General features: G+C 45.6%; 3 protein-coding genes and 1 pseudogene across 4 annotated transcripts; all 4 read left to right on the top strand.

Moving 5' to 3' along the window:
- The first annotated feature begins 20,083 nt into the window (after window positions 1-20,083).
- Window positions 20,084-24,507, top strand: LOC130838923 (sialic acid-binding Ig-like lectin 14). Its single transcript, XM_057712649.1, is given in 6 exon segments — window positions 20,084-20,123; window positions 20,201-20,578; window positions 20,798-21,076; window positions 21,255-21,302; window positions 23,455-23,590; window positions 23,721-24,507. Coding segments are annotated over 6 exon segments (897 nt in total). The 3' UTR covers window positions 23,737-24,507.
- A 14,661-nt stretch (window positions 24,508-39,168) lies between these two features.
- On the top strand, window positions 39,169-49,053 carry LOC130838550 (sialic acid-binding Ig-like lectin 5). Of its 2 annotated transcripts, XM_057711804.1 has the most exons (9): window positions 39,169-39,211; window positions 39,290-39,670; window positions 39,892-40,170; window positions 40,417-40,464; window positions 41,141-41,395; window positions 41,481-41,765; window positions 41,977-42,076; window positions 42,904-42,985; window positions 48,028-49,053. In XM_057711804.1, the coding sequence occupies exons 1-9, from the start codon at window positions 39,169-39,171 to the stop codon at window positions 48,217-48,219; spliced, it is 1,665 nt and encodes a 554-aa protein (XP_057567787.1). In that variant the 3' UTR covers window positions 48,220-49,053. The 2 variants fall into 2 exon arrangements, with proteins under 2 accessions (XP_057567787.1, XP_057567788.1); XM_057711805.1 differs by lacking the exon at window positions 42,904-42,985.
- A 4,107-nt stretch (window positions 49,054-53,160) lies between these two features.
- LOC130838146 (ras association domain-containing protein 3-like) lies at window positions 53,161-55,062 on the top strand (annotated as a pseudogene).
- Window positions 55,063-59,870: 4,808 nt separating this feature from the next.
- On the top strand, window positions 59,871-62,718 carry LOC130838409 (sialic acid-binding Ig-like lectin 14). Its single transcript, XM_057711465.1, has 7 exons — window positions 59,871-59,910; window positions 59,989-60,360; window positions 60,583-60,861; window positions 61,109-61,156; window positions 61,807-62,085; window positions 62,199-62,334; window positions 62,466-62,718. Exons 1-7 carry the CDS (start codon window positions 59,871-59,873, stop codon window positions 62,479-62,481), a joined length of 1,170 nt encoding a protein of 389 aa, XP_057567448.1. The 3' UTR covers window positions 62,482-62,718.
- The last annotated feature ends 8,146 nt before the right edge of the window (window positions 62,719-70,864 follow it).

Below are 70,864 nucleotides of genomic sequence, written 5' to 3'. Positions count from 1 at the left end.
ATATATATACCACATCTTCTTTATTTATCTGTTGATGGACACTTAGGTTGCTTCCATGTGTTGGCTATAGTAGATAGTGCTGCTATGAACACTGGGGCAGAGTTTCACTATTAACACAATTATAATTGCTCCTGAAGTGCCAGGGAAGGCAACTACACAGGAAATTGAAACAAGCAGTGTAAATATGAGAAATGAAAATACAAGATTGTCATCTTTTGCAGACGATAGAATCCCCTACCTAGAAAATCCAAGAGAATTTATAGAAAAACAGAACTCATTATCAAGTTCTTCGACTTGGCAAGATATAAGCTATATATACAACTCAAGATCTGATGAAGAAGCAACAGTAAAATTAGATCCCTGTCTCACACCATACACGATGTCATTCCAGATGGAACAAAAATAATTTTCCATTGGTCATTTTTTAACAGAAGAAAGTTGTTGAATTTTATAAATTAATTAATCTGATGCAAGTGGGAGTGATTTTGTTCTTCCTTCAGGGGACATTTGGCAAGGTCTGGAGACATTTTTGTTTGTCCTTACTGAGTGGGGGAGAGGGATGCTACTGGCATCTAGTGAGTGGAGGACAGAGATGCTGCAAAATATCCTAGAAGATGTCTTCCCTCTCCCCTCAGAACAAGGGATTGTCCAGTTCCAAATATCAATAGTGTTAAAACTGAAAAGCTGTGGTGTAATTTGACACCTTAATGAGTTATCACATCACTTCTAATAAATTTCCAGTTACTTTTTGGATGTACTAGGTATATAATCACACTAACTGCAAACAATAAGGATACATCCTCCCAGTATTTATACCTCTTATTTGGCTCTGTCTTATAGTTGCATTTAGCTAGCACTCTAAGAACAATGTTTGCACTGAGGAGCTGAAATGTATTTCTCTGGGAATTCCGTCATTGGGTGAGGTTCTACTGCCCTACCACCAAGGACCTAAAGGCTAGATACTTCCTTTGCCTGAAACCTAGTGGTTAGTGTGCAGGTGTCTGAATAAACTGAGACTTTATAAAGACATCAAGACAGGTCCTGTGCTTCCTTTGATGGTCTTGGCACTGAACCAGGCTGTCTCTTGGCAAACTTGGTAGTTATTCTCTTTCCATTGTTTCCTTGGGTTTTGACCCACTTTCTAAACTTGGAACTTTAGCTTTCTCATCCTATCTGTCAGCTGCCCAATGTCCTATGAATGAATTCCCTTTTTGCTTAAGTTAACCCAAATTGGTTTCCTTCGCAACCAAGAACCCTGGATAGAATGTTAAATAATAATTATAATAGTGAGAGCTAATTGTCTCATTCCTGACTTAGTTGGAAATAGTCTCTGTCTGCACACATTCATTAGTCCATTCATAAGACACACATTGAAATTCATGAGTTCACTCCTTTACCTCTAGTTCCAACCCAATATCACTTGGGTCATTCTGGTTTTCTGCCTTCCCATATGTGTAAATCCCTTCTCTGAGAAAGGGAGACCTGTTCCCCATTATCCATAATGTGTTTACTTATTTGATTAATTCCTCTTTTTTTTTGGCTGCTGTGTGGCATGTGGGATCTTAGTTCCTCGACCAGGCATCAAACATGGGCCCTCTGCAGTGGAAGTGTGGAGTCCTAACTACTGGACTGCCAGGGAATTCCCTTGATTAATTCCTTTGAGTATAACTAGTTCCCCATCTCAGCCACTATTCCTTCCCAGTGGTGGTCCTCATTCTGCTTGGATTCACTGCCTCTGCTGGGATGTCCCCACCCTACTCTGAACTTAGCATACAAATGCCCTCCTTACCTCAAAGAGGTTCTGACATTCCTCTCTGACATTCTTGGGTAGATACTTTCCTCTCTCTGTTTGAGACACTGCATTCCAGGCCACCTCTCTGCACAGGTATCCATCTTACTCTGCCACACCTGAGCTCTGCTGAGCAGAAGAGGAAGAGAAGTGGGGGAGAGAATCAAAATGGCAGAGTAGTAGGACATGGAGCTCACCTCCTTCCACAAATACATCCAAAATACATCTACAGGAACTTCCCTGGTGGTCCAGTGGTTAAGACTCCGCACTTCCACTGCAGGGGGCATGGGTTAGGGAACTAAGATACCGCATGCTGTGCAGCACAGCCAAAAAAAGAAAAAAAAGCTTTTAAAAAATACATCTACAAATGGAACAATTCTCACAGAACACCTGCTGAGTACCAGGAGAAGACCTCAAACACCTGGAAGGACAAGAAAGATCTCTACATAACTGAGTAGGACAAAAAAAAAAAAAAAAGGAGAGAGGAAGCAGAAGAGGAAGAGAAAGGAAGAGGGGTGGGAAAGGGTGGGGGTGGGAAGGGAGAAGAGGATGAGTTCCGGATATATTTTGAATGTAGAGCTGAGAGACTTCCAACTGGAGGTAGGGTGTAAGAGAAAGAGGGGAGACAAAGAAGATTCTCAGAACTTTGGCCTGAGCAGCTGGGAAATGGAAAATCTGAGATGGGGAAGACTCTGGGAAGAGCAGCTTTGGAGTGGAAATCCAGAGTAAGGTTTGGACGTGATGAATTTAAGATGCATGTTAGATACCCAAGCGGACAATTAAATTTATAAGTCTGGAGTTCTGTGAAGAGGACTAGGATGAAGATCTGCTTTTGGGAATTGTCAGTTTTGAGAATATTTAAAGCCTTTGGACTAGATGAGATTGTTTTGGAAATGAGTAAAGATGGCAAAGAGAAGTCCTAGAGTAGGCCAATGTAGTGTTTTACATAGAAGCATTTAGGTTGCTTTTGGTTTTATGTGACTTGATAGGCAGGTAGGTAAATAGGATTCTAGATTAAGAAAATAATTCTATATTGGGGGATTTTGTTGCAAATGATACCTGAATTTTAAGAGCTCCCTTTTAGCATGTAACAGTGATGTGCATAGTCTCCTTTCATCTATTTAAATGAAGATTTATTTTAAAAGACATTCTAATATTCAATTATGTCTGTATTCCTAGGTAATATTCATTTGGCCATGAGATATCTATTATCTATCTATCTATCGATATATATCTATGTGTTCCCATGGCTTGTGGGATCTCAGTACCCTGCCCAGTGATTGAACCCAGGCCGCAGCAGTGAAAGCCTGGAATTCTAACCACTAGGCAACCAAGGAACTCCCCATGATATATATTTTTAATTTACTGGAGATTTCTACTGCTAGTTATCTATTTTGGAATTTTTCCATCAATCTTCAAAAGGGAGATTCATCTGTAGTTAATGCTTTTTGTGTGACCATATCAAGTTTTTATAGATCATTGGGAAACCTTCCTTCCTGCCTGCCTGTCTTCCTCCCCCCTTCCCTCCCTCCCTCTCTTCCTTTCCTTCCTTTCTTTTTTATTTTTAAGTTTTTTAAAATTTATTTATTTTATTTATTTATTGGCTGTGTTGGGTCTTCATTGCTGCACACCAGCCTTCTCTAATTGCTGAGAGTGGGGGCTATTCTTCATTGTGGTGCACAGGCTCCTCATTGTAGTGGCTTCTCTTGTTGTGGAGCACAGGCCCTAGGCGCGAGAGCTTCAATAGTTGCGGCACATGGGCTCAGTAGTTGTGGCTCACGGGCTCTAGAGCACAGGCTCAATAGTTGTGGTGCATGGGCTTAGTTGCTCCGTGGCATGTAGAATCTTCCCAGAAGAGGGCTTGAACCCGTATCCCCTGCATTGGCAGGCGGATTCTTAACTACTACGCCACCTAGGAAGTCCCCTCTTTTTAAAAAATTTCTTGGCCTTGCCTTGCGGCGTGTGGGAGCTTAGTTCCCTGACCAGGGATCGAACCCATGCCCCCTCCAGTGGAAGCACGGGGACTTAACCACTGGACCGCAAGGGAAGTCCCCAACTTCTCTTTTTTTTCTTTTTACATTGAATCAGCATTGTCTGTTTGTAGATAGTTTGAAATAATTTAATATGATTCCGTCAGTTTATTTTATAGTTACTAATCTGTTTAACATAGTCATCTCTTCTTGAGAATATTTTTTGAAATGTACATGTTCCTGAAAAATCACCCATTTATCCCCAATTTTCTAGTTATTAGCAATGAACTGAACAAAGACGTCTCTGAGTAATTAGGTTCCTCCAGAGCTATCCCCTTTCCTCTCATCATTTTCCTGGTAGCTTTTTCCCCTGCATCCTGTGTGATGGTCCAAATCCTGGAGCCTATGCCACTGTTTTTTATTTTCTGTGTGCCAAGTATTATATTTTATGCTCCTAAGTCCATTGTAATTTTTAATTGTCATTACTTTTTCCTTAACTATTCCCCCTAGGTTTTCTAGTTCTGTTTTGATTTTGTTGTCTTATCATGGCTTATATCTGAAAAGAAAATTTTCTTTAATTTCCAATACGTGGGAAGCTGCTACAGTCTACCATTTTTTGTCCGATACAGTTAATCAATTAAAATACCCTATAATTTTTCCATGGTATATTCCTTTTAATTTTATTATTTGTAAAAAGTGAATAGAGGGTGGGGGAAGGATGAACTGGGAGTTTGGGATTAGCAGATGCAAACGATTATGTACAGAATGGATAAACGACAAGGTCCTACTGTATAGCATGGGAAACTATACTCAATATCCTGTGATAAAACATAATGGAAAAGAATAGGAAACAGAATGTGTATATATGTATAACTGAATCAGTTTGCTGTAAAGTAGAAATTAACACGACTTTGTAAATCAACTATATTTCAATAAAATAAATTTCTTTTTAAAAATTATTTATTTATTTATTTACTTATTTTTGGCTGCGTCAGGTCTTCATTGCTGTGTGCAGTCTTTTCTCTAGCTGTGGTCAGCGAGGACTGTTCTTCATTGCGGTGCAAGGGCTTCTCATTGCAGTGGCTTCTCTTGTTGCAGAGCACGGGCTCTAGGTGCATGGGCTTCAGTAGTTGTGGCACATGGGCCCAATAGTTGTGGCACATGGGCTTAGTTGCTCTGCGGCACGTGGGATCTTCCTGGAGCACAGATCGAACCCGTTTCCCCTGCATTGACAGGCAGATTCTTAGCCACTGGGCCACCAGGGAAGTCCCCGATAAAATAAATTTCTAAAAAATTGTATTTATCAAAAGAATGTTGGAAGAAATTGGGAAATCTTGGTCTCTCCTTGAATTTATCAGTCAAACTTGCTGAGTAAGCCTTCTCCAGCAGGGGGAGGTCTTGGACTTTGTCTTCTTGCCTCAGCTTGAGCAAATCCACTTTTGAGAAATGAAGTTAGTAAGTAAGCCTCTAACTTGAGGAATTTTTGTTTGATGGGTCAGTGCGTCTATTTTCCCAGGAGATACAAAATTAAGTCCCCACAGTAGAAAAGCAGGAGGCCTGGGATAAGAAAAACAACAGAGCAAGTATACTGATAAATGGTACATGAACTTTGGCCTTCCTGCAGGGGAGACCATAGCACTTGGTGGGAGAATGCGGCAAAATAAAAATGGGCAGCTCCCGCTCAGTCCCAGCTGATTTCTGTCACGTAATGCCAGATATTAAAAATTTTCAAGAGAAGTTAACCATTCAAATTGTTGTGAGATATTTCCAAATGTTAAACTGGGACTGATAAATTGAAAATGTTTTAAAAACCTGTGTGTAAATCAAATACAAACTGTGATCTAGACTTTTTTTTTTTTTTTTGGTGAGTAGCCCTGGATTCACTGCACTTATGTAACATGGGCTTTCAATTATGCTAAACAGTGAAATTCTGAACACGTTTCCTCTAAGGTCAAGAAGACAAGGATGTCTAGTCCAACCACTTCTATTCAACATTGTAATGAAATTACTAGAGGGTGCAATGAAGCAGGAAAAGGAATAACAGGCATAGTGATTGGAGAGGAAGGAGTAAAACATCGTTGTTTCCAATGGCGAGATAGCGTACAGAGAAAATACAAAATATGCAAGTGAGGGAATTCCCTGGTGGTCCAGTGGTTAGCACTCAGCGCTTTCTCTGCCGTGGGCCCAGGTTCAATCTCTGGTTGGGGAACTAAGATCCCGCAAGCCATGTGGCAAGGCCACAAAACAAAAATAAAAACAAAATATATGAGCAAACTACTGGAATTAGTATCTAATTTAACAGAGTAGCTGTATCCAAAATCAATATACAGAAATAACTTCTGTATCCATAATAGCAACAGTAGAAAATTAAATTAAAATTACATCTTTTTAAAAAGAATGAAAATTCACAATATATCTAAAAGTAAAACTAATAAATAGTTTCAAGACTGCTACACTGAAGACTGGAAAATATTGCTGAGAGAAATTGATGAAGCCCTAGATAAGAGATATACCATGTTCATGAATTAGAAAATTCAGTATTTTTAAAAAGTCAATACTTCCCCAAGCCAGGACCCCAGGTGCTGAGGGATTTTCTCTCCTGGACCTATCTCAGTGTTGCAGGGGAGGAGTTAGTTTGCTGTCATTCAGAGAGACCAGGCATTCTTCATTTCTGTTACCGTGTTTTCAATTCCTAGCATTTCATTTTGATTCTATCTTAGAGCTTCCATCTTTCTGCTACATTGCCATCTATTTTTGCATGTTGTCTACTTTTTTTAATATATATTTTTAATTAATTTATTTTTATTTTTGACAGTGTTGGGTCTTCATTACTGCACGTGGGCTTTCTCTTAGTTCCGGCAAGTGGGGGCTACTCTCGTTGCAGTGCTCAGGCTTCTCATTGTGGTGGCTTCTCCTGTTGCAGAGCACAGGCTCTAGGAGCTCGGGCTTCAGTAATTGCATCAAGTGGGCTCAGCTCGCAGGCTCAGTTGTTGTGGCTTGTGGGCTCTAGAGCACAGCCTCAGTAGTTGTGGCACACAGGCTTAGTTGCTCCACGACATGTGGGATCTTCCTGGACCAGGGCTTGAACCCATGTCCCCTGCACTGGCAGGTGGATTCTTAACCACTGTGCCACCAGGGAAGTCCTACCTACTTTTTCTTTTAGAATCTTTAACATAGTAATCATGGCTATTTTAATTCCCAGTGTGATAATTCTAACATCTGGGTCATTTCAGAGTCTTGTTCTGATGCTCGATTTTTCTCTTTAGACTGTAGTAGTGGTGTTGTTTTTAGGGCAGTTTTACATTCACAGCAAAATTGAGAAGAAAGTGAAGAGAAAAATCTCACTTGTAACTTTCTGGTTTTTCCGGTCTCTCTAGATTTTAGGGTGGTGGCTTTCTCTATGATCTCAGTTCTCTGATGGGTCTAAGAAAAGTCATTGATTCTATTTGTTCACCTTTTTCTCATTGTAAGAATAAGAGTGACAACTTCCAAGCAATTTAAATGTTAGAACTGAAACCAGAAGTCTCTTGCTATGTCATTTTTGTTCCTTTTTTTGTGTGTGGCATATTTTTGTTGAAGGCTGGGCCTGTCACATCTGCATGTTGGGAACATGGTTTCCCTAAACTTGACTTCTGAAATACGTTAAAAATGCTAAGTTCACCAAGTCCAGCGGCGGTGGTGGGGGGGGGGTGGGGCTTGAACTTTGGTTTCTTCCCTTTCTCAAGGAGTGCTTGACCTTGGCTAAGTCCAGTTAGAGAGAGACACCCTGAAGTTTGCAGGATTTTTGTTTGGTACGTTCAGGGCCTCCCAGATCAAATCTCTACATGGACAAGGCAGCTATGGTAAATGAAGTAGACTAGTGTAAGGAAGACAACTAGGCACGTGTTCTGACAAGTGGTACCAGGATTTTGCTTTGGTGGAGGGAGACAATAGTGCATGGTGGGGAGTATAGCAAAGTAAAGGAGATCAGTTCTTGTTCAACCTCTGCTGATTGCTACCCTGTGAGAATACCAGAACTTCCGAGTTTTTCAAGAAGGCTTTCATGTTATTGAGATATGTCCCAATGTTTAAATATTCTAAGTTTTCTAGTTAAAATATTTCCAAACTGTTTCAGCCAAACAAAACACAAACATGAACTAGACCTAGCCTGGTCACTGGGAAGCCACATCAAGGGAGAGCCAGATCCTCACAAGAGCCTCATTTTCCCTCAGCCCTGGAGCCATTGCTGCTTAGGTGTGGACGCCATCTTTCCCGTGGTTGACACCTATGCTAGATGGAGCCCTGCATAATTTCCTCCCCACTCTTCAACTTCATCATGTCATACCACATCCTCAAGCAGTGGTGATGCCTTTGTTCCTGGCTCCTTTTGTCCTCCTTCATTAAGTGCAAATTGTCATATTACAGACTGATATCTTTAGGGATTTTAATATCGTGTGTGGTACAAAATGAGGTCCTCCAAATCCTGCAGCCCTCCAGGATTTTTTTAAAATTTTAATTAATTAATTTTTTTTTCTGACCAAGCCATGTGGCATGCAGGATCTTAGTTTCCCAACCAGGGATCAAACCCACACCCCCTGCTGCGGAAGCAAGGAGTCTTAACCACTGGGCAACCAGAGAAGTCCCCCAGGATTTTGATATCTGGAGAACATAACTGAAGTTCCCATGTCAAAAAAGTATAGGAAATGAAAAACTTCCAACCCTGCATCCTGCTTGAGAGTATTTCTGTAGACGATGTCCTTCTCCTAATTGTCATCTGAACTCATGTCCTTTCCCCCAATATGGGAGCAAAAACTTCTTTCTTGCATTCTCCAGCATTATGAATCCAATGGGATTATATGTAACACACTCAAAGTCTGGGGACAGCAGCAGGGAATGACTCCACAAAAAAGGAAGCAACTTAAATGGGCTATTAACACCCACTGTCCATCTCCACCCCATGAAGGCCCATACGCGCTGTGAGTCTCCTGTCGCCATGCTGCTGGGATCCCACCTCTTGTAACAGAAGACCACCACCTCCATTGCCACTGAGACCAATGCCACCCACAGTCCTTTTTTCATCCTAAGCCACAATCTTAGGATTCACATAATTGTGTTAGGCAGAGAAAGTTTAGACTATTCTTTAGTTCCACCTCTAGACTAGTCCTAAGTCTTCTGTTTAGACATTCAAGAAGGTCACTGATTTGTTTTGAAAAATAAGTATATAGGTCCTCTCCTTGAAATGATTTTACAGCTCTTCTTGAATGAGGAGATTGTTCTAAAACACTGTGAGAAGCTGAACATACAAATGGATGGTCTCAGACCATATGTAAAAATAGAACCTTAACCCACAACCTGCAGCAACAAATCCAGGAAACCAACCCATTATCTATAGAAACCAGCCCACGAGGCCAGCCTACTATTGACAAGTCAGGCTTGTAGGAAGTCAGACCATATCTCTGGCAACCTATTCAGGAAGCTAAACAACAACCCCTGTGTCAATCAGCCCCTAATGGGCAGGCCTTGATGAATAACTTGCAGCTTCCCTAGTTTTTGGCCTCTGCTCCCAATTTAGAACCAGTCAGAGTGTGGAGCCCTACACCAAAGTCACAAGACAAATTTCCGGAGTTAACCTGACCCCCCCAGAGCAACTTTTGATTCATGACTTGGACTAGCTGATAACCCGACCCCATATTAGGGAAGACACTCAGAAGATACTCACCTTACAGGACCCTAACCTATCACCTAAAGACACCTTTCACCTATGGTACCCTGATCAATCGATTAATGCCATTCTCTTACCAGGAATTTTCTTTGTCTTGGGGTTATAAAAGCTGGCTGTGAGCTCACAAAATTGTCGGCTCTCCCTGGCTACCAGGAAGTCAGTCTACTGTCTCTACAGTGTCCCTTCTCTCTAATGACCTCAAACTTCCTTACATTCTGCCTTGTGTCTGGAAATTCTTTTCCAACCCATGCTCAGACCCCAACACAGAGGAAGTCAAATATGTACCCCAACCAATCACATAGGATGCCCCACTTCTACTCAGCCCACCTCCGGCTTTCCCAGGTCAGCAGCTCCCAATCAGAGCACACCTGAAGCCTTTTTTTCTCCTCTATGAATCTTCTCCACTCCTCTGCCTGCCTTTGAGTGTCTGTTGCAATGCAAATAGAAGTGATTGTTCTTTTTCCTCCTGAGGGCAAGGAAAACAAAAGGAACTTCAAACAGGCTAGAGGAGAAAGGTAACCTGGCCTGAAAGAGTTAAACAATCTTGGTTATTCTTTAGCTGTTACTACTAACAAACACTTGTAGCTAGACTTGTCCTTCACAAAGCTGATTACTCTCTGATTCCATACGAATTACACCTTGCACCTGGCATTTCTTCCTCCCCTACACTCCTTTGTAGCATTCTTCATTTCAGAAAGGAGGTCATGGCTGATGACTTCAGGGACACCAGGTCTGGTTGCTGTGCTGCCCGATGCCAGCTTTGGCCATGAAGTTGCAGACGAAAAGAATGCAAGAGCCTCACCACCTGGACTCATCATTTACCTGGACTGTGAGCCCCACATATAAAATCTTCTCCCACTCCTGAGGAGCTGGGGGGTGGGGCACAGTTCTTGAGGCGCTAGTCTGCTGTGTTTTCCCTTCTGCTTGGCAGAAAAATAAAACCATTTCTCTCTTCCTCCAAAATCTCTGTCTCCGTCTTTCTATTTGGCCTTGGTGCACAGAGTAGCTGTCATTACGGCAACATGTCTACCGAAACATAAGTGATGGTGGCCAACTCCCTTGTCACAGCAAGCTCTGATTAAGTAGCCCCTGCTTGAAATGGAGCAGGACGCTATGGTCTATGCTCTCCATGTCCTCTGCCTGCCTTTCATCTGTGGAAAAACTTTAACCAAAGAATAAGTTTAATCAGAGAAGTGAGAAAATGCAGAACCAAAGGAAAACAGTCAAAGGAGACCAAATAATAATTGTTTAAGCATTAAGCATAGTCAAGGACCTTTAGTTCCTCCTCAAGGGCTACAGATAATATTCTGAGTCATATCCTGTGAGGTGTCTTGTAGATACTGAAACCCCCACCAGGTGGAAGATGTTAACTACATGATGACCAGACTGTAGCCATGCCACAAACTGTCACAATTCCGAGAATTGGCCTCAAAGAAATGGAAACAAACCAACCCTGGAACTGAAGATTTACTGTACCTAAAACAATCAAGATGACGCTGGTCAGACCACCAATGACCAACTCCAAGGTGACCATCAGAGCTGTCTGTGGTGTTTCTGCATGTAGCCCCCTCCCTCTGTCTGTAAAAGCTCTTGCCACCTGATTGTTGGGGGGTGGGGTTGGGGAGGAGTCAGCCTTTGGACAGGGGTCCAGCCTCACGTTCACCCTCCCCCACCAGTTGCTGGCATCCAAAATAAAGCAAACTTTCCTTTCCACCAAACTGGCCTCTTTATTGGCTTTTGAGCAGCGAGCAGCCGGACGCCACTTTCGGTTACAACAGCAAGCTCTGACTAAATAGTCCCTGCTTGTTCTCATTTGGTTGGTTGTTATGGACTGAAAGATTGTGTCCCTCCCAAATCTATATGTTGGAGCCCTAACCCACAAAATGATGGTATTTGGAGGTCGGCCCTTTGGGAGGTAAATAGATTAGATGAGGTCATGAGGGTAGCGCCCCCATGATGAAACTAGTGTCCTTATAATAATGGTGACCAGTGATCTGGTCTCTCAATCTCTCTCTCTCTCTCTCCCTACTCTGGGAGGACTCAGTGAGAGGGTGGCCATCTGCACGCCAGGAAATGGGTCCTCACGAGGGAACTAAATCAGCCTGCCCCTTGATCTTGAACTTTCCAGCCTCCAGGACTGTGAGAAATAACTTCCTTTTGTTTAAGCCTCCCAGTCTTTGGTATTTCATTATGGCAGCCTGAACTGATGAAGACCTTGGTCTTTGTTTATTTCTACAGCAGGTTTTGGTCATTTTTATTTTATATTGATGGGCATCAGAGAAGGAGTTGCTGCAAACCATGGACATATGTCAGTGTGTTTCCCAGAAGTCTACAGAAGGGTTGTGAACTGGAAGATTGAAGGCAAGTCTCACGGGAAGGTTTGGGGCAGCTTCAGGGGTTGAGGCAGAGTAGGTAAGGGTGTGTGGGCCTGGCGGTGGGGGGGTGAGGTTGTGTTAGGCACATGGGAGATCTTTCCAGCTCAAGCTGGCCTGATGGAGAAAACAAAACAAAGTGTTGACTCACTTAGCTTGAAATGCTCTGAAGTACTTCAGGCACTGAGGGTTTCAGAACTTGGTCAGTGTCACCAAATTATTTAAAAAAAAAAATTTGTTGGGACTTCCCTGGCGGTCCAGTGGTTAAGACTCTGTGCTTTACTGCAGGGGGCATGGGTTTGATCCCTGGTTGGGGATCTAAGTTCCATGCAGGGGTGAATTGGGGTGGGGCTGGGGGAAAGGGGGAGGGGAACTAGGACCCCACAGGCCCTGCAGCATGGCCAGAAAAGAAAGAAAAAATAATTGTTAACCCTGTAGCTTTGCTGGCCTGGTAGGCTCTCACCAAGTATTGAGCTCTGAGGAAGTCCAGGTCAGCCCCTTCCTTCCCTAGAGATGCTGCAACTGAGCAGGACACTAGGGGCCCTTCTGGGATAGATCCCTCCCCCATATCTTCTGCTGTGACTCCTCTCTGAAGTACCCAGACAATAGTATCTCATGCATATTTCCTGAGTCTTTCAGATGCTGAAAACCACCACCAAACGGGAGAAATTAACTCCTTGATGATCAGGAGCATGTAGCCCCCAGACCCTGTGGCACCTAAGTACTGATCCCTGTCAATCAATCAGAGAACTGTGCACGAGCTGATCATACACCCGGGGACACCCCTCACTCACCTGACCTTTAAACATGCTTTGCTGGGACTTCCCTGGGGGTCCAGCCGTTAAGACTCTGTGCTGCCACTGCTGGGGGTGTGGGTTCGATCCCTGGTTGGAGAACTAAGATCCTACATGCCACACAGTGTGGCCGAAAGGTTTAAGAAAAGAATGTTTTGCTGAAACCCTTTGTGGAATTCAGGCTTTTCTGAGCACAAGCCACCCTCCTTGCACGGCCCTGCAGTAAGCCTTTCTCGCTCCAAACTCCGACGTTTGGGTTGGTTTGGCCTCACTGTGCATTGGGCACACAATGCTCTGGGGAAATTTCCTTTTCTATCCAATCAGGGTCCTTTGGTTTATGCTTTGCGGCTTCCAGATGCAACTTCCTTCCCGCTTACTGATCTTGTCTGTGCTTCTGATAGGAATGGAGTAGGCTGATCAAATAGTCAGCTTAGAAACCCCATTGTAGATAGAGAGAGAACTTTAGGGGATCTTGGGAGACCACGGTAAGAGTGATGACCACTCAAGAAAGTCCGGAAACAATGCAGGCTTGCTTGACTCATAAAGCAGAACAAGTCGCTTAGCGTCAAAGCCAGATCGGCTTGCTTAACAGCAAAATCAAACTCACTTGATTATCAACAAAACCATGCAGCAGAAGCACAAGACACGCCCCCAAAACAATAAAACAATGGTAGCATGAGGTCTGTACCCTGCCCAGTGAGCTCAGCAAGCTAACGACCCCCAACACGTGCTCTTTGCACAATATCCTAAAAACAATAAAGCGATAGTGGAAAATAAGTCCTACAATCTGCCCAGCGGGGTCGTCAAGTGAATAACCCCCAGCACGTGATCTGTTCACACACACAAAAAACCACAATCATTTATGGAAACGTGACATTTACCCAAGAAAGACAAAGAAGATCTTCTCCCCCTCCCCGTCTTCCTTTGATTATAAAAAAATGTAACCCACCGAGCACGCGGGACAGCGCATTGCTTGCCCGCCTGCTTGTAAGCCTCACAAGTGTTGTTGGAGGAATCGGTAGAGGTAGGCAGGACACCGAGGCTTATAATGCAGGAAGCAATGTTGATTGTACCGGTACAGGCCCAGTGGACTCACATCCAAAGACTGAGCCCCGAACCAAGGGAGAGCTTCTCCTTTTATAGACCAGTTCCCAAGCTTTTGGGAGCCTATAGCTATGTTTATCTATGCAGAAGCAATGTACAGAAGCCAGAGTGTATACGTTAGTTTTTCCTTAGCTCGTTGACCCAGATGTTTGCGCTGTCCCTGGCAGGGTCCTGTGAAAGAGGCCATAAGTTATTTTTTCCCTGGGGCTTGCATTTTCCTATGTTTGCCTTGTCCTTCCCTGTTTTTGTTATTAACCTGCCTCAGTGTCCTATTCTAATAAATCACTTCTTACCTATCACTTTGCCTCTCACTGAATTCTTTCTGCGCTAAGTCTTGAAGGAAAAGCCTCCTTGGAGCTCCCCCTGAAACCACACCTATCCGTTTCACTTCCACTCCTGATAGATGAATCAGAGCCTGGGGTAAGAGAATGAAGTAATCCCGGGGTGCTGTGGACCCAGGTCCTTAGACCCTTTAATCAATGAAATTGATGAGAGGCCAGACGAGAAATTCAGGCAAGGCTTTCTTGTGCTGCAGAAAGTTGCCCTCGCTCACTCTCTAGTGGGTCGGCAGGTCCCTTAAATGGACCAGGCAGTGGGGGGAGGAGCTGCCCCCTCCCCTCCCCCAGTCTCTGTCCCCCTAGACAGAGCCTGAGAGTGTGCAGAAGCTCTGTGTGACCACGAGCCCCAAGCTTTTCCCTTCGCTGATGTCTAGTCTGATTTTCGTCCTCAAGTCCACGAAGCCCCAAATTCAAGTTTTTCATGTTCAAAATTCCCCCAGGGCACGTGTGACTTGGGTTGCCTCTCTGGATTTCCACCTTCTCCTAGATTTCAGACTGAAAATTCTTCTCTCCTGCCAGCATTTTGAGGGTTTTAAGAAGAGTTACAATGATTTTTTATTTTAAAATGAAACTGCATTTTTAGTTATTTTCAGCAGGAAGCTGGATCTGATATGCAGCTCACAGAGCCCCTGGAGATGGGGAGATGGTCCTCATCTCTTTCCCTCTTTTTTTTTTTTTGAACGTGCAGTGTGGCTTGTGGAATCTCAGTTCCCCAATACCTGGGCCACAGCAGTGAAAGCCTGGAATCCTAACCACTAGGCTATCAGGGAACTCCCTTCTCTTTTCCAATTAAACTCACTTCCTCTGTGATCTCTCTTAGGCTCATGACTTGAAATGTTATCTGTATGGTGACATGCCAAGTTCATGTGTCCAGCTAGAACTTTTCCTTAAATTCCAGACTCATAGATGGAGCATCTTCTGTTGATTCTCCACTTGCGTGTCTAATATGCACCTCCCACTCCTCACGTCCCCAGTAGAGCGCCCAATCCACTTCTTTAAAAATCCCTTAGGGGGCTTCCCTGGTGGCGCAGTGCTTAAGAATCAGCCTGCCAAAGCAGGGGACACAGGTTCGAGCCCTGGGCCAGGAGGACTCCACATGCCATGGAACAACTAACACGTGCACCACAACTACTGAGCCTGTGCCCTAGAGCCTGTGAGCCACAACTATTGAGCCCATGTGCCACAACTACTGAAGCCCACACACCTAGAACTCATGCTCTGCAGCAAGAGAAGCCACGGTGATGAGAAGCCCTCACACCACAACGAAGAGTAGTCCCCACTCTCCACAACTAGAGAAAGCCCGCAAGCAGTAAAGAAGACCCAACCCAGCCAGTACATAAATAAATAAATAAATAAATAAATAAATAAATTTATATTAAAAAAATCCCTTAGGGACTTCCCTGGTGGCCCAGTGGTTAAGACTCCTCACTCCCAATGCAGGGGGCCCAAGTTCTATCCCTGGTCAGGGAACTAGATCCCTCATGCCGCAACTAAGAGCCTGCATGCCACAACTAAGACTCAGTGCAGCCAAAATAAAAAAATAAATCAACATTAAAGAAAATATCCCTTAAAGACTTTGCCTCTGTGGCAATGATGGCTTCACACCTGCCAACTGTTACCAAGCACAGGGCTTGCTGCTAGATGCACCTAGAAGCCAATATGATGGCATGGGATTTTGAGAAAAGAAAAAGCTTTATTGAGAGGTCGACCAGCAAGGAGACAGGAGGCAAAGCTCAGATCTGTCTCCGCAACTTGGGTTTGGTCAAAGTTTTATGAATTAGGGGAGGAGGTTGGTATGCAGAAGCAATGACAGGGCAGGTTTGGATTGGAGGCCATTTATTGTAAGGTATGTAAAGGGGGCTTCAGCTCCAGATCTTCCTGGACAACAGACCCTTTGCTTCTGAAGGATTCTGGCATTCAGGTCTGCTTCTCACCAACTCCACCTGGTCCCACCTGGCTGCTCCCATTTCATATCCCAGGCTTTGCAGCAGTCCCAGAGGAGCTCACCGTAGCAAGTAGAGTGATTAGGTGAAAGCAAATCAGAGCCTGCCCCTTTTCTGCTCAATCCCTGAACTGCCTTCACACCTCTGATATTGTGATTTATAGTATAGTAAGAAATATATATGTTTGGTCTTCATCCCTGTTTCTGGCACAGATCTATTAAAAATCTTTGGATTTCCTAAGTAATGGGAGTGATAAAAGTGTCATTTGTTATTTTAATGAGGTTGCTTTTAAGAAGCACTTAGAATGGGGCTTGGTTGCAGGGGAAGCCCTAGAGGTGATTAGAGGGTTGGAACTTTCAGTCCCATGCCCTTGACCTCTAGGGAAGAGAGAGTGCCCCAGAAGTTGAATCAATGACCAATGGCCACTGATTGAATCCATCATGCCTATGTAGGGAAGGCTCCAAAAAATCCCGAAACACGGGGTTTGGAGAGATTCTAGGCTGGTGAACAGATTCAGGGAGAGTGGGATACCCAGGATAGCATGGAAACTCCATGCCCCTTGTCACATACCTTGCCTGAGGCATCTCTTCATCTGGCTGTTGACTTGTATCCTTTAATATCCTTTGTGATAATCTAGTAATCTAGATTACTGGTAAAATAGTAAATAAATTGGTTTCTCTGGGTTCTGTGAGTTGCTCTAGCAAATTAATGGAACCCAAGGAAGGGATCATGGGAACCTCTGATCTATAGCCAGTGGATCAGAAGCACAGGTGATAACCTGGACTTGTAATTGGTGTCTGAAGTAGAGGCAGTTTTGTGGGACTTAGCCCTTAACTTGTGGGATCTGATACTATCTTGAGGGAGGTGGTGTCAGAATGGAGTTGATTGCTTGATGATGTGGAAGAAACCCCCCACCACACACACACATCAGTATTGCTATTGGAATCATAACTCACTCAGTGTGACAATTCTTTTTTTTTTTTTTTTTGTTTGTGTTGGGTCTTCATTGCTGCATGCGGGCTTTCTCTAGTTGCGGCAAGCGGGGGCTGCTCTTCATTGCAGTGTGTGGTCTTCTCAACTTGGTGGCTTCTTTTGTTGCAGAGCACTGGCTCTAGGCATGCGGGCTTCAGTAGTTGCAGCATGTGGGCTCAGTAGTTGTGGCGCATGGGCTTAGTTGTTCCGCGGTATGTGGGATCTTCCTGGACCAGGGCTCGAATCCGTGTCCCCTGCATTAGCAGGCGGATTCTTAACCACTGCGCCACCAGGGAAGTCCTGTGATGACTCATTTTATGTGTCAACTTCAACTTGGCTGGCCAAGAGGTGCTCAGATATTTGGTCAAACATTATTCTGGGTGTTTCTGTGAGGGGGTTTTTGGATGAGATTGATATTTGTTTGTGTTTTGTTACTTTGTTTTGTTTTCATTTTCATTTAATTTTGTTTATTGAAAAAAATTAAAAAATTTTAATACAATGTTTAAAGGTTACTTTCCATTTACAGTTATTAAAAATATTGGCTATGTTTGTCATATTGCACAATACATCCTTGAACCCATCTTGTACCCAATAGTTTATGCCTCCCACTCCCCCACCTTTATATGCCCCCACCAGTGGTAACCACTAGTTTGTTCTCTATACCTGTGAGTCTGCTTCTTTTTTGTTATGTTCACTAGTTTGTTTTATTTTTTAGATCCCACATATAAGAGATATACAGTAGTTGTGTTCCTTTGTCTGCCTTATTTTGCTTAGCGTACTGCCCTCCAAGTCCATCCATGTTGCTGCAAATGGCAAAATTTTGTTCTTTTTGTGGCTGAGTAGTATTCCATTGTATATAGATAGATACATAGATAGATAGATAGATAGATAGATAGATAGATAGATAGATATACACATCTCATGGAGGAGATCGATATTTAAATCTGTAGACTGAGTAAAGCAGATTGCTCTCCCGAATGTGGGTGGGCCTCATCCAATCAGTTGAAGGCCCGGAATAGAAGAAAAGGGCTGATCCACCCACAAGTAAGGGAACTCCTCTTGCCTGACTGCATTCCAGCTGGGATATCTTTTTCTCCTCCCTTCGAACTTGAAACAACAGCTCTTCTGAGGTCTCAAGCCTGCATGCCTTCAAACCAGAACTCCACCATCAGCACTCCTGGGTCTCCAGTTTGCTGACCGCACATCTTGGAACTTGTCAACCTCCATAATCACATGCGTCAGTTCCTTATAATGAATCTCTCTCTATATGTATGCATGTCTTGTTGGTTCTGTTTCTGGAGAACCCTAATATACCCAGAGTAAAAGTCAAATTCTTACAACAGTCTCCAAATTTCTTCATACTCTGACCTAGGATACCTCCTGACGCACTCTTCTATTTCCTCCATTAATCACTCTGCTGCCCTGTCATCCAGCTGCTGCTAAACACAGCACACGGGCTCCCACCTTGGGACTTTTGAATGCGCTGTTCCTTCGGGATGAATCCCTTTTGCCTGGATACCCATAGGAGTCATTCTCTTACTTTCTTCATGTGTTTACTCAGATGTCACGCTCTGCATGAGGCCTGCCCCAGCCACATTTTAGCAACTTTCAGCAGTTTTCAACAATTCCTCTTCTGCTTTCCTGTTTTTAATTCGTTCCTTAGACTACATCATTCTCCAAGAGACTTGTGCATCTTAGTTTTCTTATTAAATGTTGGTTTCCCTGCTCAGATTTCTGACCTACTTTTTTTTCTTTTTTTTTTAAAGTTTTATTTAATATATATTTGTTTTATTTATTTTTGGCTGCGTTGGGTCTTAGCTGCAACACACGGGATCTTCACTGGGGCATGCAGGATCTTTAGTTGTGGCACGCGGGCTTCTCTCTAGTTGTGACATGTGGGTTTTCTCTTCTCTAGTTGTGGCATGCAAGCTCCAGGGCTAGTGGGCTCTGTAGTTTCTGGCATGCGGGCTCTAGCTGAGACACGTGAGCTTAGTAGTTGTGGCACATGGGCTTAGTTGCCCTGCAGCACTTGGGATCTTATTTCTCTGACCAGGGATCGAAACCACATCCCCTGCATTGTAAGGTGGATTCTTTATCACTGGACCACCAGGGAGGTCCCTTGACCCACCTTTTCCATCCCAGGAGCTTTTCCTATGTTGTATCTCCAGAACATGGGGGCGTGGCACACAGTGGGTGTCCCCAAAGCCTTAGTTGAATGAGCGAGTATCAGTGCCAGGCTCTGTCCTAAGCACTTGACACATATGAACTCATTTAACCCTCACACAGCATTTCTGCTAGTGTCTCTTTTTTTCAGATGAGCAAACTGAGGCACAGAGGGGCTAAGTAACTTTGGTAAAGCTGAACAGGTGGTAGGTGACCTGGTAGGTAGGTAAGTGTCTGGGTTCCAACCTGGGCACTCCATGCCCTCAACTCCCACTTTCCAAATGCCCTGTGCTCGGGTCTGCTTTGGGCATCAACACCAGGACCAGAGTCTGAGGCTGCCTGGGACAAGGACAGGGATGGGAATGGGGACCCAACTCCAAGAGGTCGGGAGGCTCCAGGGTCACTGGTGGGGGTCACATCTCTGGTGACCACTGTGGACCAAGTCATGTCCAATAGACATACTTGTTGCTGAGAACTTACCTTCTCTTACAACTTGGGGGCAGGCCTCCATCACCTGGACCCTCAGCCTGGGCACCTATCAACACGTGATAATGAATTTGCTCTTTGACCTCCCAGAGGCTCTGATACCTAGGGAGCCAGCCAGGTGACACTATCTTCCCTGTGTAGACAACAGTGCACGGGGAAAGGGCTACAGCTATGGGGCCTTAGAGCCTAGACAAGCCTTACCTTTCAGTAACTCACAGTTTGCAATTGCAAATGGGAGAGGTGGGGGAAACAGGGTGATTTCCCAGCCTGATCTTCCTCCCTCCTCTGGCCTGTGACGTCCAAGTTCCCCTTTCATGGATGGAAGAGCACTCTCTCTCTCTGTCACCCACGGGCTTCCTGTGGGGGCTTCCTCCGTCCCTCCCCACATTCAGGGCATTTCCCTCCCTGACAGAGGCACCTGGGCTCGGGCTCTGCGCTGGCGGATGCGGACATGGTGCCCCAGCTGCTGCTGCTGGCCCTGCTGTGGGGGGGTGAGTGGGCCGAGGGGGGAGGGGCGGCACGGGTGGGGGAGGGGCTGGAGCTGCCGCTGAGCCTCTGTGTCCCCCAGGGTCCCTGCAGGAGAATCCAGGGTACAACCTCCGCGTGCAGAAATCAGTGACAGTGCAGGCGTGCGGGGGCGTCCACGTGCCCTGCTCCTTCTCCTACCCCTGGAGTTCATGGTATTCCTCTCCTGAACCCTCCATCTATTGGTTCCGGGAAGGGGACGACATAGACAGTGAGCCTGTGGCCACAAACAACCCAAACAGATGAGTGAAGCCAGAGACCCAGGGCCGATTCCACCTGCTCTGGGACCCCAGCAACAACAACTGCTCCCTGAGAATCAGACACGCCAGGATGAGTGACACAGGAGTCTACCTCTTCCGAGTGGAGAGAGATGAAGTGAAATACACTTACAAAGATAAGAAGCTGAATTTGCAGGTGACAGGTATGGCAGGGGGCCCAGGAGAGGACCCTGGGACATGAAGATCCCCATATTAGAATAGGAACAGCACATAGGTCCACTCCCTGCTCCAGGTCTTGGGGTTTAGGGGTTCAGAACAAACACAGGATTGGGGGTGAGCTATGGCCCTAAGGCACTGGTCCCTCTCAGGGTCACACTCCCCACCCTCTCTGGGGCCCAGGCATCACCGTCTCTCCTCCTCAGCGCCAGCAGAGAATCCCAACATCCACTTTTTGGAGCCTCTGGAGTCCGGCCGCCCCACAAACCTGACCTGCAGCCTGTCACTAGTCTGTGAAGTGAGACAGTTTCTCCTGTTCTCCTGGGCGGGAAATGCCCTGAATGGGATGAACACAGAGGCCCTCCACTCCTCGGTGCTCACCCTCACCCCGAGGCCCCAGGACCATGGCACCAACCTCACCTGTCGTGTGAAACTCCAAGGAGCTCAGGTGACCACGGAGAGAACCATCCGACTCAGTGTCTCCTGTGAGTGAGGAGGGGAGCTGGGTCCCTGAGGGCAGTGGTGGCAAGGGAAGGGTCCAGTCCCAGCCTCCATTTGCCAGAGGAGATGGGGGGAAGGAAAGCCCCATCCCTTCCACTCAGGGGGCTGCTGGGGTGAAGGGCTAATGCCCTCCCTGCCCCTCACCCCATTTTCCCTTCCCAGATGCTCCACAGTTGTTGACCACCAGATTCTTCCAGGGAAACGTCACAGGTGAGAACGATAGTCTCTTCTCTGTGGCTGTGATGGGAGCAGGTCTGTGCCAGCTCAGGGCTCAGGGCTTGGAGATGAGACCGTTCCTCACTCCTCAGCCCCCGGGCTCTGGGTCTGCCCTTCATCCACCTTCTCACCCACATCTCACATTCATGGACTGAGTATTACTTTTGGCTGCTCCCTTTCCTTCTCTTCAGTTTTTCATTTTATTTTTAATTGTGGGAGAATGCACATAAGATAAAATTCAACATCTTCACCAGTTTTAAGGGTGCAGCTCAGCAGCATGAAGTATGATGTTGTGCAAGCAATCCACAGAGAGAGCTCTTTCGACCTTGCAGAACTGAAACTCTGAACCCATCACACCCAGCCCCCCAGCCCCTCACCCCTTCAGCCCCTGGCAACCAGCACTCCACTTTCCGTGTCTGTGATAAGGACTACTCTAGGTTCCACTTTTTATTTTATTTATTTATTTTATTTTAAAATGTATGTATGTATGTATGTATTTTTTAATTTATTGGCTGTGTTGGGTCTTTGTTGCGGCACACGGGCTTTGTCTAGTTGTGGCCAGCGGGGGCTCCTCTTCATTGTGGTGCACGGGCTTCTCATTGCCGTGGCTTCTCTTGTTGCGGAGCGCCGCCTCTAGGAGCATGGGCTTCAGTAGTTGTAGCATGCAGGCTCAGTAGTTGTGCAACACGGGCTTAGTTGCTCCGAGGCGTGTGGGATCTTCCTGGAGCAGGGATCAAACTGTGTCCCCTGCATGGCAGGTGGGTTCTTAACCACTGCGACACCTAGGAAGTCGCGGTTCTGCTCTTCTTTAAAAAATTTCTGCCTGTCCCCACCTCCTGTGATAGGCACCCTCTTTCTGCTCTGATCTCATCATCTTTGCCAGGAGCCTCCCGTGTTCCCATTCCCCATAGCTCCATCCTGGACCCCATTACAACCTCTCTCCACTCTCCTGGGTGTACTCATCCCATCCTGAGTCTCCACCTGCAATCCCACCCCCATCCTGACCCTATCCTGATGCCTCCCACTACTTTATACCTCCGGCCACATCCTACCCATTTAGCCACCGCTTGCTGTTGCCTGTCAACCTCACCCCCAGCCCCCACTGAACCCAAATATGGTCTAGACATCCCTCCACACATTGCCTTTTCTCACCAGCGGCACCCATGAGTCAGGGTGTCTCCAGAGCTTCACTTCTCAAATCACTTCCCTCTTTCCATGTCCTTGGCCCCAGACCCAGTTCCAGTTCTGTCCTGGACCTGGGACCATTGCCTCAGCCTCCTCCTCAGCCTCCCTGCCTCCCGTCTAATCTCCAGTCCAGGTCCCATTGGGCCCCAGCAGGGTTTTCCAAGCCTCAGAGTTGATTCTATGCTTCCCTTACTCATAGGCTTCTACTGCTTTCCAGTAACCTCCAGGCAGAGCCCCATGCTCTCAGCCCAGCTCCCAAGGCTCCACATATCTAACCCTGCCCTCTCTCCCATCGTTATTGTGTCTTTGTTGCTCCTGGTCCTCTCTTCCAAGATGCAGGCACAACTGCCTTTCCCCTCATCTTCCAGGCCACTCATTCTTGGCACATCTTCACCTGAGCTGCCCACCCACTTCTCTCCTTCCATCCTCAGAGCAGCCCCCATCCAGACATGAGCACCAGCACTATTGCCTCTTCAGTCTCAATGAACCCATCCCTGCTCTTGTCACATGGCCCATCTTTCTACTTCTGTCTCCTTGGGAAGAGTAAGGGAGACACAGTTCTCTCAGTTCCACCCCCCCTGCTGTGCCTCTCTCACCCAGATGTGAAAGGCACGTCACTGCGGGTCCTAGAGGGCCAGTTCCTGCGCCTGTTCTGTGTGGCTGACAGCAATCCCCCTGCCACGCTGAGCTGATTCTGGGAGGGAAAAGCCCTGAGCCCCTCCCAGCCCTCAGCCCCCTGGGGTCCTGGAGATGCCCCATGTAGGGGTCGGAGATGGAGGGGAATTCACCTGTCAAGCTCAGAACCCTCTGGGCTCCTGGCACGTTTCCATCCCCTTCTCTGTGCAGAGTGAGTTGCAGGACAGGTGCTGGGGGGGGGGGGGAGGCAGCCTGGTCAGCCCCTGGGGCTGCGGGAGGGGCTGGGGTCTGGGGACAGAACTTCATCTCCCTCCTCCCTCCCCAGAAAGCCCCCCTTCCTGCAGCTGTGTGACTGAGGAGCAGCAGGGCTCCTGGCCCCTGGTCCTCACCCTGATCAGAGGGGCCCTCATGGGGGCTGGCTTCCTCCTCGTCTATGGCCTCACCTGGATCTACTACACCAGGTGAGCAGACCTGTCCCCCTCCAGGGACGTCTGGTAAATGGCCCTGGAGTTCCAGGTGGGGCTGAGCTGGCTCATCCTGCCTGGAGCCAACGTGTCCGACGCTCTGACCTGAAACTGTTTGCCTCTGCAGGTGTGGAGGCCACTAGGGAGCAGGGCTGAGAGGTGTGGCTGAGTCTCCCTCCTTGTCAGGACGGGAATCACGTGAGGATGCGGAGAGCCCAGAGGACAGACGCGGGGACATCACTGTGAGCTTCCCCTGGAAACACTCGACTCGAACCCTGTCTCATCTGTAACCAAGACCTTTTCATTTGTGGACATGACTACGTAACGACACGAAGAGTCAATACCATTGAAAGGAGACTTTCATCGCTTACATTTTCCAGGAGAATGTGGCACTTCACGCTGGGTAGGGCAAAGGGGAAGCATGAGGTTTTGCTTAAGAGGCTGGAGCAGGTGTGGGGAAGCCTTTACTGGGGCTTCCATGGGAAAGGCTATGCTTGGCAGGGAAAATTCTTTAGGATCTCCTCATTTAAATGATTCTGGTGGGCTTTGGGCTGCAGGGGTGGTTTAGGGTAAAGTAAATAGTGACTCGGTGAGGGAGGGGTAGATAAAGGGGGTGGTGCGATTATGGGGCTAAGGACTGATTTGGTTTTATTTTAAAGGTGAGGTCCTGGGGGAGCCCTTTTCTGTCTCTAAGAACTGGCTGACCCTGGGAGACAGTGTCCTTTTCAGGCCAGTAAGCTTTTTAAGATGTCCCGATATCATCGGATATAGAAAATAAAGCATAGTTATTGAATACGCACCCCCACTGCCTTCGCCCTGTTTCAGAAGTGCCTCTCCCCAGCCACTACCTGCTTATGCTCTTGGTCCTGCTTCAGTCCTCCCCTCCCACCTTGCTCCTCTCTCTGGGTCCCCAGCCCCACAAAGGGGCTTCTCCTCTCATGACCCAGAAGTTACCTGGTTAACACCAGAGTTACTTGTCTCCAAAACTTCCCTGTTAGTATGGACATCCACACGCAGTAGAATCAGGAACAGAGCTCTTCTTTCTCAGTTCCAAGTCACCTACTTCATGATAATTAGTACAAAATATCACAACATTTCATTATTTGAATGTAGTATTAAGCGAGAATAATATAATATGAACATCGATCTTACTGTTTAGTTTTCCTGTGAGCATTTCTAAAGCAAAATGATTTCTTAATCTACAATTAGTTTTGATTGATCTGTTATAAATAAGTCTTCTTCTCCTTCTCCTTCTCCTTCTCCTTCCCCTTCCCCTTCTTCTCCTTCTTCTTTTCTGGCTAAGAGTCAGGTGGGATATTAGTTTCCCAACCAGGGAATGAAACCAGGCCCCCTGCAGTGGACTGCCAGGAAGGTCCCACAACTAAGGCTTCTTGTTTATTCATTGTTTTTTGATGCCTAACTTAATGTGAGCAAAATTTACAAATCTAAAGAGTACAATTAGATGGATGTTTATGTGTGTACACATCCTGCTTACACCACCAAGTTCAACAAACAGATTCTTTCCACCTACGCCTGGTGGTCAGGTCGCACTGTCAGAACGAAGGGGCCTGGGCTGAGGTAGGAAGGTGGAGGAGCAGTTCTCACATCTCCCCTGGAGGAGCAGGGGGTGGGCAGCTCAGGGGGAGATGGGCTAGGAGGCGAGACAGCCTGGAAGGTGAGGGGCAAGCACCCATGTCTACAACTTTCCAGGGAGGACCCGGAGCAGCAAAGACAGGATAACTGGGGAGAGATAAACAGGGTCAGGTATGTGGAGACCTGAGTACCAGGTTCTCCCCTTTTCTGTCCTCATGGATCCATGTGCCAGGCTTCGTGCTGTCTCTCAGTATTATGTTTTTCAGATTATTCATCTTTAAAATTTTTCTTTATTGTAGTATAGTTGATTTACAGTGTTGTGTTAGTTTCATGTACACAGAAAAGTGATTCAGTTATATATATATATAAGAATATATATATTCTTTTTCATATTCTTTTCCATTATGGTTTATCCCGAATACTGAATATAGTTCCCTGTGGTATACAGTAGGACCTTGTTTTTTATCCATTCTATATATAATAGTTTACATCTGCTAACCTCAAACTCCCAATCCATGCTTCTATCAGCCCCCCTCCCTTGGCAACCACAAGTCTTTTCTCTAGGTCTTTTCTCTAAGTCTGTTTCTGTTTCTTAGATAACTTCATTTGTGTCATATTTTAGATTCCACACATAAGTGATGTCATGTGTTATTTGTCTTTCTCTTTCTGGCTTCCTTTGCTTTGTATGAGATTACCCATGTTTTTACACGTATCAATGACTCAGTTTTGGTTTTGCTATAGTTTTTGCCTTTAAAGTGGTATTTTACATGTGCCTATTCCTCCAGTTATGTATTGACTGTAAAAAAGGGTGATGTTGCATTTGTTTCCTAATTTTGGCTTTTTCAAAATAACTTTGATATGAATGTGGTGATGAAAATAGGAGGACTAGCACTATTTTCCTGGTGGGTATGGAACTGCTTTGCCATCAGGTAGGCATATATTTAGTTCTAGAAGGTACCATCAAAGAGTTCTTTTGAGTCGTCAAATGAATTGACTCATACATCCCACCATCATATATGAGCGTTCTGCTCTGCCTACATCCTTAGCAGCTCTTGTATTACTTGCACGCTCAGTTTTCAGCCTTGGAATCCATTTGTGGGGTATCTCGTTACCTTTTTAATGTATTTCCTTTCTGTGTAGTGATGTTGAGCCATTTGAATATCTTCTTTTGTGAAATTCCTGTTTTGCTTCTTGACCATTTAAAAATAGAAATTGGGCTATCTTTTTCTTATTGCTTTGAGTTCTTATTCTGGATGTGAATCATTCTTCAAATTGAAGTATAGTTGATTTATAATGTTTTGTTAGTTTCAGGTGTATAGCAAAGTGATTCAGTTATATACCTATACATACATATATTCTCTTCTGATTCTTTTCCATTATAGGTTATTACAAGATACTGAGTAGAGTTCCCTGTTCTACACAGTAGGTCCTTGTTGGTTATCTATTTTATATATAGTAACTTACATGTGTTAATCCCAGACTCCTCATTTATCCCTTTAAATTGTGAGTCCTTTAACTTTCTCCACTTTTCTCTCTCCTCTTTGCTGTACAGGAGTTTAATTTTTTTAAATGAAATCCTCTTGTCAGCCCTTTCATTTATATGTAGTGCTCCTACTGTCCAATTATGAAACCTTTGTATATCGCAATATCTTTTTTAAAATTAAAGTATAGATGACATATAAATTTATGTTAGTTTCAGGTGTAGAACGCAGTGATCCACCACTAAATACTTTACAAAATGATCACCCGGATGGGTCTAGTAACCACCTGTCACCGTTTAAAATGATGGCAGTATTATTGAATATATTCAATTGGTATAGTATAGTTCAAAATCAGGGAATGTGATCCCTCCTGCTTTGTTTTTCTTTCTCAAGATTGTTTTGGCTATTTGGGGTCTTTGGTGGCTTCATACAAATCTGAGGGTTATTTGTTCTGCTTCTGTGCAAAATGTCATGGGCACTTGGACAGGGATTGCATCAAATCTATAGATTGCTAAGGGTACAATGGACATTTTCACAATATTGATTCTTTCAGTCTATGATCATGGTAAATCTCATGATTGACTTCTTTGTGTCTTCTTCAATTTCTTTCATCAATGTCTTATAATTTTCAGAGTACAGATGTCTCTCATCCTTGGTGAAATTTATTCCTGGGTATTTTATTTTTTGGATGCAATTGTACATGGGAATGTTTTTAAAACTTTTCTTTCTGATAGATCTCTTCCTGCATTTTCCTAGCACTAAATACAAGGCTATTTTGTGTAAGTGTTGTGGACAGCAGGAGAAAGTGGTCCTTGAGGACAGGAAACAGCTTGAATGAGATATCAGGTATCATGTTGCAAACACTCAGGCTTCATTCTCACCATAAAAAGTTTCTTCCTGGATGTCTGTCTCTGGTGCCCAGGCTGCTGGGGCTAAGAGGCATCTCCCAAATCCTCATCCCAATGTCATGGGATCCAGAACTTTCAACAACGCTTCCTCTCTGCTCCACAAGAGGGAATGTCCTGCTTCACATTACTTTATTATCCAGTGTCATTTTAGTTTCCTCTTCATCTCATTCTCCAGAAGTTTACACGTCCAAAAGTATCATTAGTATTTTCATGTCATGTGAATACCATCTCAATAAAATATTTCTCTTAATTTGTTTTTAAAATATATGTATGATATACATACTCCTTTCACGGATATGAAGTCTGTAACTCTTCTTGAAGGTGAAAATGGTGCCTTCATTTCTCCAGTTTGATTGTTTGCATTCTTTTATTTTTTATTAGGATGGGCATTGTGCCCCTGAGGTGGACTAGCCTGGCCTGGTCTCTGGCCTCGGTGCCCAGATTTCCTGGCACAGGTTATGGGGAAAATTTCCTCTTCTGCCCTTCTGTCTCTCCCTTGTGGCTTCTGGCTGCAGTTTCCTGCCCTTTCACCTATCCCATCTGTTTCTCATCCCAACATGTGTGGGGCGAGGGGAATGAGGCTGTCCCTGGGCAACATCTGAAATCTCCTGCTTGAGAGCTGCCTCTAGTGTCAGTGGTACGAAGGCCAGAGGATTCTTGACTCTACATCCTGTGCACATGGGAAACGTTTCCTCTAGATGAGTCACTATCTGATAAAAACATAATGTGAGCTTCTTATAGGAGCCTTATGTGTTATTTAAAATTTTCTAAAAGCTATATTAAGAAAAGAATTTAAAGGTGAAGTTAATTTTAGTAATATATGTTATTTACCCAAAATATCAAAAGTTTGTTGTTACATAGAGAAGAGACCTGTGGTTGCCAAGGGTGAGGGTGGTTGGGATTGGGAGTTTGGGATTATCAGATGCAAACTATTATATATAGAATGGATAAACAACAAGGCCCTACTGTATAGCACAGGGAACTGTGTTCAATTTTCTGTGAAAAAATATAATGGTAAAGAATACAAAAAAGAATGTATACATAGATGTATGTATCACTGAATCACTTTGCAGTACAGCAGAATATAACACAACACTGTAGATCAAGTATACTCAAGTAAAATAAATATATATAACTCTATTGTCTCAATTTTTAATCATTATAAAATTATTAATGTGGTAGTGTTGCAGAAATTGATCCCATGAGAAACCAAGCACCACACTCGGAGGGTTGGAGAACTCAGGTTTATTGAGCCAGCAGCCCCAGACGAGATAAAGCTCCAAAATTCTGGGCCCCGTTCTGGGTGAATTCTCTCCTTATATAGGTTAAAACACATAGCTACAACTGGCGTTAATTGATTGGCTACAGTTGGCATTAATTGATTGGCTTATTTGATTGGCTACTCAATTTTCATAGGTTACAGGTGATTACGTGGGAGTTGCTAGGGGTTACATGCAAAGGGTTTTTCAAACAAAGGCGAGCGTGCATAAAGCTATGAACTGCAAATTTTCCCTCATCATTTCTCCCTTCTTGACGCTTCTAAAAATCTTTATAAGGCGTCAAGTTCTTGATCATCTAGGCCCGTGGGTTGATAACGTCTCAGGGCCAGAAGGTGTATGCTGGCTCTCCTATCCGTAGTGGCTTCAGCCCAGCTGGAAACCACTCTCATGAATAGTGGTCCATGTGATTCCCTGACCTGATCTAGTCATGCAGATACATGGAGTACATGAGTGGTCCATCTTGTTTTCTAATGCACTACAGAAATCATTATTATACAAAACAATTCTACTACTTTTGTGCAGATTGTAGCCAAAATGACCCCTTGTGTTTGGCCTATAGAGAGCATCAAGGCCAGTGGTATAACTAGTCTCTACAAGGCAAGGTGTCATCATAACCCTGATTTTCAGATGTCCCTTGTTGAATTCCTCAAGCTTCCGCCATGTGTAGACCAGTCAGCCCTGGAGTGACTGGGGCAGGGCTGAAGCTCTTAGACTGGAGCTTTTGCGGTCCAGGTCTCTCACCCTTCTAGAGGCGCTGCTTTCTTCACCTGGGTGTGGTGGATCCACGGTGTTATTCCTGTAACTTTAACAGTGGTAGGGGTCGCCAGGATGACCATATGAGGGCCTGTCCAAAGTGGCTGAAGTGGTTCCTTTCTCCTATCTTTTACCCATACCTCATCTCCTGGCTGATAGGGATGAACCCAATTGCCCAAAGGAATGGAAGTCTTTTTTAGAGCTTCTATGGTAATATGGCAAAAGACCTTTCCCAGGGCCTGGAGGTGTTGAGACGTCTCCAGGTCAGCTAGTTATTGAGGGTATCCCTTGGGTCTCCCTACCACTGGGTCAGGGGGGAGGTCTCCCGTAAAAGATTTCTAAGTCTGAGGACCTCGTGGTGCACCGGGCTCGAGGCAAGGCTGGGGGCATTATGTCAATCCATGGTAATTGGGTCTGGATTATCTCAGACACAAAGGCTGGCCCGTTGTCAGACCTTATGGAGAGAGGTAGCTCATATCTGGGGATTATGTCTCTTAATAGGCCCTTGTCTACCACTTGTGCTCACTCAGTGCACATGGGGTCGGCCTCAGCCCATCCCAAGTAGGTGCAGACTAGCACGAGCAAATACCTATAGCCCCAGCAAGGCTTAATTTCAGTAAAGTCCACTGTAAATCTTCAAAGGGTAACATTCCAACTGTCTGTACCCTGGGGCTGGGTCTTGGTCTTTGGCTGACATTGTTTTGTGCACAAGTCATGCACCTAGCACTGATCTGGGCACACAGGGTTGGGAGCTTAGGAACGAAAGAGTAGTGGCTCAGTAGACTTTCTAGTGCAGTTTTTCCCAAACTAGGAACTAAGAGCCTTTGGTCCAGAAGCTTCCACCAGCCTTCCTTCTGCTTAGTTCCTCCCTCATTTAAAGCCCATTGATCTTCCTCTTTGGTATATCTCGGGGAGAGGGGCAATTCCAGTGCTAAGAGGACCATAGAGATTGGTTCAGGGCCTGATGTGGGACTTGGTTGGGTCGCTGCCTCCTTGGCTGCCTGGTCAGCCAACTGATTTCCTTTGATGACTGGATCAGTCCCTTTCTGGTGGCCTTTGCAATGGATGACTGCCACCTGGGAGGGCTTCCAAATTGCCTCTAACAACTGAAGGATTTCTTCTTTGTTTTTGATTTCTTTTCCCCCTGCTGTTAGTAGTCTTCTTTCTTTGTAGATGGCTCCATGTACATGTCTTGAGTCTGTGTAGATGTTGGCTCCCTTTGGCATGCCTTAACGCCTGGGTGAGTGCCATAGTTCAGCCCGTTGTGCTGACCACCGCTGGGGCAAGGGCTCAGCTTTTATTATTTCATCTGTTGTTGTTATGGATGTGACCGGGCACTGCCATGGCCCAACTCTTTGTGTGAGGACCCCCAATGCAGTGTGATTTCTCTCATGCACGAAGAGGTTAAAGTCCCATATCACATCTGGCAGCCCTAACGCTGGAGCGCTGGTTAGGTGTCTTTTTATTTCTTTGAAAGCTTTTTTTTGTTTAGGTCTCCACTCTAGAGGGTCCCTACCAGATCCTGCTGTGGCCTCGTATAGCGGTTTGGCAATTTCAGAAAAACCCGGTATCCAGATCCGGCAGAATCCGGCAGCCCCGAGGAATTCTTGGACCTCTTTCTTAGTTCTTGGCTGCAGTATTGAGCAGATGGTTTGCTTCCTTTCATGTCCGAGTGCCTGATGTCCCCTTGAGATGATGAACCCATGGTATCTGTCCTCTTGTCTGCAGATCTGAGCCTTTCTCCATGGCACCTTGTACCCTGTGTTGGAGAGTAAGGCCAATAGGGCTTTGGTGCCTTTCTAGCAGTCCTCTTGGGCGGGACTGGCTAGCAACCGGTCGTCACAGAGTGTTCAGCTCCAGTGTCTACCATGAAAGTCATTGATTGGCCCCCAATTTTCATCACAACAGTTGGCTTCCAGGGGCCCAGGGTCAGGGAGCCTGGTTTCCCCTATTCTGACTCTGTTCCATCCAGGCCAGTAAGATCTTGGACGACTGGCTCAAGCTGGTGCCTTCCTCTGCTGGGTTGATTGAACTCTTTTGACCCTTCAGTTGCCCCTCTGCAGTGGGGGCATTCATTTTTCCAGTGCCTGGTTTCTTTGTAATAGGTGCACTGGTTGCGATGTAGCGGTGGTCTCCTCTTGGTTTCCCCTTTCCGCCGGGGAGCAGCCTGCTTCACCGGACCTGGGTGCCCCAGTGTGGTGGCCAGCAGGGACACTTTCTGCTTCATGTGCTTGTCAGCCTTCTTTTGGGCTTCACAGTCGCGATTCACAAACACCTTGTTTGCGACTTCCAGCAGTTGGGTGACATTCATCCCAGCGAAGCCCTCAAGTTTCTGAAGCTTACGGCGGATGTCAGCATAAGACTGGGCCACGAATGCCGCATTAACCATGCATTGATTCTCTCACGCCTCAGGGTCAAAAGGGGTATACACCCGGAACGCTTCACAGAATCTCTCCTAGAACTCCATGGGTGATTCATCTGGCTTTTGGTGTACTTCCATCGTCTTGGACATGTTGGTTGGTTTCCTAGCCCTTGCTCTCAGCCCCTGCAGCAGGGCTTGTTGGTACTTGACAAGTGAGTCCTTCCTATCTGGGGTGTTGAAGTCCCAGTTGGGTCGGACATCTGGTGCGGCCCCCAGGGCCCATGCTGCTGGATCTATTGTACTAGCTGGTGTCTGCTCTTGGAGCCATCTCTGAGCCTCTGATAGAATCCGGCAACGTTCCTCGGTGTTGAAGAGAGTCAGGAGGAGATGGCGACAGTCATCCCAGGTAGGTTGGTGGGTGTGAAAATGGACTCAAGGAGATCAACCATTGCTTGTGGCTTCTCCGAATAGGATGGGGTATGGTGTTTCCGGTTGAGGACGTCGGTAATACTGAAGGGCTGATAATAAAGGACCGGGCATCCTGGCTGGATGGAGCCATCCTCTTTGACCTGAGGAAGGCCTTGGGCCTCTCGCAAGGGCATCTGCAGGGCTGTGGGCTGCTGCACTGGTTGGCCGTCTGAGCGAAGCTGCAGTGGGCTTGGAGGGGACTCTGGATTTGGAGGCAGTGGAGACACAGAGGGTGGAGGGCTGTCTGGTAGAGGATGAGAAGGCTGAATGGGAGCTGGTGGAGCTGTTGGTATATAGGGCCGAGGCAGAGGGGGCTCTTCTCCAGGGTTCTCTTGGTGGATAACCTTGGCCAGTTTTTCTTTACTTTTTCTCGGAGCCGGTTGGGCTACAAAGATCCTACACTGTCGTTGCTTATTTGTGCAGAACCGAACCCAGGGAGGCAGCTGAACAGCAATTTGTAACCAGGAATCTATGTATGCAAACTGGTCTGGGTGCCCAGGGGTGCCTGTCGCCACTTGGTACACTGCTCTAACCATAGGGAGATCCAGGATACCCTCTGTAGGCCATCCTACCCCAAAGGTGGGCCACTCCAGCTCCTACAATGTGCGGAACTTTCCCATGGTCATCTTAACCCCACAGTCTCTGGAGAAACCTTTCTTAAAGCTTTTCATACAATCCAAAACAGTTGGCTTTGAGGAATTTCCTCCGATCTTAACAAGTGCAACCTGCTTCTTTAAAGAGGAGGGAGAAGGGAAAACCCAATATACTGGCTCAGAAGGTTAACTGAGGAAAGGGGAGGATAATCCAAAGTTGTAGGCAATTATTCTTTTCCTCCCCGTGTATCCCACTCTGTGTCGAAGGTGCAGAGACAAACAAGGATGGGTGCCCCCTCTGAAGGGAAGACCACTCAGGTGCCCACCTGGCCACGTCACCGTGGGGAACTTAGGTGCCTCTTAGCTTTGGTGGGTGGTGTAGAACCCCAACTTGAATCTGACTCACAGGGAGGGACTGGGTCTCCCAGAGACAGATACCACCCTAAGCTGTATGAGGTCACCATGGAACCGCAGGTTTGGACCCACTCGGACTCCGTGGCCACGAAGGCCGTGGAGCCACACAATCATCCTGGAACGAGGATGAACCAGGGCACTCACTAATATACACATTCAGACCAGAGCTTATCACAGTGCTTCTCCTCTCTGGGAAAGTCCCTAACTAATGGGTGCCTCCCCGCTCTGGGAAGGTCCCTAACTAGTGAGTGCCTCCCTGCTCTGGGAAGGTCCCTAACTGGTGGTCTTCTTACTGAAGACCTTAGGAGGTGATCAAGCTCCTCTTCTGTCTGGAGATGGGACCTGACTGGGTTCAGTGCCCTGGGGCCTTACCTTATCCTGTGACTGCTCCTGGTGAGTCGGTCCATCCCTCCAATGAGTCCGGTTGGGGTCCAGCCGTCCTGAGAGTCAGAGCACCGGTCCGAAAGAGAACTCGGAAAACTGTCAGGTGGCATGCCTCCTCTTTCGTCTTGGAGCTCCTTTGCCCTGACCTGGCCGAGCTACCAGTCTGGTGGCTCAAGGGGCCGGTGTGGTTGGAATCTCACTGGGGCCTCCAAAAATGTTGCAGAAATCGATCCCATGAGAAACCAAGCACCACACTCGGAGGGTTGGAGAATGCAGGTTTATTGAGCCAGCGGCCCCAGATGAGATAGTGCTCCAAAATTCTGGGCCCCATTCTGGGTGAATTCTCTCCTTATATAGGTTAAAATACATAGATACAATTGGCATTAATTGATTGCCTACAGTTGGCATTAATTGATTAGCCAATCAAATAAGCCACTCAATTTCCATAGGTTACAGGTGATTACAGAGCACAGGAGTTGCTAGGGGTTACATGCAAAGGGTTTTTCAAACAAAGGTGAGCAGGCATAAAGCTATGAACTCCAAATTTTTCCTCATCAGTAGTGTGATATTGTGATTCATAACATGAAATATATATTTAGTCTTCCTTTTTTGTGGCACAGAGCTTATAAAACCCATGCAATTTCCTAAGTGTTGAGAGTAAAGGTGTCTTTTATAATGTTAAAGTGGCAACTTTTGGAAAGTATGTATAGATATGGACTGTTTGCTAAGGAATCCAACCATGTGATTAGAGGGATGGAACTATCATTCTAACCCCCTGACCTCTTGGAAGGGGAGAGGAGCTGAAAGTTGGATCAATAACCAATGGCCAATGATCCAATCAATCATGCCTATGTAATGAAGCCTCCATTAAAAGCTGAAAAGTGTGCAAATTCCAAAAACTTCCAAGCTGGTGAAGAGGTGGAGAAGGTGGGAGAGGGACAGGTCTGGAGAGGGCATGGAATCTCCATGCCCTGACCCATGCCTTGCCCTATGCATCTCTTTCATCTGGCTGTTCCTGAGTTGTATCCTTTGATAATAAGCCAGTAACCTATGAAGCGAAATGTCACTCTGAGTTTCTGAGCTGCTGTAGCAAATTTTTTCAACCTGAGGGGTGAGTTGTGGGAACCTCTGAGCTGTAGCCAGTGGATCAAATGTACAGGTAACAACCGGGACTTGAAAGTGGCATCTGAAGTTGGGAAGGGAAGTCTTTAAGGACTGAACTCTTAACCTGTGGGATCTGACACTATTTCCAGGTAGACGGTTTCAGAATTGAATTGAATTGAAATCTTGAACACACTCCTGGTGTCCAAGAATTTCTTGTTGGTGGAGTGGGTGAAGTGGAATTGGTCTCAGAATACCAACATAGTTTACATTCATTTCCTTGTACTAAGTCTAGAACTCCAGTGTGTGCTTAACCCTTATAGTACTTCTGTAGCCCCTTTCAGCACCCATCCTTATAACCACATTTCAAGCTGCTGATTTCCACGTGTGGGGATTGGCTACCATTGGTCGTGGCTGCTCTAGAACATGCATCCAAGGAGTGGAATTGCTGGGTCCTGATGCAAACACATCCTGAGTTTATTAGATGATGCTCTTTTCCTCTCAAATGCTTGGACAAATGTTCTATTTCAACAACTACTGCTCCACACGTTCTCTAACACTTGGTTTTTTCAGATACTTTAATAGGTTCCAACTTGGAGCACATATAGTAATAACTGATTATTGTTTTAATGTGCACGTTCCCAAGCGCAGGCTTGGTAATTGTGGCACATGGGCTTAGTTGCTCTGTGGCACGTGGGATCTTCTTGGACCAGGGATCGATCCATGTCCCCTGCATTGGCAGGCAGATTCTTAACCACTGCACCACCAGGGAATTCCCTCAATTGATTTTTAAAACTTGAATTTGTCTCTAGTAATTGTGCTCTCTTATTATTAAGCCTCTAAATGTACCTGTATTTACTTTTTGATTTTGCCATATATTGAGACATTTATGAAGAGAAACCTCTTTGGGCTTTTTTCCCTTTCAACTTTTATACCTTTAATGTATATTTACTGCCTTACAGGGTAGAAACCTATGCTACTCCATTAAGCATGATGTTCTTTGAAGAAACCCTTCATCCTTTTAGGAAACTTCTCTTTTATTTCAAGTTGATTGCGAGTTTTATTTTAAAGGCATTTGAAATCATCCAAAGTTCATTTTTCATCATCTCTTCAGATTTAATCAGTCCAGGGCCAATCATGAAAATAGAAGCCACACTATATATTTTGGCAAAGGGAATTTCATGTAAGTAATTTATTAAGCAGGTGTTGAAAGTCCAGTGGAGCCTTTCAACAAGGGAACACTGCCTGGTAGCCTTGGACCACTCTAATGTAGGACCAAACTTGAGACTTTTAAATCTTTTATGTATTTTTTTTCTTTGAGATATAGATATAATATTACATTAGTTTCAGATGTATGACATAATGATTTGATACATGTACATATTGCAAACAAGTATGCCTCACTAACATCCATCACTACATATAGCTAAATATTTTTTCTTGTCATGAGAACTTTTAAGATCTACTCTTTCAGCAACTATCAAATATATAGGACAATATTATTAAGTATACTAGTATTGTTAATAGCGTTATTAAGTATAGTCACCATGGTGTACATTACATCCCCAAGATTTATCGATTTTATTCCTGGAAGTTTGTACCTTTTGACCACTTTTGCCCATTTTCCCCATGACCCAACTCTCTACCTCTGGGAACCACCAATCATTTCTCTGTATCTGTGAGTTTATTTTATTTTTGATTTTTTTAAGATTCCACATATACACGAGAGCATATGGTGTTTGTCTTTCTTTGTCTAACTTATTTCACTTAGCCTAATGCCCTCACATCCCATCCATGTGTTGCAAAAGCAGGATTTCCTTCTCTTTTGTGGCTGAAGAATACTCCATGGTGTACACATACCACATGTTCTTTGTTCATTCAACACCGATGGACATGTCAGTGGTTTCCATGTCTTAGCTATGGTAAATAATGCTTCCATGGACATGGGGCTGCGTGTATCTTTTCAAATTGTTGTTTTCATTTTCTTGTAGATAAATACCCCAAAGTGAAAGTGCTTGATGGTTCTATTTTTAGTTTTGAGGACCCTCCATACTGTTCTCCACTGTGGCTGCACCAATTCACGTTCCCACCAACAGTGCACAAGGGTTCCCTTTCCTCCACGTCCTCACCAACCCTTGTTGTTTCTTGTTCTTTGATAATCCCAGCTTGAGGTTTGCTAGACCACCAGCTGCTGTTTTTTTGTGCTGCACAGCCATGTGGACTGTGGCCCTCTTTAGTCCTTGATTTGTCAGGCAATGTTCCCTGCAATACGTGGGGAGTGAAGGGATAGAGCTGTCACCTCTTGTTCACCTGGGCCCTGCAGCAAGGCCAGACCTAGGTTCTGTGGAGCCTGACACTTATACAAATGTTGAGATCCCTCCTTAGAAATAAAATGTCACTGAATAGAATACAAACATGGCACCCAAACAAAATGTGACACCCACATCACCCTTTTGGCCTTGAAGTGCTTTTAAGAACTGAGACCAAAGAGCAACTCTTATAAAAAGATGTTCCCATATCTTCTATGGGTCAGAAAATTCCATGTTCTAGGAGTTGTGAGTCAGGAACTGGGGATGAAAACCAAATATATGGGACTCCCCTGGTGGCGCAGTGGTTGGGAATTCACCTGCCAATTCAGGGGACATGGATTCGACCCCTGGTCCAGGAGGATCCCACATGCCTCGGAGCAACTGGGCCCATGTGCTGCAGCTGCTGGGCCTGTGCTCTAGAGCCTGCGAACCACAACTACTGAGGCCTGTGCACCTGGAGCCCATGCTCTGCAGTGGGAGAGGCTGCGGCAATGAGAAGCCTGTGCACCACAATGAAGAGTAGCCCCCACTCGCTGCAACCAGGGAAAGCCCGCGTGCAGCAAAGAAGACCCAATGCAGCCAATACATAAATTAAATAAAAAACAAAAAGACCAGAAAGCAAGTATATATGTTTCTTAAAAGTCACAATATCACAGGCACACACCTGAGTTTCTTTTGAAATGAGAAAACACATTTCATACATCATGTAAGCTAAAATTCTCAAAACCAAAAGATGTCAATTCAGAAAAATTGCAGACTACTATTCTTAGTAGTAAGACGTATGTCTCTGTCACACTTGCACAACACCTGTTCCCCACGCTGTTGGGCTGATTCATTATAGGAGAATAATCTTGTATACTAATAAATATTAATATAAAGTAATAATATTATTAATTATAAGCATATTATATCTAAAATAGAGACAACAGAAAGAAGATACATTATTTCCAGTGGCACAATTGACTGAAATTTCTGCTTATTTTTACAGTTTAAGAAACGAAAAAATAGATAAATATCGTTTCTATATAAAGGTAAAGGAAACTTTCAGTCCCGCAGCTTGTTACTGGAAGTGGGTAAAATGGTTAAGATCATTGTCCAATTTGGGAAACATTTAGGAAATTTCTTCCCTCAAAAGCAGTAAGATTACAGGTTATTTCCACATGAGGCGTGAGCCCTTCCTGGTTTTTTTTTTTAAAAAAAGGCAGTGCAGAGAGAGGTGTCCTTAACTGTGTTTCCGTGTGAGGTCTAGCCTCTTGGGGTGCCCACTTAATGGGGAAGGGCCTCCCTGTCCTCGCCCTGTTTTGGGTGGGCCTCTGCTCCACGGCTGGTCCCAGGACACCCCCAGATGCATGAAGACCACCACCCCCGTTTGCCATGTTCTGAAAACCCTGCAGAGCAAAGGAGCTTTCCCTGCTCAGCTCTCCTTCCTGGGTTCCACCCTCCACCAGATTTGGTTCTGGAAACGTCTTTCCTGCCCCAACTTGAACGGTTTTGAGAACATTTTCACTCTTCTTTTGCAGAGTGTTTGGAGTCTTTCTGCCCCAGGGTGGGTCCCGCAGATCAACAGGGAGGGACCCCGTTTCTCTTTTCTGGTTGTGAGGCCCCCGGGCGACCCCGCTGTGGCCGTGAGCATCCCTGGGCAGGTGGTCATTTCAGAGCCACGTCCGGGGAACCCTCTCAACTCTGGGGCCTCAGGCTCTTCCCCTGCAGCCTCGGGCGGGGGGAGCGGCTGGGACTGCAGGACCTGTCAGCCCCCACCCCAGCCCCGCGGCCTGGGGCGTGCAAGTTCCCCTTCTGTGCTTGGCCAAGGCTGTCTCTCTGTCACCCACGGGCTTCCTGTTGGGCTTCCTCCGTCCCTCCCCACAGTCGGGGCGCTTCCCTCCCCGACGGAGGGACCCTGACCCGGGCTCTGCGCTGGCGGATGCGGACATGGTGCCCCTGCTGGTGCTGCTGCTGCCCCTGCTGTGGGGGGGTGAGTGGGCCGAGGGGGGAGGGGCGGCACGGGTGGGGGAGGGGTTGGAGCTGCCGCTGAGCCGCTGTGTTCCCCCAGGGTCCCTGCAGGAGAAGCAAGGGTACGAGCTCCGCGTGCAGGAATCAGTGACGGTGCAGGCGTGCCTGGGAGTCCACGTGCGCTGCTCCTTCTCCTACCCCTACCCCTGGAGTTCATGGTATTTCCCTCCCCCACCCTACATCTATTGGTTCCGGGACAACGTAAACACTGAACCTGTGGCCACAAACAACCCAAACAGACGAGTGAAGCCAGAGACCCGGGGTCGATTCCGCCTCCTAGGGGATCCCAGAAACAACGACTGCTCCCTGAGCATCAGAGACGCCAGGATGAGTGACACAGGAGTGTACCTCTTCCGAGTGGAGAGAGAACCTGGTGTGAGATACACTTACAGAGATAACAGGCTGAAGTTGCAGGTGACAGGTATGGCAGGGGGCCCAGGAGAAGACCCTGAGACGTGGAGATCCCAGTGTTAGGACAGGAACAGGACATAGAAACCCTCCCTGCTCAGTGTCTTGGGGTTAGGGGTTCAGAAGAGACACAGGACCCCGGGGGGAGCTGTGGCCCTGAGGCACTGGTCCCTCTCAGGATCACACGCTGGATGCCCACCCCTGGGCCCAGGCATCTCCCTCTCTCCTCCTCAGCGCCAGCAGGGAATCCCAACATCCACTTTCTGGAGCCTCTGGAGTCCGGCCGCCCCACAAACCTGACCTGCAGCCTGTCACTAGTTTGTGAAGTGGGGCGGTTTCTCCTGTTCTCCTGGGTGGGGGATGCCCTTGATGCGGTGAACACAGAGGCCCTCCACTCCTCGGTACTCACCCTCACCCCGAGGCCCCAGGACCATGGCACCAACCTCACCTGTTGTGTGGAACTCCGAGGAGCTCTGGTGACCATGGAGAGAACCATCCGACTCAGTGTCTCCTGTGAGTGAGGAGGGGGGCTGGGTCCCTGAGGGCAGTGCTGTGTGTGTGTGTGTCTGTGTGTTTGTGTGTGTAGGAGGTGGGGAGAGAAGAAGGGCCAGTTCACTCTTTCATGGATCTGAGCCTTGGGAGCGTAGGTGGGGACTGGCCATGCACAGCCATCCCCCTTCCTGGTTTCCTTCCTTGGGTGCTGGGTCCATTTCCATCCCACGCCTCACCTTGAAGCAAGGCCATATCTTTCTATTCCAGATGCTCCGTGGAACCTCACCATCAGCATCTCCTTCAGAAACGTCACAGGTAGGGAAGGGCCTCTCCTCTCCAGGGCTGCGTCCTGTTCCTGGGACCCCCTCCAAGCAGAGAGGTGGGGATTAGGGCTCGAATGCGTTGAGATATGGGAAGAGAAAAGATAAAAATCACCACCACCCCTCCCCCACCGCCCATGTACTGGTCCACACACACATGCAATACACACCTGCAGACATATATACACATACAGACACACACATGCATGTATACATGCACACACATGTACACCCATACACATACACATACACATACACAAATGCACACACACACAGGCACATACACATACACAGCACACGTATACACACGCACTCACTCCAATCAAAGCCCATTTCACCTCACCATGGTTCTGCTCTGTGGTTTTCCTCCACAAAAGCCTCCTTAGTCCCAGTTCCTGCTCCTTCACTGAATCCGTTTCCCAAGCCTGGAGGCTCTCTGTTCTCTTTCCACCAAACAGCCCAGGCATGTCCCATTGAGACACTGAGACTCCCCTGAAGGTTTGAGGCCCAGACATGGTGGGTCAAACTCCTTAGGGTGCGAAGGGCCAGCCTTGGAACCCACACTGAACAAAGCCTTTGGGCTGGGGGAGGAGAAGCCAGCTAGATCCTGGGAAGGCGGGAGGGATGAGACCTTAGCCTCCCCCAGCTCTCTCACTGCACTTTCCCCAAAGCCCTCAAGATTCTGCAAAACACCTCGTCCCTTCTCATCTCGGAGGGTCAGGCTCTGCAGCTGCTCTGTGTTGCTGACAGCAACCCCCCTGCACAGCTGAGCTGGTTCCGGGGGTCCCCAGCCCTAAAGCCCACCCCCATCTCCAATACCAGGATCCTGGAGCTGCCAGGCTTAGGAGCTGCAGAAAGAGAATTCACCTGCCGAGCTCAGAACACTCTGGGCTCACAAAATACCTCTCTGAGCCTCTCTGTGTTCTGTGAGTGTGGGGTCCCCTGAGGGCAGGACACCTGGGTCCAGGGGTCTGGAGAGGCACTGCTGACCCTTCTGCTCCCTCCCTACAGCCCCACCACAGCTTCTGGGCCCCTCCTGCTCCCAGGAGGAGGAGGGTCTGCAGTGCAGCTGCTCCTCCAGAGCCCAGCCGGCCCCCTCCCTGCACTGGTGGCTGGCAGAGGGGCTGCTGGAGGAGAATTTCAGCAATGCCTCCTTCAAGGTCACCTCCAGCTCCTCTGAGCCCTGGGCCAACAGCTCCCTGAGCCTCACTGGGGGGCTCCGCTCTGGCCTCAGACTCACCTGCGAAGCCCGGAATATTCACGGGGCCCAGAGAGCCACTGTCCTGCTGCTGCCAGGTCAGGGGGCTGGTTGGAGGCAGAGGCTTAGGGGGAAAGGGATTAAGATCCTAGAAGTTGATGCTGGGTGGGAGAGGGGCTGGAGCCTGGACAGAAGGTGAATGCTAGGACAGGGGCCTGAAGTGGCTCTCCAGCAAGTTCTGCAAGGAGGTGGGAAGGCCCAAGACTGAATCTTGGGAGTGAGGTCATCTCACAGGCCTCTTCTCTGCAGGGAAACCGGCATCCCTGACTGGAGTGGTTCCTGCGGCTCTTGGAGGCGCTGGTGGCATGGCCCTGCTGTCACTGTGTTTGTGCCTTATCTTCTTTTGCATGTAAGCCTGTGTTGTTGGGGAGGTAGAGGGAGGTGTGTGGTAGGGAGTCCAGAGAGAGGTCACTTAATCCCAGAAATGCAGAGCTGAGTAGACTAGATCCAGAGAGGGTCTTTTTGGTTTTGTTTTGTTTTGTTTTGTGTTTTGGTGGGGATGGGTGACAGCTTTAGTGAGTTATAATTCCCATGCATTTAAGGGGTACAATTCATTGGCTTTTAGTCTGTTCCGAGTTGTGTGTCCATCACCATGATTTTGGCAGAACTTTTCTGTTAGCCCAAAATGAAAAAGAAACCAAAAGGAAACCACACCCCTTGTCATCCCATCTGCTTCACACCCTGCCCTGGGCCACCACTCTTCTGCTTTCTGTCTCTCTAGAGTTGTGTATTCTGAACATGTCATAGAAGTGGAATCATAAAATATGTGGTCCCTTGTGACTGACTTCTTTCACTTAGCGTGATGTTTTCAAGCTTCATGCATGTTGTGGCATGGGTCAGTATGTCATTCCTTTTTATTTCCAAATGATGTTCCCTTGTATGAATGGACCACATTTCTAGTCATCTACTCATCTATTGATGGATACTTTGGTTATTTCCACTTTTTGGCAATCATGTGCCAATAATAATAGCATTCATGTACATGTTTCATGTGTAAGTGGGGTCTTCAGTGATGGACATTCAGTCTTGGCCAAAGTCCTGGTCATCCAAGAGGATGAAGCACTCACTTGCATGTCAAGAAGGCCTCCGTGTCCAAGTTGTCTTACCAGGAAGTGGGGGGCAGCTTGCCCATCTTTGCCCAAGCCGTCCTGGCTGCAGTACACTAATTTTTTCTAGAGTGAAAGCCCGCAGAAAGCAGGCAGCCAGCAGACAAGAGCATGTGGACGATGAAGACCCTGTCATGGGTACCGTTTCCTGGGTGAGTGATGCAGTCATCTGATTCTGCAGTGGGAGCCCTGGGCATGTGCAGTCGGTGGGTCCAGACTGAGCTCCTCAGCATTTCCTGCTCCTCCCTGGTCCCCCAGGCAGACACGTGGGAGTTGCCTTCCCTTCTGTTCTTCCCCTTCATCTCCCAGACCCAATGGTCCTCTGCTGATCACTAAGCCCACCTCACCTCTTTGCCGGATACAGGCTGCCAGAACCATCTCCTTCAAACCAGTAGCTTCCAGCCATTCTGGAGTCTCAAAGCTGTTGTTTGCTACCGTTGCTTAGAGAATCAAGTCATAATCCTTGGTCTGATATATGAAGTCCTTCCTGAGATCTCCCTGATGGCTGCTCCAGCCCCGGGTCCTAGCCTAGGATCCAGCTACACTGGCCTTTTTCTGCCTCCATACAGATCTATTCCCTTGTGACTCAGAGGCTTTGAATGCACAGTTCCTTCTACCTGAAATGCCCTTCCTTCCCTATTTCAACCAGACCAGCTTGCCTCCTCCTTCTAGCTCCAATATCAACATCTCTTTCTCTGGGAAAACTTTGTCCTCTCCCTCCCTGTCAATGTCCATCCCTCCCTTCTCTGTGTCCCCTGAGCTCTGTGTCCATCCCTGTGCTGAGGGTCACATCACACAATGTCACTGCATTCACCCATCTCCACCCTCTTATCATATTTGTAAAGTCCCCGAGGGGGCAGGGGCTGTAATTGTCTCTCACTCTGTCCCAGTCCAGCGCGACCCCTCTTCCCTTTTCCAAAATTGGGCCTGTGTTGCCCTAAATGGAATTATCCAAAATGCTTTGTTCATGACCAAGCTGTTACCAATGAAACAAGCAGTGTTCACTTTTACTTCCTCACTGGTATTCATAATATAAGCAAGTGTAAACCTACCGTCCAACCTATGACTTTAAACATTGATGATAACTTTTATCTACCCATGTGGCTCCCTGATCTTTCCTCAGTAGCCTCTGCTCTGACTCTGGTTGCTGGTGGGATCACATATATGTTTACCAAAAATATACACTGTGTCATTTAATTGCTTCTGAACCTACAAAGGGCGTCACTTTTCCATGTACTCTTCTCTACATTCACTTTGTAGATGCAACATCATGTCACAAAGAGTCATTCACATTTTGACACAAAGTTGCAGTTCCCCATTGTATAATAATTCATTTTATGATTACCTCTATTATCTAAGCTGATATTGATGGACATTGGAGTTGTTTCCAGGTGTTGTTATTAGGAGCATTCTTACTCCTGTCTCATTGTATTCACACGCAAGAGTTTTTCTTTAGCATTTCTTAAGATGTAATTCCTAGGTCATAGGGTATGTAACGTTCACATTTACAAGTTCATGACAAATGCTTTTCCAAATCAACTGCATTCAGTTATTCTCCTATCTGTGCCTATCAGATTCTGTTATCTACTATTCTGTTATCCATCTCTCTCTGCAACACTTGGTTTTCTCAATTTTTTTTTGATTATCTCCTGATCTCACTGTGGTGTCGATGTGCATTTCCTTGGTTACCAATGACAATGAACATCTCTCTAAGTCTTCAGTAGCACATGAACATCTTCTCTATAAAATGCCTGGTCACATCTATGGCTCACTTCCCTACTGGATGTTTGACCTCTTATTAAATTTGTTGAAGAGCTTTAAATATTTCTATACTTTTTATTTTCTTTTTGGTTATATACATGGTAAATATCTTCTCCCAGTGTGTAGCTTATCTTCACTTTTTTAAAGGTGACCTCTGATGATGGTAAGTTCTTAATTGTAATATAAGCATATTCACCAATCTTCTCTTTTCTACTGAGTGCCTTTTGGGTCTCATTTAAGAAACTCTTAGGATTACCAGGAGATTCAGGTATAGTTTCAACTAAAAGTCTTATGTTTTCCTTTTGACCTTTAAAGACTTCATCTACTGGGAGTTGATTTGTGTGTGTGGTGTGCAGTGTTTACCTGTATATGGACCTCCTTCATGTATAGAATAGACCTTCTCTCCCTCCCCTGTTGAACTGCCATGCCATTTTTACTATACATCAAAATCCCATACCTGGGTGGGCCTCTTTCTGTGACCTCTTCAATTCCGATGGTCAATTTTATTGTCCCTGAGTCACAACCGTGTCACCATCAACAGAATCTATAAACTCAAAAATAAGTCCTGGTATCTCATACAGCAAGACCTTCTCCTGAATCTTCTTCCGAAGTTGCCTTGGCTATTCTTGGCCCTTTGTTGTTCTATTTAAATGTGAGAATCCGTTTGTTAAGTTCCCCAAAATACTTCTGTTGGAGTTTTGATTGGAATTACATTGAATGTATAGATCAATTCAAGAAGAATGTACTTGTTTGTGAATTCAAGTCTTCTAATCCACAAAAACATATCTCCATTCATTTAAGTTTTTAAAAAATGTTTTCCAGAAAGATGGAGAATTCCTTCCCAGTAAGGTCTTGGTCATCTTTTGCTCTTTTTCTTCCTACGCACTAGTTATTGTTACTGCTGTAAATGGTATCCTTTTAAAAGTGCATTTTGTGATTGCTCATTGCTGGTATGCAGAATGAAAAACAATTTTTAAAAACATATGAGATTGTCTTTGGTAATTTAAAAAATCACAAATTGTTTTTGGGTATCATTTAGAATCTTGCTGCTTTGGTAGCTGGAAAATTCTTAGATCTTATTCATGAGTTTGGTGAACCATTCTTCTTCAGAGGGAAACATACCATCTGAGAAAGGTATAATATCCTTGTTTTCACTGTCATGGCTGCTGAATCAAAGCAGCTGAATTTGATGCACATGCAATGTCATTTCCTTCAAGAATCAGCTGGTCCTTTTGGGCTTCAGGCCCTGAAGAACAAACACCTAGTGTCCTGCAACCCCTGCAGATGTGCGAGGGTGAGTCAAAAATTATCCCCACTCTTTCTACAGCCAGAATGCAGATGATTTTTGATTCACCTTCATATTTTTCTTCTGAGAGGTTTCAGATTTGAACAAATGACTCCCTCCCCTGAATAAATGATGGGGCAGTGAGCACCCTCAGACGACTTCCTGTGGCAGCAGAAGTCCATGTGACACTTCAGATCGTGGGCAGATGTGACTGCAGGTTGTTTGAACAGTGGCCAGTTTCCTTTCAATTCCCCACCATCTGTCCACACAGAGCTTCTCCTTTTCCTTTTGATGTTGATGGGGTGGAAGCCCTCTGCTGGGTTTCTCTAGGGTTTTCACTATAAATGTGTATCTCTTCACAGTGACACCTACCTCTACTGGGGTGTCATCTGTCTGGGTGCCAGGAATTACATTTATTCTCTCAGTAGGTGCACCAGTGAGTGAAATGTAGTGACTTAGTTGTTTGATTGTATATTCTTCCACCTTGCTAAGCTTTCCTGTTAGTTCTAATAATTTGTATATAGACATGGAAGTTGTTTTTTGTTTGTTTCTTTGCTTTTTTATTTTTGTGGCCACATCATGCGGCATGATATGAGGGATCTCCGTTCCCAACCAGGGATCAAACCCGTGCCCTCTGCAGTGGAAGGGCAAAGTCTTAACAACTGGACTGCCAGGGAAGTCCCAACATGGAAATGTTTTTAATAGACCTTTTTCAATCTAATAAATATTACAGATTGGTCTTGGGTGTTACCAGAATCTTTGAGGATTTCAAATTCAATGATCATATTATCTGCAAAATAATAACAACTTATTTCTTCCCTTTGATCCTAATTAACAAGCATTTCCTTCTTTTTTCTTGTCTTAATATCCTGGTTAAGATTCCAAACCCGAATAGAAGTGGTGATCATGGGTATCCTTTTTTAGTCCTGGTTTTGAAGGAAAGGCACCGAATATTCCATTTAAGTTTAACCAACCCATTTCAGTTGATTTTTGTTGTAGGTTTTTGTTGTTGTTGTTGTTGTTTGTGGTATGTATAACCAAACCTTCATACCTTCATCAGGGTAAGGAAGTTCTTTTCTGTCACTAAATAACTTTAAGTTTTTATCATACATCTCAGTTGAGCTTTTCAAATACACCTAGAGATATGATTTTCCTCCCTAAACTGTTACCAATGGTGAATGAAACAGTTAAAGATTTTCTTTTTTAAAAAATAATTAATTAATTAGTTAATTTATTTTTTGGCTGTATTGGGTCTTCGTTGCAATACACGGGCTTTCTCTGATAGCGGAGAGCAGGGACACTCTTCATTGCAGTGCCCAGGCTTCTCATTGCTGTGGCTTCACTCTAGAGCACAGGCTCTAGGTGTGCGGGTTTCAGTAGTTGTGACACAGTGGCTCAGTCATTGTGGCTCGAGGGCTCTAAAGCACAGGCTCATAGCTGTGGCGCACTGGCTTAGTTGCTGCGCGCCTTGTGGCATCTTCCCAGACCAGGGCTTGAACCTGTGTCCCCTGCATTGAAAGACGGATTCTTAATCCCTGCTCCACCAGGGAAGTCCTTGCTTTACTTTCATTTTTGTTTTATGGGACCCAAGCCCAGAATCCAAAATTGCCATCTCTTTTCTGGTTTCTGCATAAGCTATCTCGTAACAGACATTGAAGTTACAAATTTCCTTTGTTTACTTATGTCTAATCTAGTCCTCTGAGCAGAATGTAAGCTGCCTGAGGTCAGGGTCTAGGTTTTCTCACACAGTCCACCTGGTCCCTCGCCCAGGAATTGGCAAAGGAGACACTGCCAATAACACAGCAGACCTGGGTTAGAGTCCTGGCTCTGCCATTTAGTATATGAGTGATGTTGGGCAAGCTACTTTACCTCTCCCCACCTCAGTTTACCTATCTGTAAAATGGGGATAATGAGAGTATCATTCATACTGGTTTTTTGTGAAGGTTAAATATGATTCATAATCCCTCGATATGGCCTAATCAGTCTCAATATTACAAAAGTGTAAATGAATGTGTGAATATTTGAATTCATAGGAAGCATGTGTGGAATAAGAGGATGAACGAATACCTGTCCCATTAGCCCAACTTTCCCTTGGGGCTTATGCCGGCCTTACTCCTACTCTGACTCTCTTTTCTTCCCTTTACTCAGGGTTGCAGGCAAAAGCCCTGGGCAGAGGGCCCCCCAGACCAGAGGTCATCCCCTGCAGAGGATGCCCTGCCCTCAGGGGAGCAGCAGGAGCTCCATTACGCCTCCCTCAGCTTTCACGGGATGAAGTCTTGGGAGACTTCAGACCAGGAGGCCACCAGCACCAGCGAGTACTCAGAGATCAAAACAAGCTAATTGGGACTCGCCCAGAGCTTGATCCTGGCTGGAGGAATCACAGCCTGTGTGGGGAAAAGGAGAAGCCAGGGGCTAGTTAATGAAGCCTTTGTGGCAATATTAGCATTATTGTATGAGTGTCCCCCAATAGGGCAGAAAGCAGGCAGGTGATGGAATTAGAGAGACTTGGGCTCACATGCAGGTTCCAGCACTTCCTAAGGCATCGTTAGCAAGCAATTCACTTCATCTCTTTGTGTCTAAGTTCTCCTTTCTGTAGTCGGAGATCATGTGTCCTACCTCAAAGTTCAGTGATCATTAAAGTAAGAGCACATAAAAATCAACCAACAGTACCTTTTTTTTTTTTTTTAGATTCTGTATATATGAGTTAGCATACAATATTTGTTTTTCTCTTTCTGGCTTACTTCACTCTTTATGACAGACTCTAGGTCTATCCACCTCATCATATATAGCTCCATTTCATTCCTTTTTATGGCTGAGTAATATTCCACTGTATATATGTGCCACATCTTCTTTATCCATTAATCTGTTGATGGACATTTAGACTGGAGGACACAGGGTTGGGGGGTGCCGGCGGCGAAGGGGAAGCTGGGACGAAGTGAGAGACTAGCATAGACATATATACACTACCAACTGTAAAATAGATAGCTAGTGGGAAGTTGCTGTATAACAAAGGGAAGTCAACTCGATGATGGGTGATGCCCTAGAGGGCCAGGACAGGGAGAGAGGGAAGGAATTGCGGGAGGGAGGGGATATGGGGATATATGTACAAATACAGCTGATTCACTTTGGTGTACCTCAAAAGCTGCTACAAGAGTGTAAAGCAATTATATTGCAATAAAGAGCTTAAAAAAAAATCAGCCAACAGAGTCCCGTCACGTGGCGTGGGCTTAGCATCAGCTGGTTTCTCTTCCTTGAACAGAAACGTGCTCCTGGCAAGTTCTCCTGAGAGTGGGGGTAACTCGTGTTGACCTGAAACACATAGACCGCCAGATATTTCTCCAGCAAAGGTGGGTTTAGCTCCCATTAGCTCAGAACTGCAACTCGGGGTCTGCAACCATGGCGAGACTTGGGCAAGCTCCGATACAGTAAGGGAAGAAGAACGCCTTTATAGAGGGGCGATGAAATCTGGGGCTAGGGTGAAAAAAGAGTCTGTAGGCTCTTCATTGACTGAGTCCTTGCCAGGAAAGAAGAGGAGTCTTTCTTCTTCCTGTTGGGCTCTGCCATCTTCTCAGGGAGTGAGAGCTCCCCCTGCAGGTCTCCCGACTGTATTTAATTGAGGCTTCAGTTTATTCATTTTTTACACCAGTCACAGAGGATCGGGGGCAACTTGTTGATGTCATTCTCCTTCCCAGAACTCTTCGAAGCCTCCCCAGGGAAAGACCAGCCCCTCAGCCTGACATTCCGTTCATAATACAGTATCGTATAATCTCTCTGGCTTTGTCTCCTTGCCTCACTTTTACCTGTCAATTCTTCCAGGACACTCCTTCACTGCCTGACCTCCAGTCCCTTCCTTATCTCATTTTATGGCCTCTAAAGGGATCTTGCCAACAGCCAGAGAGCTGACCCTGACTCTCCCGCACAAACCCATTCATGGCTCCTTGGTCATAGTACACTGCAAGCATCTGCCCCAGCACTTAAAGTCTTTCATGACCTTGCTGCTGTTCTACTCATCCACCCGCTCCTCTTGGCCCATTCTTCCTTAAACCTTCCATGCTGGTTCATATAAATGTCTTTGCAATTTGAGATCTCTTTCCTGGAGCCCACACTGCCTTGCTGACATCATCTTCTTCTTCAAACCTGAGCTCCTGGACAGATTTGGGTGGAGAGGGTGAACTGAAGAAAGATTTCCTACTCCCCCTCCTCTAAAATTGAATTACTTAATTTTTTGCAGTAAAGCAGTAAAGCAAAAATAGCCACAATGTCACCAGGAGCACTGTGGTGTGAGTGCCTACCAATAAGCTGTTTTGATTGTAAATAATTGTCAATAAGCTTTTGATTGCCCTAGCATCCATTTCAGAGACATCCATCTTTTAATTTATTTCTTTGTTTATTTATTTTACATCTTTATTGGATTATAATTGCTTTACAATGTTGTGTTAGTTTCTGCTGTAAAACAAAGTGAATCAGCTATATGTATACATATATCTTCCCGCCTTGAGCCTCCCTCCCACCCTCCTAGAAGTAAAATCACTTAAATTGGAACTGCCTTGTCTATCCTAAAGTATAATTACAGGGAAATTATAAGCAAGGAAAAATAAAAGGTTGATACAACTCTTTAACAAAACCCAAGTTAATTAGCTAACCAACAATAAACTATGTGGATAGTAATGAAGCCAAACTAATGGAAACTGATAGCTGCCTGAACAAAAAAGTGTGATAATAGAAAATACAACCATCTCTGAATAACACTGATGACATGATAGGCTTCCTGAAAGCATCAGGAATTCTAGCCCACACCTGTGGGGGGCACAGGCAACAGGAATCTTGATACTTTAAGAAGTGTTACCTAGCAACCAGCAGAGACATCCATCTTGAATAAACACAACGCCAGCAATGACTATATACAGTCAGGTGGCCCCATCCATGAAGTTCCCTTTTAGAAAGCCCTTGGTGACCCAGATATCTGACCCCGAGTGACCCTGCTTTTCCCTTCTTGTGCCCTAATTCTGGTTCTTATCTTTCAAATTTTCCAATAAAAGTGAATCCATGAAACCCTAGGGACCACACCCTGTACCGCAATAAAGGCAGAACTGAAGGTCCACGCTCCCTCCCCTCTTCTTGACTTGGCCCTCGGGTGTTCTGTGTATCCTTCAGGACTTGTGAGTGGTAAGCCTTGTTTTTCCCAAGTTCTCTGAGGATTTTTGCTGAAGTGTGTCTTGCAATCAGGATGAGAACCACAATGGCCAGTCCAGCTACAACATCGGCTGTGGTTGGGGAAATGTCTGGCGGCGGGCACTGGCCAGAAGTAGTACAGGCCTAGGTGAGTGCCCCCACACACAGAAAACAAACACCCAAACCCAGATAAATGATTTCCTAAACTTTAGAAAGTGGCTCTGAGGAAAGAAGGGGACAAATGCAGTGTGGTGTTAGGAGGACAATGATTCTCAGCATCCTCTACCCAAACTCCATTCACAGCACCCTAACAAGTGCAGGTGTGACTCTTGTTTTGTTAATAACAGTGTAGGTCAATCTGATCAAACCATGTGCTGAAAATAACAAAATTCTTTGGGGGGAATGAATAGAAAAAAAATACAATCCCTCATTTTTAAAGTATAGAATATCTGAAAAGACAATGGGAACTTATTAGGTCAAGATTCTGAGAAAAGCCTAAATTCAGAGAAATTGGGCAGAATATGTAAGCCACAATTCCAAAATTCCCAGTGGCGTTTGCCCATACTGACCATGCAAGCTTTGGTTATGTGGCCTTCCATGGTCTTGGAAATGAAAGTCAAGACTCTGACCCTGCCCAAAGTGGGACATTTTAGAAGAGATCATTTCCACATTGAATTTGTATCAGGGTAAGGGTGAATCAAAAAAAGCAGAGACAAAGAGAAAATATGAACAGCAACCAGAGAAAAAGGCCAATTCCCTTCCAAAGAAAAGCCCTTTAATTGACTGATGTATCCAGTAGCACCATGGACAGCATAGGAAAGGCAATACTATCCTGAAATATAACTTTAGAATATAGTATACTCTGGAAAGATAATTCAAAAATGAGGCAGCAATACAATTTAGAACAAATGCATGGGGGGTTCATCCCCTGTAGAATGCCAGTAGAAAATCATTTAAAACTTCCTGACACTAGTAACAGCTAAATCCAAAGCTGCAGGCAGGGTAAGTGGACTTTACATTTCCTAATATGTACAGATTATCCAAGAGGGGAGAGAGGTTTTCACTTACTTTAATAACTATTATGCATGCAGTAATTTATGATAATGACAAGAATAGAATCAGAATGTATGACTTACAAACTACAAGTGCTTAAAAGTATACTATTAAAGGCTTAGTAAATCAAAAGTAGACAAGCATGGAGAGAGACAATCATGTGAAATTCGTGGCACAAATAGAAAAGAAAATGTAACGTGGGGTACCTATGTTGACTATAATTGGATAAATGCTGCAGTTAAAAACAGATAGTCAGCCTGGATTGTTATTCCAAGTATACACTCTTTACAATATAGGCATCTAAATTATAAGTATAGAGAGGTGAAATGTAAAAGCAGACAAAATTAGATACCACGTCACCATTAATTTAAAAAGAAAGCCTTTCTGAAATCCCTCCGACTTAGGTGCCCTGCTGGCCTAAGGGTCAGGAGATTGTGCCTGTGGACTGGGGTCCTTGGCAGAGTTGGGGGTTTCCTGAACTCATTGCCCAGCTGTGCTCCAGCACCACGGACAGCGTCAACCCCTCAGCTGGGCGCTTGCAGGGTCTGGCACGGGGGTTGGAGTGCCCCCTGGGGGCAGATCCCTGAGCTGTCTCAAATGCAGAGGAAAGCGGGCTGGGGAATGGAACTGGTGACCTTCTGTCCCTCAGCACAGAGGTGCTTGTCGGGCGTCAGTCAGGCTCCTCCTCAGTCTCCCCTGAAAACCTCACCACCCTAGGGAAGGGGAGACTTAGCTTCAGAGACACAATACATTTTTCACAGGCCACTGGGTTCCTTGCCCCCGGGGCTTGACTCTACCTTCACCCCCTTCAGAATTTATTTATTTATTTATTTATTTATTTATTTATTTATTTATTTATTTGCTGCATCGGGTCTTTGTTGCTGGGTGGCCTTTATCTAGCTGGCGAGAGCAGGGGCTACTCTTCCTTGCGGTGCTCAGGCTGCTCATTGCGGTGGCTTCTCTTGTTGCAAAGCATAGGCTCTAGGCTCACAGCGTTCAGTAGTTGTGGCTGGTGGGCTCCAGAGCACAGGTTCGGTAGTTGCAGTGCACGGGCCTATGTTGCGGCAGGTAGGACCTTCCCCACCAAGGATAGAATCCGTGTTCCCTGCATTTGCAGGTGGATTCTTAACCACTGCGCCACCAGGGAAGGCCCAATGGCATCTTATTTAAAATCCCACCTTTTGATTGCTGAATTGGAAATTCAATTGATTTTAAAAATTTGAATATGTCTTTAGTAATCATGCTCTCTCATTATGCCCCCAAATGTATCTGTATATACTTTTGGATGTTTCCATATACTTAAACATTTATGAAGGGAAATTTCTTTGTTTTGTTTTTCTTTCAGTTCTTATACCTGTTTTGTATATTTATTGCCTCACTGGGGTAGAACCTATCTTACTTCATGAAGTACGATGTTTTTTGGAGAAACCCTTTGTCTTTTTAAGGAACTTCTCTTTTATTTCCAATTGGCTATGAGTTTTATCCTGAAGACATTTGAAATCATTTGTTTTTTTCATCTCTGAGATTTAATCCGTCAAGGGCCAATCGTGAAAATATGAGATAGTGTATATTTTGGCAGAGGGAATTTAGCATACGTAATTTATTAAGTAGGTGTTGAAAGGCCAGTGGAGTGTTTCAACAAGGGAACACTGCCTGGTATCCTTGGACCACTTTAAGGCCCCACCTTGAGATTTTTTTATAATTATATATATATACATATATATGATAGATATATATATGATAGATATTTTCATGTATTTATGTCCATTGAGGTATAAAGATAACATTATGCTACTTTCACGTGTTTAACTTAACGATGTGACATATGTATATACTCCAAAAAGCTCACCAAATATGTCTCGTTATCAGCTATCAGTATATATAGCTAAAACTTTTTCCTTGTGATGAGAACTTTTAAGATCTACTCTTTAGCAACTTTCAAATATACAATACAGTATCATTAAATATATTATTATAGTTCACAGTATTATTAGGTATAGTCACGATGATATACATCACATCCCCAGGATTTATTGATTTTATTCCTGGAAGTTTGTACATTTTGACCACTTTTTCCCATTTTGCCCATGACCCAACTCTCTACCTCTGGGAACCACCAATCACTTCTCTGTATCTGTGAGTGTGTTTTACCTCTTTTTTTTTTTTTTTTTTTTTAAGATTCCGCATATAGGGGGCCCCAGCCCCGCCGGGAGCCCGGCCGGCGGCCCCGCGGGACGGGACCAGCAGCACGAGCAGCGGCTACAGCAGCCTGGAGGAGGACGCCGAGGACTTCTTCTTCAGCGCCAGGACCTCCTTCTTCAGGAGAGCGCCCCAGGGCAAGCCCCGCGCCGGCGGGCAAGCGGTGGAGAAAGAGAAGGAAACCCACAATTACCTCAGCGGTAAGAGGAAATCAAAGAGAAAGTTCATAAATACAACGCAGCTGTCACAGACACGTTGAAGATGACCTTGAATTCAAACGGGATTTACACCGGCTTCATTGACGTTCAGATGGAACTCTGCAAACCTTCACAGACTTCTGGAAAGCTCGCTCCCAGCAGCAATGGCTGTATGAACACCCTCCATGTCAGCAGCACCAACACTGTCGGGGAAGGGATCGAGGCCCTGCTCAGGAAGTTTCTCGTGGCCGAGGGCCCCACCAAGTTTGCACGTTATTAGCACTGTCACAGGGAAGATCAGGTCTGTGCCTGCAAGCTCGCAGGCCGGGAACATCCACTCTACCTGCGTTTGGTGGCAGCGCCCAGGACAGACACACTTCGTTTTGTTCCTCGTGAACATGAAATTGGAGAGTGGGGAGCCTGCAGCCTGCTGGAGCTACAGAATTTCTTGCGGATCTTGGAAAAGGAAGAAGATGAGCAGCTGCAGAACCTGAAGGAGCGCTAGGCAGCCTACAGACACAAGCTGGAAGAAGCCCCCAGCGCGGGGTGCAAACCCGGGTAAAGCCTGGGGCTCCCTGCCCCTCGGGGACGGCGCGGGACCTGCGTGCAAACCAGCAGCCAGTGTCTCTCTTGTCGGAGGGCGGTTTTCTTGCCCCATGATGCGAGGGCCTTTCCCCTTGAAAAATCTCTAGATCTAGTTCCCCAGACCCGTCACGCAGCATCCTGAACCTTGGGCGCCTCTGTCAGGGATTCTGCAAGCTTGTTCTGTTAGGCTCTGCGGCCTCACCTCTTGGCAAGCTGTGAACCTGTAGTCTCCTCTGGAGCATTCTAGAGTGCTTTGAAGCATGGATGCTGGTTTGTTGTTGTTGTTATTTTTCTTATTTTCTTTTAGTTATTTTAAGTATGTGATGATGATGTTAAGCTTAAGCTTGTGCAAATGATTTTTTAAAAGCTTAACGAAGAATCTATCTGAGTACTTATGTTGAAACTGCCTGTCTGTTATTGTGGGGTTTTTTTGTTTTTGTTTTTGTTTGTTTGATGTCAGAGGAAAGGATCCATGTGAATTGAAGGACATAGGAAGCCAGGAACTGTAAGGAATTGGTGAAGGATTTTGGAGGAGTCTGACAAAGTAAAGAGCAAGCTTGGAAGAAAGCAGGGGTGGAGGTGGAGAGCCCCAAGGGGAGGTGGTTTGGGTACGTGGATGGGAGAGGAGGAGGTGAATTTGCATGTAAATGAATTAAAAGTTTTCTGTTTAGAGACATTAAATCCACTGTCATATTGCTTGATTTCCTGGGAGTAAAATATGGGAAGAGAACCAAAGAAAGAAGGAGCTAGACCTAAAGGGGGAACTAACTGCAGCTGACCAGAGAAGGCAGGTGGATCTTTCAGACAGGGACAGAGCTGCCCTCACAGGGGACCAGCCCCCATTCTGCCTTCCTTCCCGGGAGTGGAGGGTCTGATTGGCGCAGCCTCTCCTGGCCGGTGGGGCAGTGAGCATCTGCTGTGAGTCCTGTGAAGGGACAGTTTCCCCCTGAGATTGTTTTCAAAGTGGAAGAGGAGTTTGGGGAGGAGGCAGCTGTTTCCCCCGATGGTTAGCAGCCGAGGGATTTGTCAGGTGAGGAGCTCCCAGCACGCTTGTGACAATCACTCCCTCCTTTTCCTCGGTTTCCCTTTTGTCTTTCCCTCCCTTCTTCCTCCTTCCCTCTCCTCACTGCTTTCCCTTCTCCCTTTGTCTTATAAACTCAAGTGTGATCTTACATAATGGAGAACAAGGGTCTGGATTAAGGACCCAGAACCGTCAGATGCTCAGTTCCAAAGGGTGACCTGACGGTAAGGAGGGGGGCAGCATGCACCCCCAGCAGACAACACAGGAGGGGGTTCTTCATGGAAACAAAAGTCCATATTCCTGCAAACCAAAGAAATGCATGTGCAATAGGAGCCTTCCTTAAAGCAGGTTAAATAACCTTATTTTACGCAGCAGTTAATCTGGAAACAACAGGAAAAGTGTGCTGTGTTTCTAGAGGGGTCTTACAGTCTATTTTTAGTCTAGATAGTGTTCATTTATAAATTCCCAAGGAATTGTTAGCACTTTGGTGACACCTAATGGATTCTTTTTGAAATTCCAAGGTGCTTCAGTTGTTTGCCTCTTAAGTGAACTGTGCCTTTTTTTTTTTTTTTTTTTAAATTGCATTTCTGGTTCCCCTGTTGGTGGCTCTTCTGAGTTTTCAGAGAATACCCATCTTGTTGGAGGCAGATGTAAGGGTCGCTTCTGCTGTGCTATACACGTTACTGAGACAATCATATCTTCCTAAGCTTTTTTAAGGAAAGTTGGAAAGAAAAAAGTAGAACTAGCTATAAAATACGTATGGCATATCTTGTTTAATTTTGTATGTAAGTTCTTTTTAGTGCATCGATGGGGTTTTAGTGACATTGTCAACCAACACTTTATACCTTCATTGTTCAGGGAATGCCTTCATGATTTTTATACTAGTTTTTCTATTCAGATAATGGCTTGGGTGTGAGTATACTGTTATCAATGACCTGGTCTTTTAATTGCCCACCCCAGTAAGCTCATATTTTGTGAAGCCTTTGTGGCTCAGATTAAGACACTGTTAGAATCTTAGAGTAGTACCTGATGGGTATCTGTGAATTTTCTTTTTTTTTACTTGAAGTAGATTAGGCATCCTCGTCCAAATTATCGGGACCTCACTCATTGTCATGTGCAATACAAGTTGCAATTTGGAAAACTTACTGTGTTGAAATTCTGTTGGTCCATGGTTTTTAAAGACCAATACTCTCTCCCAAACACTGGTGCCTGCAGCAGCATTTTTAATATGTAAAAGGCCACTGAGGCCAAAGATTTTTAAAAATCATTGTACAAATTCTTATGTTAAATTAAACTAACTAAGCTTTGCTGCAATACTGTTTTCTCTTCCATATTTGATGGTACAGGAACAAGGTTTAATGAAGGGCGGAGTATTGCAGGGGAGCATTTTAAATCGCAGAAGTAAAAAAATTATAATATTTATAATTTTGATGAGTTTATTTTTATGGGGAAGAGTTTTCTTCCAAAAAATTGTTTCTGGAATGGCAAATGGTTTCCATTATTAAAAGTTGCAGCTGTTCGTTAGAAAAAAAAAAAAAGATTCCACATATAGGTGAGATAGTATGGTACTTTCTCTCTCTGACTTATTTCATTTAGTGCCATCCCCTCATGGCCCAGCCATGTGTTGCAAAAGCAGGATTTCCTTCTCTTTTGTGGCTGAAGAATATTCCACGGTGTACACATACCACATTTTCTTTGTTTATTCACCCATCGATGCACATGTCAGTAGTTCCCATGTCTTAGCTATGGTAAATAATGCTTCCATGAACATGGGGGTGCGTGTATCTTTTCAAATTGTTGTTTTCATTTTCTTTTAGATAAATACCCCAATGTGAAAGTGCTTGATGGTCCTATTTTTAGTTTTGAGGAACCTCCATACTGTTCTCCACAGTGGCTGCACCCAAATTCACGTTCCCACCAACAGTGCACAAGGGTTCCCTTTACTCCACATCCTCACCAACCCTCATCATTTCTTGTTCTTTGATAATCCCAACTTGAGGTTCACTAGACCACCAGCTGTTGTGCATTTGTGCTACACAGCCATGTGGAACATGGCCCTCTTTTGTCCCTGATTTGTCCAGCAATGTTCCCTGCAATCCTTGCAGAGTGAGGGCACAGAGCTCATCACCTCTTGTTCACCTGGACCCCGCACCAAGGCCAGACCTAGCTTCTGTGGAGCCTGACATTGATACAAATGTTGAGATCCCTCCTTAGGAAAAAAAATGTCACTGAATACAATAAAACTGTGGCACCCATATACAAAATGGGACACCCAAGTCATCTGTTTGGCCCTGAAGTGTTTACAGGAACTGAGAAAAAGGACCAAATCTTAGAACAAAAGGTGCTCTCATATCGCCTATGGATCAGAAAATGCCAAGTGTTCTAGGAGTTGTGAGTCAGGAACTGGGGATGAAGACCAAATATATATATTTATTAAAGGTCACAATGTCACAGGCACACATCTGAGTTTCTTTTGAAGTAAGAAAACACATTTCATCAATCACAAAAGCAAAAACCCTCAAAACCACCAGATAAGACAATCCAGAAAAATTACAGATGTCTTTAGTTAGTAGTAAGGCACACATGTCTATCACATCTGCATAACAACAGTTCCCCATACTTTTGGACTGTTCCTCGTTGATCGCCTCTTTTGAGGAGAATAATTGTGTATATTAATAAATACTAATATTATACTAATAAATATTATCAATTATAAGTATATTCTGTCTAAAATAGACAGAATTGAAAAAAGATACAGTATTTCCACTGGTACGATTGATGGAAATTTCTTATTTTTATAGTTTAAGAAACTACTAAATATAAAAATATGATTTCTATATAAACAGAAAGTTTCTTTTAAGAAATTTCCTTTCAATTCCACAGCTTGTTATGGGGAGTATCTAAAATGGTTAAGATCATTGTCCGATTTGGGAAACCTTTAGGAAATTTCTTCCCCAAAGAGCAGTGAGATTACAGATTATTTCCACACATGGCTTGAGCCCTTCCTGTTTTTTATTTGTTTGTTTGTTTTTTAAAGTCAGTGCAGAAGGAGGTGTCTTTAATTGTGTTTCTGTGTGAGGTCTAGCCTCTTGGGGTGCCCACTGAATGGGGAAGGGCCTCCCTGTCCTCGCCCTGTTTTGGGTGGGCCTCTGCTCCACGGCTGGTCCCAGGAGACCCCCAGATGCATGAAGACCACCACCCCCTTATGCCATGTTCTGAAAACCCTGCAGAGCAAAGGAGCTTTCCCTGCTCAGCTCTCCTACCTGCGTTCCACCCTCCACCGTATTTGGTTCTGGAAACGTCTTTCCTGCCCCAACTTGAACGGTTTTGAGAACATTTTCACTCTTCTTTTGCAGACTGTTCGGAGTCTTTCTGCCGCAGGGTGGGTCCCGCAGATCAGCAGGGCGGGACCCCGTTTCTCTTTTCTGGTTGCGAGGCCCCGGGCGACCCCACTGTGGACGTGAACATCCCTGGGCAGGTGGTCATTTCAGAGCCACGTCCGGGGAACCCTCTCAACTCTGGGGCCTCAGGCTCTTCCCCTGCAGCCTCGGGCGGGGGGAGCGGGTGGGAAGGCAGGACTCGTCAGCCCCCACCCCAGCCCCGCGGCCTGGGGCGTCCAAGTTCCCCTTCTGTGCTTGGCCAAGGCTGTCTCTCTGTCACCCACGGGCTTCCTGTTGGGCTTCCTCCGTCCCTCCCCACAGTCGGGGCGCTTCCCTCCCCGACGGAGGGACCCTGACCCGGGCTCTGCGCTGGCGGATGTGGACATGGTGCCCCTGCTGCTGCTGCTGGCCCTGCTGTGGGGGGGTGAGTGGGCCGAGGGGGGAGGGGCGGCACGGGTGGGGGAGGGGCTGGAGCTGCCGCTGAGCCTCTGTGTCCCCCCAGGGTCCCTGCAGGAGAAGCAAGGGTTCGAGCTGCGCGTGCAGGAATCAGTGACGGTGCAGGCGTGCGGGGGCGTCCACGTGCCCTGTTCCTTCTCCTACCCCTGGTATACCTCTGGCCAACTCTACATCTATTGGTTCCGGGAAGGGGACAACGTAAACACTGAACCTGTGGCCACAAACAACCCAAACAGACGAGTGAAGCCAGAGACCCAGGGTCGTTTCCGCCTCCTTGGGGACCCCTGGAAGAACAACTGCTCCCTGAGCATCAGAGACGCCAGGATGAGTGACACAGGAGTGTACCTCTTCCGAGTGGAGAGAGAACCTGGTGTGAGATACACTTACAGAGATAAGAGGCTGAATTTGCAGGTGACAGGTATGGCAGGGGGCCTAGGAGAAGACCCTGAGACGTGGAGATCCCAGTGTTAGGACAGGAACAGGACATAGAAACCCTCCCTGCTCAGTGTCTTGGGGTTTAGGGGTTCAGAAGAGACACAGGACCCCGGGGTGAGCTGTGGCCCTGAGGCACTGGTCCCTCTCAGGATCACACGCTGGATGCCCACCCCTGGGCCCAGGCATCTCCCTCTCTCCTCCTCAGTGCCAGCAGGGAAACCCAACATCCACTTTCTGGAGCCTCTGGAGTCCGGCCGCCCCACAAACCTGACCTGCAGCCTGTCACTAGTTTGTGAAGTGGAGCAGTTTCTCCTGTTCTCCTGGGTGGGGGATGCCCTTGATGCGGTGAACACAGAAGCCCTCCACTCCTCGGTGCTCACCCTCACCCCGAGGCCCCAGGACCATGGCACCTACCTCACCTGTCGTGTGGAACTCCGAGGAGCTCAGGTGACCATGGAGAGAACCATCCGACTCAGTGTCTCCTGTGAGTGAGGAGTGGGGCTGGGTCCCTGAGGGCAGTGCTGTGTGTGTGTGTGTGTGTGTGTGTGTGTGTGTGCGTAGGAGGTGGGGAGAGAAGAGCCAGCTCACTCTTTCATGGATCTGAGCCTTGGGAGCCTAGGTGGGGACTGGCCATGCACAGCCATCCCCCTTCCTGGTTTCCTTCCTTGGGTGCTGGGTCCATTTCCATCCCACGCCTCACCTTGAAGCAAGGCCATATCTTTCTATCCCAGATGCTCCGTGGAACCTCACCATCAGCATCTCCTTCAGAAACGTCACAGGTAGGGAAGGACCTCTCCTCTCCAGGGCTGGGTCCTGTTCCTGGGACCCCCTGCAAGCAGAGAGGTGGGGATTAGGGCTTGAATGTGATGAGATATGGGAAGAGCAAGGATATAAATCACCACCCTCCCTGCCCCACCGCCCATGTACTGGTCCACACACACATGCAATACACACCTACAGACATATATACACATAGAGATACACACATACATGTGTACATGCACACACATGTACACCCATACACATACACATACACAAGTGCACACACATACAGGCACATACATATACACAGCACATGTATACACACGCACTCACTCCGTTCAAAGCCCATTACAACTCACCAGGGTTCTTCTCTGTGGTTTTCCGCCACCAAAGCCTCCTTAGTCCCAGTTCCTGCTCCTTCACTGAATCCGTTTCCCAAGCCTTGAGGCTCTCTGTTCTCTTTCCACCAAACAGCCCAGGCATGTCCCATTGAGACACAGAGCCTCCCCTGAAGATTTGAGGCCCAGACACGGTGGGTCAACCTCCTTAGGGTGTGAAGTTCTAGCCTTGGAACCCACACTGATACAGGCCAGTGGGCCAGGGGAGGAGAGCAAGAGGCCACCTAGACACTGGGAAGGCTGGAGGGATGAGACCTCAGCCTCCACAGGTCTCTCTTGCATTTTCCCCAAAGCCCTCAAGATTCTGCAAAACACCTCATCCCTTCTCATCTCGGAGGGTCAGGCTCTGCAGCTGCTCTGTGTTGCTGACAGCAACCCCCCTGCACAGCTGAGCTGGTTCCAAGGGTCCCCAGCCCTGAACCCTACCCCCATCTCCATCACCAAGACCTTGGAACTACCAGACTTAGGAGCTGCACAAGGAGAATACACCTGCCAAGCTCAGAACCCTCTGGGCTCCCAGCACATTTCCATCTGCCTCTCTGTGCAGAGTGAGTTGCAGGACAGGTGCTGGGAGGGGGGGGGGGCAGCCTGGTCAGCCCCTGGGGTTGCGGGAGGGGCTGGGGTCTGGGGACAGAACTTCACCTCCCTCCTCCCTCCCCAGAAAGCCCCTCTTCCTGCAGCTGTGTGACTGAGGAGCAGCAGGGCTCCTGGCCCCTGGTCCTCACCCTGATCAGAGGGGCCCTCATGGGGGCTGGCTTCCTCCTCGTCTATGGCCTCACCTGGATCTACTACACCAGGTGAGCAGACCTGTCCCCCTCCAGGGAAGTCTGGTAAATGGCCCTTGAGTTCCAGGTGGGGCTGAGCTGGCTCATCCTGCCTGGAGCCAAAGTTTTCGACTCTCTGACCTGAGACCGTGTTGGCCCTGCAGGTGTGGAGGCCACTAGGCAGCAGGGCTGAGAGGTGTGGCTGAGTCTCCCTCCTCCTCAAGACGGGAATCATGTGAGGTTGGGGAGCCCAGAGGACAGATGTGGGGACATCATTGTTAGCTTCTTCCTGGAAACACTCGACTCAAACCCTGTCTCATCTGTATCCACGAGGTTTTAATTTGTGGAGGTGACTGTGTGATGACATGAAGAGTCAATACCATTGAAAGGAAACTTTTATCGGTTACATTTTTCAAGAGAACGTGGCACATCATGCTGGGCAGGGCCAAAGGGGAAGCACCAGGGTTTGCTCAAGAAGCAGGAGCTGCTGGGAGGAGGCCTTAATTGGGGTTTCCATGGGAAAGGCTAGGCTGGGCAGGGAAAGTTCTTTAGGATCTGCTCATTTGAACAAATCTGGTGGGCTTTGGGCTTCAGGTGTGATGTTTCATAGTCTGTTCCCTGTTGGTGGGTGACTTAGGGTAAGGGAAATAGTGACTTGGTGAGAGAGGGGTAGGTAAAGGGGGTGGTTGGGATTATGGGGCTAAGGATTGATTGATTTACATTGGAATGGTGAGGTCCTGGCAGACCCCTTTTCTGTCTCTAAGAACTGGCTGACCTTGGGAGGCGGTGTCCTTTTCAGGCCAGCAAGGTTTTTAAGATGTTCAGACATCACCAGATACAGTAAATAAAGCATGGTTATTGATTTTGCAGTCCCACTGCCTGTGCCCTGTTTCTGAAGTGCGTCTCCCCTGCTTCTGCTCTTGGTCCTGCTTCAGCCCTCCTCTCCCACCTGGCTCCTTTCTCTGCATCCCCAGCCCTACAAAGGGGCTTCTCCGCTCATGACCCAGAAGTTACCTGTTAACACCTGAGTTACTGATCTCCAAAACTTCCCTATCAATGTGGACATGCTCACACAGCAGAATCAGGACTAGAGCTCTTCTTCCTTGGTTCCAAGTCACCTACCTCATGATAATTAGTATAAAATATCACAACATTTCATTATTTGAATGTAGTATTAAGCAAGAATAATATAATATAAACATCGATCTTACTGTTTAGTTTCCTGTGAGCATTTCTAAAGCAAAATGATTTCTTAATCTACAATTAGTTTTGATTGATCTGTTGCAAATAAGGCTTCTTCTTCCTCTTCTTCCTCTTCCTCTTCCTCTTCTCCTTCTCCTTCTTCCTCTTCCTCTTCTTCTCCTTCTCCTCATCCTCCTCCTCCTCCTGCTTCTTCTTCTTCCTCTTCTCCTTTTTCTCCTCCTCCTTCTTCTTCTTCAGCTAAGAGTCAGGCGGGATATTAGTTCCTCAAGGAGGGATTGAACCCGCGCGCCCTGCAGTGGACTGCAAGGGAGGTCCCACAACTAAGTCTTCTTGTTTATTCACTGTTTTTTCATGCCTAACTTAAAGTGAGCAAATATGCAAATTTACAGAGTACAATTGGATGTTTATGTGTGTACACATCCTGCTTACACCACCAAGTTCAACAAACAGATTCTTCCCACCTACACCTGGTGGTCAGGTCACACTGTCAGAACACAGGGGGTTGGGCTGAGGTAGGAAGGTGGAGGAGCAGTTCTCACATCTCCCCTGGAGGAGAAAGGGGTGGGCAGCTCAGGGGGAGATGGGCTAGGAGGCGAGACAGCCTGGAAGGCGAGGGGCAAGCACCCATGTCTACAACTTTCCAGGGAGGACCCGGAGCAGCAAAGACAGGGTAATTGGGGGAGATAAACAGGGTCAGTTATGTGGAGATCTGAGACCAGGCTCTCCCCTTTTCTGTCCCAATAGATCCGTGTGCCAGTCTTCATGCTTTCCCTCAGTATTAGGGTTATGGGTCATCCATTAAAAATTTTTTTTATAAGTATAGTTAATTTACAATGCTCTTTTGGTTTCAGGTGTGCAGCACAGGGATTCAGTTGCACACACATATGTTCTTTTTCATATTTTTTCCATAATGGTTTTTGCCATACACCACGATGAATATAGTTCCCTGTGCTTTACAGTAAGACCTTGTTTATTGATCCTATATATAATATATTGGATATATACTAGTATATAAATGTATTAGTATGTATCCTACATCTAATAGTTCACATCTGCTCATCCCAAGCTCCCAATCCATCCTTTTCCAACACCCCTGCCCTCTAGCAGACACAAGTCTGTACTCTTTGTGAGCCTGTTTCTGTTTTGTACCTAAGTTCATTTGTGTCATAGTTCAGATTCCACACATAAGTGGTATCATATGTTGTTTGTCTTTTTCTTTCTGACTTACTTCACTTAGTACGAGATTATCCATGTATCAATAATTCACTTCTGGTTTTGCTATAGTTTTTGTCTTTAAAATGGTATTTTACATGTGCCGATTCCTCCAGTTATGTATTGACTGTAAAATATGGTGATGTTGCATGTGTTTCCAAATTTTGTCTGTTTCCAAAGAATTTCGATATGAATGTGGTGATGAAAATAGGAGGACTAGCACTATTTTCCTGGTGGGTATGGAAATGCTTCATCATAAAGTAGGCATATATTTAGTTCTAGAAGGTACCATCAGAGTTCTGTTGAATCGTCAAATGAACTGACTCGTACATCCCACCATCATATATGAGCATTCTGCTCTGCCTACACCCTTAGCAGCACTTGTATTACTTACATGCTCCGTTTTGAGCCTTGCAATCCATTTGCAGAATATCTGTACTTTTTAAAAAAATAAATTTGTTTATCTGCCTATTTACTTATTTACTTATTTATTTATTTATTTATTTATTTATTTTGTTGGCAGTGTTGGGTCTTTGTTGCTGCACACAGGTTTTCTCTAGTTTCCGCGAGCGGGGGCTACTCTTTGTTGTGGTGCATGGGCTCCTCATTGTGGTGGCCTCTCTTGTTGGGGAGCATGGGCTCTAGGCACATGAGCTTCAGTACTTGTGGCACATGGGCTCAGTAGTTGTGGTTCATGGGCTCTAGACAGCAGGCTCAATTGTTGTGGCTCACAGGCTTAGTTGCTCTGTGGCCTGTGGTATCTTCCTGGGGCAGGGATCGAAGCTGTGTCCCCTGCATTGGCAGATGGATTCTTAACCACTGTGCCACCTATGAATTCCCTGTCATTACCTTTCTAATTTATTTCCTTTATGTGTAGTTATGTTGAGACATTTGAATATCTTCTTTTGTGAAATTCCTGTTTTGCTTCTTGCCAACTTAAAAATAAAAATCGGGCAATCTTTTCCTTATTGCTTTGAGTTCTTTATTCTGGATGTGAATCTTTTTTCAAATTGAAGTATAGTTGATTTATAATGTTTTGTTAGTTTCAGGTGTGTAGCAAAGTGATTCAGTTATATACCCATATATACATATATTCTTTTCCGATTCTTTTCCATTATAGGTTATTACAAGATATTGAGTAGAGTTCCCTGTGCCATCCAGTAGGTCCTTGTTGGTTATCTATTTTGTATATAGTAGTCTCTATATATATTAATCCGAAATCCCTAATTTATCCCTATAAATTGTGAGCCCTTTAAGTTTTTTCCCCTGCTTTTCTCTCTGTTCTTTAGTGCGCAGGAGTCTAAATTTGTTTTATGAAATCCACCTGTTAGTGTTTTCATTTATAGGTAGTGCTCTTACTCTCCAATTATGAAACCTTTGTATATCTCAATATCTTTTTAAAATTCAAGTATAGATGACATATAAATGTATGTCACTTTCATGTGTAGAACAGAGTGATCCACCACCAAGTGCATTACCAAATGATCATGCTGATGGGTCTAGTAACCATCTGTCACCATATAAAATGATGGCAGTATTATTGCCTATATTCAATTGCTGTAGCTTTGTAATATAATTGGAACTCAGGGAATGTGATCCCTCCTGCTTTGTTTTTCTTTCTCAAGATTGTGTTGGCTATTTGGAGTCTTTGGTGGCTTCATACAAATTTGAGGATTATTTGTTCTACTTCTGTGCAAAATGTCATGGGCATTTGGACAGGGATTGTATCAAATCTATAGATTGCTAAGGGTACAATGGACACTTTCACAATATTGATTCTTACACTCTGTGATCATGGTAAATCTCATGATTGATTTCTTTGTGTCTTCTTCAGTTTCTTTTATCAATGTCTTATAGTTTTCAGAGTACAGATGTCTCTCATCCTTGGTGAAATTTATTCCTGGGTATTTTATTCTTTTAGATGCAACTGTACTTGGGAATGTTTTTAAAACTTTTCTTTCTGATAGATCTCTTCCTGCATCTCCTCAGCACTAAATACAAGGCTATTTTGTGTAAGTGTTGTGGACAGCAGGAGAAAGTGGTCCTTGAGGACAGGAAACAGCTTGAATCAGATATCAGGTATCATGTTGCAAACACTCAGGCTTCATTCTCACCATAGAAAGTCTTTTCCTGGATGTCTGTCTCTCATGTCCATGTTGCTGGGGCCAAGAGGCATCTCCCAAATCCTCACCCCAATGTCATGGGATTCAGAACTTTCAACAGCGTTTCCTTTCTGCTCCACAAGAGGGAACCTCCTGGTTTGCATTACTTTATTATCCAGTGTCATTTTAGTTTCCTCTTCATCTCATCTTCCAGAAGTTTACACATCCAAAAGTATCATTAGTAGTTTCATGTCATGTGACTACCCCCTCAATACAATGTTTTTCTTAAATTGTTTTTCAAAATATATGTATGATATACACACTCCTTTCACTCGTATGAAATCTGTAATTTTCTCGAATGTGGAAATCTCATTTAAAATCCCACTTTCTTATTACTGAACTGAGTGGTTCTTAAAAGTGATTTTTAAAATTTGAATTTGTCTCTAGTAATCGTGCTCTTTCTTTAAGCTCCCAAATTTGTCTGTATATTTTTTGATTTTTCTATGTACATAAACATTTATGAAGGGAAAAATTTTTTTTTTCTTTCAATTCTTATACCTGTTTTGTATATTTATTGCCTTACCAGGATAAAACCTATCCTACTTCATGAAGTATGATGTTTTTTGAACAAATCATTTATCTTTTTAAGGAACTTCTCTTTTAGTTCCAATTGGCTATGAGTTTTATCCTGAAGACATTTGAAATAATTTTTTTCTTTCAGGTCCTGAGATTTAATCAGTCAAGGGCCAATCGTGAAAATAGTAGAGATAGTATATATTTTGGCCAAGGGAATTTAGCATAAGTAATGTATTAAGCAGGTGTTCAAAGGCCAATGGAGTCTTTGAACAAGGGAACACTGCCTGGTATCCTTGGACCACTCTAATCTAAGGCCCCACCATGAGATTTCTTTATAGTTATATACATATATATGTGTGTGTGTGTATATACACACACACACATATATATGATTGATATCATATATATGATAGTTATATATATATGATAGATATTTTCATGTATATATTTCCATTGAAGTATAAAGATAACATTATGCTACTTTCAGGTGTTTAACATAACGATTGGATATATGTATATATTCCAAATAGCTCACCAAATGTCTCCTTAACAACTATCACTATATATAGCAAAAATTTTTTCCTTGTGATGAGAACTTTTGAGGTGTACTCTTTTAGCAACTTTCAAATATACAATACAGTATTATTACATATATTATTATAGTTAACAGTATTATTATGTTTAATCACGATGATATACATCACATCCGCAAGATTTATTAATTTTATTGCTGGAAGTTTGTACCTTTTGACCACTTTTGCCCATTTTGCCCATGACCCCAATCTCTATCTCTGGGAACCACCACTCAGTTCTCTGTATTTATGAGTTTGTTTTACTTCTGATTTTTTTTTAAATTGCACATATATATGAGATAGTATGGTATTTTCTCTCTCTGACTTACTGCATTTAGCGCGATCCCGTCATGGTCCAAGGAAGAGTTGCAAAATCAGGATTTGCTTCTCTTCTATGGCTGAAGAATACTCCAAGGTGTACACATACCACATTTTCTTTATTCGTTCACCCATCGATGGACATATGAGTTGTTTCCATGTCCATGGTAAATAATGCTTCCATGAACATGGGGGTGCATGTATCTTTTCAAATTGTTGTTTTCATTGTTTTAAGATAAATACCCCATGTGAAAGTGCTTGATGGTGCTATTTTTAGTTTTGAGGAACCTCCATGCTGTTCTCCACAGTGGCTGCACCCAAATTCACGTTCCCACCAACAGTGCACAAGGGTTCCCTTTACTCCACATCCTCACCAACCCTTGTTGTTTCTTGCTCTTTGATAATCCCAGCTTGAGGTTCACTAGACCACCAGCTGTTGTGCATTTGTGCTACACAACCATGTGGAACATGGCCCTCTTTAGTCCCTGATTTGTCCAGGAATGCTCCCTGCAATACGTGAGGAGTGAGGGGACAGAGCTCGTCACATCTTGTTCACCTGGACCCCGCAGCAGGGTCGTCTAGACCTAGGTTCTGTGGAGCCTGACATTGATACAAATGTTGAGATCCTGCTTTAAGAAAAAAAAAAATTTAACTGAATACAATAAAACTGTGGCACCCATATACAAAATGGGACACCCAAGTCATCTGTTTGGCCCTGAAGTGTTTACAGGAACTGAGAAAAAAGACCAAATCTTAGAACAAAAGGTGCTCCTATATCGCCTATGGATCAGAAAATGCCGAGTGTTCTAGGAGTTGTGAGTCAGGAACTGGGGATGAAGACCAAATATATATATTTATTAAAGGTCACAATGTCACAGGCACACATCTGCGTTTCTTTTGAAGTAAGAAAACACATTTCATCCAGCACAAAAGTGAAAACCCTCAAAACCACAAGATAAGACAATCCAGAAAAATTACGGATGACTTTACTTAGTAGTAAGGCACCCCTGTCTATCATGGCTGCATAACACCTGCTCCTCATACTTTTGGACTGTTCCTCATTGATTGCCTCTTTTTAGGAGAATAATCATGTATAACAATAAATACTAATATTCAACTAATAAATATTATCTATTGTAAGTAAATTCTATCTAAAACACAGAGAAGAGAACAAACATACAGTATTTCCACTGGCACGATTGATGGAAATTTCTTTTTATTTTTATAGTTTAAGAAACTACTAAATATAAAAATATGATTTCTATGTAAATATAACAGAAGCTTCCTTTGAATCCTACAGCTTGTTACTGGGAGTATCTAAAATGGTTAAGATCATTGTCCAATTTGGGAAACCTTTAGGAAATTTCTTCCCTAAAGAGCAGTAAGATTACAGGTTATTTCCACATATGGTTTGAGTCCTTACTGGCTTTTTTTTTTTTTTTTAAGAAAAAGGCAGTGCAGAGGGAGGTGTCCTTAACTGTGTTTCTGTGTGAGGTCTAGCCTCTTGGGGTGCCCACTGAATGGGGAAGGGCCTCCCTGTCCTCGCCCTGTTTTGGGTGGGCCTCTGCTCCACGGCTGGTCCCAGGAGACCCCCAGATGCATGAAGACCACCACCCCCGTTTGCCATGTTCTGAAAACCCTGCAGAGCAAAGGAGCTTTTCCTGTTCAGCTTTCTTTCCTGGGTTCCACCCACCCTCCACCGTATTTGGCTCTGGAAACGTCTTTCCTGCCCCAACTTGAACGGTTTTGAGAACATTTTCACTCTTCTCTTGCAGACTGTTCGGAGTCTTTCTGCCGCAGGGTGGGTCCCGCAGATCAGCAGGGCGAGACCCCGTTTCTCTTTTCTGGTTGCGGGGCCCCCGGGCGACCCCGCTGTGGCCGTGAACATCCCTGGGCAGGTGGTCATTTCAGAGCCACGTCCGGGGAACCCTCTCAACTCTGGGGCCTCAGGCTCTTCTCCTGCAACCTCGGGCGGGGGAGCGGCTGGGACGGCAGGACTCGTCAGCCCCCACCCCAGCCCCGCGGCCTGGGGCGTGCAAGTTCCCCTTCTGTGCTTGGCCAAGGCTGTCTCTCTGTCACCCACGGGCTTCCTGTTGGGCTTCCTCCGTCCCTCCCCACATTCGGAGCGCTTCCCTCCCCGACGGAGGGACCCTGACTCGGGCTCTGCGCTGGTGGATGTGGACATGGTGCCCCTGCTGCTGCTGCTGCTGGCCCTGCTGTGGGGGGGTGAGTGGGCCGAGGGGGGAGGGGCGGCACGGGTGGGGGAGGGGCTGGAGCTGCCGCTGAGCCTCTGTGTCCCCCCAGGGTCCCTGCAGGGGGATCGAGGGTTCGAGCTGCGCGTGCAGGAATCAGTGACGATGCAGGCGTGCGGGGGCGTCCACGTGCCCTGCTCCTTCTCCTACCCCTGGAGTTCATGGTATTCCCCTCCCGAACCCTACATCTATTGGTTCCGGGAAGGGGACAACGTAAACACTGAACCTGTGGCCACAAACAACCCAAACAGACGAGTGAAGCCAGAGACCCAGGGTCGATTCCGCCTCCTCGGGGACCCCTGGAAGAACAACTGCTCCCTGAGCATCA

The sequence above is a fragment of the Hippopotamus amphibius genome, chromosome 16 (assembly GCF_030028045.1).
Source record: "Hippopotamus amphibius kiboko isolate mHipAmp2 chromosome 16, mHipAmp2.hap2, whole genome shotgun sequence".
Classification (NCBI taxonomy): Eukaryota; Metazoa; Chordata; class Mammalia; order Artiodactyla; family Hippopotamidae; genus Hippopotamus; species Hippopotamus amphibius.
Note: the sequence above shows the minus strand (reverse complement) of the source record. Positions and strands in the feature narration are given on the sequence as shown.

Excerpts from the sequence above, each read along its gene's own strand:
- LOC130838550 (XM_057711804.1), top strand. The coding sequence starts at position 39,169 with ATGGTGCCCCTGCTGGTGCTGCTGCTGCCCCTGCTGTGGGGGG. Across the intron at positions 42,077-42,903 it reads TGCCTTATCTTCTTTTGCAT|AGTGAAAGCCCGCAGAAAGC; the intron begins GTAAGCCTGTGT and ends AATTTTTTCTAG. Across the intron at positions 42,986-48,027 it reads TCATGGGTACCGTTTCCTGG|GGTTGCAGGCAAAAGCCCTG; the intron begins GTGAGTGATGCA and ends CCCTTTACTCAG.
- LOC130838409 (XM_057711465.1), top strand. The coding sequence starts at position 59,871 with ATGGTGCCCCTGCTGCTGCTGCTGGCCCTGCTGTGGGGGG. Across the intron at positions 59,911-59,988 it reads GCTGGCCCTGCTGTGGGGGG|GGTCCCTGCAGGAGAAGCAA; the intron begins GTGAGTGGGCCG and ends GTGTCCCCCCAG. Across the intron at positions 60,862-61,108 it reads CATCCGACTCAGTGTCTCCT|ATGCTCCGTGGAACCTCACC; the intron begins GTGAGTGAGGAG and ends TTTCTATCCCAG.